Source organism: Camellia sinensis, chromosome 13 (genome assembly GCF_055761805.1).
Source record: "Camellia sinensis isolate YWXY chromosome 13, ASM5576180v1, whole genome shotgun sequence".
NCBI classification, from domain to species: domain Eukaryota; kingdom Viridiplantae; phylum Streptophyta; class Magnoliopsida; order Ericales; family Theaceae; genus Camellia; species Camellia sinensis.
Genome location: NC_138973.1, coordinates 91,274,808 through 91,346,896, shown reverse-complemented (window position 1 = coordinate 91,346,896; position 72,089 = coordinate 91,274,808). Strand labels below are relative to the sequence as shown.

The 72,089-nt window shown below is 35.4% G+C and overlaps 1 protein-coding gene and 1 long non-coding RNA gene across 5 annotated transcripts; one reads left to right on the top strand and one right to left on the bottom strand.

Moving 5' to 3' along the window:
- Positions 1-19,020: 19,020 nt before the first annotated feature.
- Positions 19,021-52,597, bottom strand: LOC114312774 (Cyclin/Brf1-like TBP-binding protein). Of its 4 annotated transcripts, none has more exons than XM_028259072.2 (20): positions 52,101-52,597; positions 49,624-49,724; positions 49,377-49,458; positions 44,915-44,990; positions 42,686-42,768; positions 42,533-42,609; positions 40,033-40,089; positions 39,812-39,924; positions 39,041-39,120; positions 38,839-38,925; positions 36,535-36,615; positions 35,329-35,490; positions 35,079-35,243; positions 27,736-27,814; positions 27,514-27,632; positions 25,124-25,204; positions 24,892-25,014; positions 20,902-20,991; positions 20,569-20,622; positions 19,021-19,547 (listed from the first exon to the last, which is right to left on the bottom strand). In XM_028259072.2, the coding sequence occupies exons 2-20, from the start codon at positions 49,686-49,688 to the stop codon at positions 19,350-19,352; spliced, it is 1,872 nt and encodes a 623-aa protein (XP_028114873.2). In that variant the 5' UTR covers positions 49,689-49,724; positions 52,101-52,597; the 3' UTR covers positions 19,021-19,349. The 4 variants fall into 4 exon arrangements, with proteins under 4 accessions (XP_028114873.2, XP_082758962.1, XP_028114878.2 ...); XM_082902836.1 differs by having other exon boundaries at positions 49,301-49,458; positions 52,101-52,596; XM_028259077.2 differs by lacking the exon at positions 40,033-40,089 and having other exon boundaries at positions 52,101-52,596.
- A 6,664-nt stretch (positions 52,598-59,261) lies between these two features.
- Positions 59,262-60,202, top strand: LOC145805891 (uncharacterized). Its single transcript, XR_014348130.1, has 2 exons — positions 59,262-59,505; positions 59,606-60,202. It is a non-coding gene; the product is annotated as an uncharacterized LOC145805891 (long non-coding RNA).
- Positions 60,203-72,089: the final 11,887 nt, after the last annotated feature.

Genomic DNA, 72,089 nt, shown 5'->3' with positions numbered 1-72,089 from the left:
GTTGAGTTGTTGTGCACGACAGCTCATATGTGTGAGAAGAGCTCTTGCAATTCTTGATCTTTAAGAAGACATGTCAGCCTAAAGTGATGATTTCGGCTTAAGCCGATGTATTGGTAGGAAGTACTGATATAGGTTCCATCACCTCAGGATGCCGAGGTAATAGAACCTAGAGGGCAGTTGTGGGGATATATTTTCTAAGTCCCAACACGTGGCCAAGGTGATACTGACGTGTCAGCCGAGGTGCCACGTGTCTAGGACATGACGCCGAGGTGATCTCAGCAAAACCGAGGTTATCTCCAAAGATATCGAAATCCGAAATAAGCGGATAAGGGACAAGAGTTCTAGAATAAGGAAGGACTATGGCATGGATAAGGATAAAGCTCTTAGGTAGTTTATCTTTATCTCTTAGAGAATCCAGGATAAGCACTAAGGAAGAGTCCATTGAAACTAGGCTTCTAATGGGACAAGGATTGAGTTAATTATAAAGAGAGGCACCCCCATGGGTCTAAGGTACGCAATTTATATTCTGAACAGTGAGTTTAGCACTATTGATTATCTTTGAGAGATATACTGACTTGATCGTCGGAGTGCCCCCGGGTGGACGAACCACCGCCGGAATCTTCTCTTTCTGTTTCAGGTCAGCCAGGTGTCCTCTATTCTGTCAGTATTCTCCAGCTGATTACTGAGTTGGGCAGTGTGATCGGAAAATCACTCACACAGCTAGTACACCACCAAGTTGGTAAGACACCAACAAAGGCAGAATAAGACAAAAAAACAATGATACAATACGATATGATATGCGATACTTCAGAAATTATACAACGATACATGATCAACAATACTTAGTGACAATGGCTATGAATTATGTGTATGAACATCACATTAATTCCATGATATGCATGCTTTTGAATAAATAATACTTGCATATTGTTATACGAGAATTGTATGGGGTTCAATCCATAAATATTGATTTTAAAAACAAACGTACAAAACACAAAATATAAATGATTCTATAATGAAAGGAAATCAAATCTACTATGGACAATAAGAATTATAAAATTCTGAACTTTTCAACTTAGTTGCTCAATAATATAAACCAACATATATTTGTATTCTTCTGTCCTGATGTATTTTCATTTTTACCTGCAAGATCATATCTCGAAATTCTCGCCTTTCAGAGTTCATAATTAAATCCTCGCCACATTTTATGATTCTGTATTATAAGTGCATTAGGAAAAAAAATACATGTTGAGATCCTTAGCCATGAATACATAGAGATATATGTCGAGATTATGTTCTTATAGTTTGGATTTCAACTAAACTACGCAAGAGAATAAATAACATCCAAATAAATAAATAAAAGAAAAAATAATAAGAAGAAACATGCATACATGATACGAAGAATATATGCTTAAAAAGTGTATATTTCATTGACGTGGGGTTCAAGATCATGATGAAGATCCATGTGCAAGAACTCAACAATGAGATTTTCCATTAATAGATTTTGTTTTTTGCAACATATCATGAACATGACAAAAGGGGAACGTGAGAGGAGTGGTTGATGACGATTGTTTAGCAATTTCAACCTCTAAGCCACAGACATGTATCAACTATGGTCTTCAACTGATTTGATTTTATTTATTTATCATTAGTTTTTATTTTTTTAGAATATATTTTGATTATAGTTATGGGCCATTATTACAATATCATTTCTTAATTGAACTGACAAAAAGAACCTTAAATCATTGGCTGGAAACCCATGGCATTTAATTGAAAATGATCCGCTCATGCTCCTCTAGCTGCAGCCAACTAAAACATAACCTTACATATTAATGCATATTTATAGAGGGAGGGGAGGGGAGAGAGAGAGTATTGTTTTTACGGTACAAGATTTTCATTTCTTTTTTTTTTTTAATACTCTTCTTGGGTTTGTAAAACCTAGTCAATGCTATAAATTTTCACCAATCAATTGATGTAAATCTTAGCATATATATATATGAGCCTCTAAATGCGACTCACAAATTTTGTAGGATATTCAAATTTTTAGAAAAACAATAAAATAAAAAATAATAATAGTATTTTGTTCCTGAATTAAATTACCAAAAGGGCCGACTCCGAACCCGAACTCTGGCAACCCCTCCCAAACTCTGGCCAACCCTTTGCCACCACATCCTTTCCCTTTTTGTTATTTTTCTTCTTCTTCCCTCTTCCTCCACCGCAATCCCTCTCTCCCTTGCCTCAAGCAAAGAAAAAGAGAAAAGGGTCGACGTGTGGCAACAGGGATGCACCAGTGGTGGAGGTAAGTAGGTGGGGTGGGTGGAGTGTTCAAAGAAAAAAACGAAAATTTAAAATTAGGAATAAGGTGTCTTAATATGAAACGGGACATTCAACCAGATTTTTTAGATTTATTTAGAGACACTCCATATATATTGTAGTCTTCACAGAAACTGCATCATCCTCTTCTCTTCTTTCAATATTATAGAATTGATGTGAACTGTAAGCATAAATAATTTTATCAAATCACATAATGTATGTCATTTTTTTTTATATGATTGTTTCTTCTTACTAGTGTTTGTGCATGGTTTATTTCACAACAACTCTTAACCATTGAATTATTTTTTTTTTTTTTGATCGGCAAAGAAAAATTTCATTTAACAGCATGAAATTAAAAGTACAGGAAGATGAGATGCATCGAGAGAAATTCAGATTTAAGAAATTCAGATTTTTTAACCATTGAATTATATCTTGAGATTTATATGATTAAAGAGATTTAACAGTTATGAATATATTAAAATAGGAAGACATATAAAGGCTTGGATGTGGAAGATTCTTATCCTGTTTTTACCGTATTAAAATACAAGGTTGGCTTCATGTAGTTGGTTAAAGCAATGTGTTAGATAATTGTTGATTTTGTATACTAAAATTTCTAGTAGACTAATAAGTGAGCTTACATTCCTTACGTAGTCAAAGAAGCCACGTACTTAGAATAGGTATTTAGAAGTGTACTCATAAAAATATTCAAAAAAATAAAATAAAATATATGAAATAATAATTGTGTGATCACACTCATAATAATCAAATCTATACTATTCATTTTTTATTTTTTATTTTTTTTTTTATTTTGGCTACCTAACATTGCTGTTTATTAATGTACTCCAATGACCAAAACCAACTATCTAATTTTTGCTAAATTAAAGGGACTATTATAAAAATAACAAAAATGCTAGAGGCCTCAAAAATTCTACCAAAAGTTTTACCAAATGTCTCAGTGTGGGACCCACATGGGACCCACTTTGTGTGGGTCCCACACCTATGTGAGACATTCGGTAAAACTTTTGATAAAATATTTGGGGTCTCTAGCATTACTCTAAAAATAAATAAATGGTGCATTTAATATGTATTTAAAATTTTAGTCACAATAATTCGTAATCTTTATTAATTTGGATTATAACCAAAATATCACAATCAATATCGCTTTAGCTCATAACAAAACACCATAACCTCGTAATCAAAAGACACTTCGCTTCATAAAAAAAACATACCATATGAAACCTCATAACTAAGGCCAATTTAGATCATAACCAATCACCATAAAGTCTCATAAAATTCATCACAAATTTGATCATTACAAAATCTCATAATTATACCACACACGATTCATAACTAAGATAATGAAACTTCATATAGTACATATCTTTTAATAGAAAGTCATTAGATACTTTCAAAGGATCATATAGTATATCCACACTGCAAAAAAAAAAAATCGTTTTAGAGATCAAAATTTAGGGATAAAATTATTTTTTTGGAACCAACTAATTTTGTTGTGAAAAGTATCATTATTATATTTTTAGCAACAAAAATTGGACATTAGTGATGAATTATTATTTTTTTGAGACTAAATTTTTTGTCTAAAAAAATAAACTATTTTGAAACTAAATTATTTTGTCCTTAAAAGCCTATTTATTAGTGACAATTTCAAAATTTTGTTACTAAAAATCTTATTTTTGACTTTTCAAAACAACCTTTTAGCGATTATCCTCATAACGATGAAAATTGGTCCCTAAATGTCTTTTACAACAAAATTTTCACTTTTAAAGACCAAAATATTTGATTTTTAAAACTCTTATATGTTATAGTGCTACGTGGTACTCCTGACAATGGCAACTCCAAGAATATTTATTAAACTATTCAACCTTATCTATTTCTATCATCCATTTTCAATATTGCTCACAATTTATACTTTTTGAATCACAAACGAAAAGAAATTTTAATATATTGATACCATTGTTTCAATATAAAAAATAAGTAAACAAAACTAAATTAAATATATGAAGTTCTATAATTGCTTTTGATGAGTCATACTACTTAGCTTAATAATTTTGATGGAGCCTGAATATGGTTTTTCTTAAATTTAGTGCATAATTTAACGTTAGTTATATTTACTGAGAGATCTATCTTTCGAGTATTTACCTTTTTGTTTTTTCATCTAAGGGTAACTTTTTTTGGTCTTTGTATAAAGATACACTACTGTAATGTATCAAAAAAAATGTTCAGAAAATGAATTGTATGGACTGAAAGCTTTTTGAGCGTGGCTCACATCACTGAAACTTTAAATATCTATATCATAACACTTTATTTTTTGATAATTTTTTTCTGAGTACAACGTTTTAAATGAAGGTATTAAATTTAGAATTAGAATTTAGAAGAGATTCTGAGTGGATGGTGGTGTGAGTGTGCAAGTGTGCAATGTTTGAAGGGAGTGAGTTGAGTATTCAAAATTTGGAGAAGATAGGTACTCAAAATACGTGAACTTAGGTGTTGAATTTTTTAGAACAAATTAACATGTACATTACCCAAATACATATATATCAAACCCCAAAACCAAAAACAAAAACAAAAGCCATAAAATTTAAGGTATTCAATTGGTATTATTGTAGCCGTCCTTGGCTCTTGGTCAATGAGAAACCGTAACATATACCAAGTGAGTGGATGAGTTCGTATATTTTACCCGTAAATTTTTTTGTGATTGATTAAAATAATTAGACCCATTTTAAGATAGTGTCTAGCATTTGCCTTTTGATTCCTAAATCAAAACACATTAATTGAAAATTAATTGAAAAGGAGTGTGTTAGGTATGTCGTGAAAGAAAATAAAATAATATATGTACCAATTAATGTACTGACCAGTATACCAATTGATGATGTGGCAAAATTTAAGATGTTTTTAGTATTTATAATTTGTATAATGAGTGGAGTCAATAATAATGTCATAATTAGTGTTGATACACTAATTAATACATTAATTGGTGCATGTAGTATCACTCAAGAAAATATTATCATGCAAAGACTAATATTAATGAAGTGTTTTATTTTCCAAAGTACATAGTGGATTACAACTGAGAAGTAGTAGAGCATTCTCATTGAGTGAAGCAACCAGGAAGCTGAGAGACTTCACAAGAAAAAAGAGACAGGAGAGGAACAATTGGGTATGTAGGAAACAGACAAGTTTAGCTAGTACAAGTACTATTCCTACTTAGAGAGGGGTTATTCAAAGACAACACTAACTATTTTAACCTAATTATAGTTTTCTTAGGGACCAGACATAAGACAGGTTTAATTGTTAACAGCTCACAGTGTCTACATCTTCTTAGTAAATGACAATGCAGTTCACTTTATGGACAGCCGAGTGAAAGAGACCAATGTGTTTATATATTTATATGCCCCCAAACTGTATACCATTAGGCTTGTTTCTTGGAGTATGGAATCTTCTGTTTCTATATTTTTCTCTTCTCTTATTTTAATGTATTTTAATTATTAGATCATATCTCTTCTCTTCTCTTTTCAAATTTTTTACATGACCCAAAAACTAAGAGTGCATTATGATGATAAGAGGAGAAAAGAATTTGAGAAAAAATAATTCTTCGCTATATCTTAGAGTTATTATTGTTGATTTTACTGTTTGGAACGGGTTCTAGGTTACTTGTCCCAAAAACCTCCATATCCTTAGCCCATCAAGAGGATAGAAAATTTTAAGAACAGAGAATCATTGGCCCATTCTCAGAGCTATTTTTGTTGCTTCTACTGTTTGGAATGGAATCTAGATTACTTGTCTTGAAAATTTCCATTCATCTGTCCCATCAAGCGATTGGAAGAGGGGCTAAAATAGGGGATAGGGGTTTTTGAAAAAGGAGACTGTAGAAAAGCTTGAAAATGATTATTTCATAATCTCTCTTTTTCCATAACATTTAAGTACATAACTCACATCTTTATATATATGAATGGGAGTCTACTCTAACTATCTAACAAACTAATAACAACCTAACCACGTAACCGACTAGGGAGATATTCTCATATGACAGCAGCGTAGGTGAGGTGCAATGAGGCCATAGCTCAGCTCCTTGAACTCCTTGAACTATTGTAGTCCTCTAAACTGGAACTGGAGCTATAGCTTTATGAGCTTGAACTGGAGTTGTGATATCAACATTCCCCTTCAAGCGAAGGGAGGGTGAAAACTCCACAAGCTTGTCCTTAGGAAAATCGAGATACAAATAAGGGCTTTGTAAAGATATCAGCAAGTTGATCAATGGTAGGAACATAATGCAAGACAAGCTTTTGGCAAGAACTTGATCTCGAACATAATGACAGTCCACTTTGATATGCTTGGATCTAGAATGAAAAACCGGATTATAAGCCAAAGCAATGGCAGAAACATTATCACACCAAAGCAGAGGCACAGTAGGAGAAGCAATACAAAACTCATGGAGAAGCATGTCAATCCAAGCAAGTTTTGCAACAGTATGGGCCAAAAATCTGTGCTCAGCTTCAGTGGAGGACCTAGAGACAGTAGCCTGTTTCTTGGTAGACCAAGAGATGAGATTAGACCATAAAAACACCACAATAACCTGATGTAGACTTCCCGTCAAGGACATCCCCAGCCCAGTTGGAGTCTGAATAAGCATGAAGGTCAAAAGAACAAGGAGTGTAAGTAAGACCATGAGTGAGAGTACCCTTAACAAACCGAAGGACCCTCTTAACTGCAGAGAAATGAGCATTAGTGGGTGCTTGCATATATTGACATAACTGATTGACTGCAAAAGACAAGTCAGGCCTGGTGATGGTCAAGTATTGCAAAGCACCAACCACACTTCGATACAAAGTTAGATTGTCAAAGAGCGCATCAGAATTGGGAGACAAACCAGGCCTAATAGCAATTGGGGAAGAACAAGGTTTACAAAACCTAGCTTTATTGAGAATGTGGTAGGCATATTTTGGTTGAGATAAAACATAGCCGGATGTTAAGGGTTCAATTGATATACCTAGAAAATAGGAGATAGTGCCAAGTTCTTTCATGAAAAACACTTGGTGCATTCGAGTAACAAGAGTTTGAATATGCTGAACATCATTGCTAGTGACTAAAATGTCATCTACATACACCAGGAGAGCAGTAAAGGTGGATGGTCTCTTCTAAATGAACAGAAAAGAATCACACTTGCTATTGACCAACCCTTGGGAAAGTAAAAGGAGGAAAATGTGGAATACCAATCTCTTGGAGCTTGCTTAAGTCCATATAATGCCTTGTGAAGTTTGCAGACATGACTAGACTGAGGAGAGGTCTCATAAACTGGAGGCTGTAACATGCAGACTTCTTCTTCAAGCATACCATGAAGGAAAGCATTGGATATGCCCAATTGTTTGATATACCACTGATGATGTAAAGGAAAACATAAGAGGATACAAATAGTGGGAAGTTTGGCCACTGAATTGAATGTTTCTTGATAATCAATGCCTTCTTGTTGGAGATAATCCTTGGCAACCAACTTGGTCCTATGCCTAGCAATAGTGCCATCAGAATTCCTCTTGATTTTAAATACCCATTTACAACCTATAGCATTTTTGCCAGGAGGAAGAGGGACAAGAGACCAAGTATTCTGCTTCTGAAGAGCTTGAAACTCTTCTAACATGGCCTATTTCCAAATGGGAATAAGAAGTGCTTATTTGTGAGAGACAGGCTCAATAGTGGAATCAGAAAAGAAGAAGTTTGGACAGAAGAAAAAGTAGTAGCTTTAGATCTAGTAACCATAAGGTGAGAATTAAAGGAAGATGGAGCAGAAGGATGAGAAACAGTAGGATTGTCCAGCTGGAGAGGACATATCAGATACAGAGGAAGAATCATGAGGAACTGAGGCAGCTGAAGAAGAAGGAGAAGAAACTGGAGAACACCAGAAAAAAGACTAAATCTGAGGTGAAGAAGAAATAGATGCAGAGGAATTGAGAGTAGATGTATGAACAGAGAAAGGAAACATTTGTTCATTAAACACAACATGTCTAGATATGTAAACTTTACCAGAAGTTGGATCAAGGCATCTATAACCTTTAGCAAATTGATGATAGCCTACAAACACACATGCAGTGGATTTAGGCTACAATTTAGTATAGGGATAGGGTTTTAACCAAGGGAAACACTGACAACCAAAAGTTCTCAGAAGAGAAAAATCTGGAAGATGATGAAACAATATTTCAAAAGGAGTTTTGTGGCCTAGTTTAGAAGAAGGTAATCTGTTAACCAGATAGGTAGCACAAGCAAGGGCATTAAACCAATAGTGGAGAGAAACTAAAGAGTGATATAACAGGGCTATGGCAACTTCAGCAAGATGATTATGTTTTCTCTCGGCAACACCATTTTGCGGTGGTGTATATGGGCAAGAATCCACCATCAGTCATAAGAATCTTAAGTGAAGTAGAAAATTATTTTTCTGCATAAGCTTTAAACTCAAGAAACTTATCATACACTTCACTTTTATAAGCTAAAGGATACAACCAAGTAAATTTGCTAAAATCATCCACAAAGAGAACATAATATTTGTATCCAAAGGTAGAATCAAATGGTCCACAAACATCACTGTGTGTTAAGGAAAGAGGTTTATCAACAGATGAATTAGACAAATGAAAAGGAAGTCTATGACTTTTAGCAACACAGCAGTCAATACAATCAAGTGAAGTAACAGACTTATGGAAAGTAAGCTGTAAATGAGGAACAAGATGCTGAAATTTCAAACTATTAGGATGGCCTAGTCTATTATGCCAAACAGTACTAGAAGCAGGTAATGAACTTTTGAGATAAAAGTCTTGTGAAGAATGACAAGCAGATGTGAGTGGTGTTGTGGTTTGAGCAGCAAATACAACAGAAGATGATGTGTGATTTACTGATGGAAAAAAATGATATAGGCCATGGAGATTAGATCCTTGGTAAAGAATGTTCTTCGTAAGTTTGTCCTGAATCACAAACTTGGCTTCATCAAAACTATTGATACAATTATTGTCCTGAGACAACTTTTGAACATAAACAAGATTAGAAGCTATAGAATCAACATGGAGTACATTATTAAGCTTGAAAGAATAATGAGGAGTAGGAAGAAGACCTTTACCAGTATTTTGAATTGGAATAGAATTTCCATCACCTATGGTAATGTGATCTGAGCTTGGATAAGGCTAATAGCTACTAAGACGACTTAGATCATTAGTATGTGGTCAGTTGCTACAGAGTCTAAGTAATAAGGACTATGAGAGAAATTTGTAGGAGCTTGAGGAAAATTTGAAGAAGAAACAATAGAACCAGGTGAAGAAGAAGCAATAGAACCAGGTGAAGAAGAAGCAAAAAGAGCTCTAGGTTACTGTTGCTGAGAATTTGAAGATTGTAAAGATTGATAGTGAGAAGAAGTATTTGAAGATGACTAAAATTAAGGATTGATGCAATGCTAACAATCCAGTGCAGAATGACTCAGTCCTCCACAAATTTGACAACCTAGAGTAGAATAGACCTGATTGAAATTTCTTCCTCTACCTCTTTGATATTGACCATTGCCTTTATAGGATCTTGAATTTCGACCTCCTCTTCCACCTCGAGAATAAGATCGTCCTCTAGAATACCTGAAATTTGGTGCTTGTGAAGTAGAGTTAGCAGATCCTTTAACAGAAGAGAAAGCAACAGTTGGTTCTACAATCTTCTTGTGCTTAGATTCCAAATGGATTGCCTTAGAACATAGTAAAGAGGATAGATCATCCATAGTGATAGTGTCAGATCGAGCACAGATTGCTGTGGTGAAAACATCATATTCAGATGGAAGGCCATTCAAAGTGATTAACACGAGATCTTCATCTTAAACAATTACTGAAGCAAGTGCTAATTAACTGACTAAGGCCTTGATCTTTGAGAGATACTCCTCCATCGTATCAGATTTCTTGGAAACAAGATTCAATTTGTTCTTCAAGTGATGAATATGAGATCGAGAAAGAGATATAAATCTCTTATGAAGAGAAGACCAAATCTCAGATCAATGTTGAAACTGAAGCACATTAGAATAGATCAGTGGTGTAAGTGTAGCAGTGATACAACTTAATAGATGAACATCTATTATATGCCATTGAAGAAGATTTGGATTAGGAACCTCTATTCCTATTGAATCTGTTATTGTGAGTGAAAGACATGGTGTTGAGCCATCAACAAAACCAATGAGATTAGTAGCTCTGAGAATATTGGACAATTGGGTCTTCCACATGATAAAGTTGGATCTATCGAGTTTCACAATGACAAATGATGAAAGATTAGAGATTAGCATAATTAAATTCGAAGGGATTGAAGAAGACAAAACAGATGAAGATAGAGAAGATGAAGTTGCCATGGATCAATTGTTCGTTAGAGTCTTGTTGCTCTGATACCATGCAGAAAAGCGTGAAAATGATTATTTCATAATCTCTCTTTTTCCGTAACATTCAAGTACATGACTCACATCTTTATATCTACCAATGAGAGTCTAACTAACTACTCTAACTATCTAACAAACTGATAACCACCTAACCTCCTAACCGACTAGGGAGATATTCTCATATGACAACAGCATAGTTGAGGTGCGATGAGGCCGCAGCTCAGCTCCTTGAACTCCTTGAACTATTGTAGTCTTCTGAACTTGAACTGGAGCTATAGCTTTATGAGTTTGAACTGGAGCTGTGATATAAACAGAGACCACATCAATTGGCGTCTAAATGATTATAACACAATAACTTTGTTAGACTGATACACAAAAATTTATTCTAAAAAAATAATTTATTATCCAGATTCAAGTCATGCATGATTTGATTCACATCTAGAGTGAATTTGGATCACGTGTCATTTTTTCTAAATATTTTTGTGTGCAAAGATTCGAAGTTTATAGCATTGCTCATAATAAGTCGCTACTTGGTTTCTTGCCAAAAATTGTAAGTTTAAAGAATCAATACCATTTCTTGTAATAAATTTTCAGGTATTAGTCTTATCTTTGTTTGGTAATAATACTTCCGATTTTTCAGTGTTATTAAACGTGAACAGCGCACCAAGGTGCTAGAGGCACACCTTGTAGATAAATAATAATAATAATAATAAATTTAAAAAAATAAATAAATTAGGTAGACTAAAAAATTCATGTTTCAACATAAGTAAAATGAAAGAATTCACAAGTAATAGGATTAGGATTAAAAAAAATTGATAAAATATTAGAAGAATCCCAAAAGCTAGAGGAACATCTACCATTCCAAATCGTGAGTTCTTGTTAGCAAAAATTCAGTTTAGGCCCAATCAATAGTGATTAATCAACAGACTTAAATAGATTTTTAAAAAACACAAAAATATCAGACTTTGTGGTTGAGTCGTATGCCTTAAACAGATTAAAGACTTCCCTGGAGATAATTAAGTAAATAAGAAATGAAACATAACAGAATATAAATTGTCATTTGTCACTAGTTACAAGAGCTTAAACAAGAACAAAAAATTGAATAAATACAGCAATAGACAGAAAGAAGAGAAATGGGGGGTTGGAAAAACTACTAGTTTAATCTACTTCTAAAAATGGCTAACTTAAACTACTCCTAAATATTTCTTTACGAATTGTGAGTGGTTGATGAAATTCTCTTATTCTGCACCCAACTTTCTCTTTTGTACCTGACTTCTGACTTGGCTTTTGATTCTGATCTTCCTTAATTCTCTAATTTCCTTCATGTCTATCCTTACATTCTAGGAACTGCTTCTTTGAATTTTTGATTTCTTCCTTGATTTTTTGTCATTATCTTCCTTATCATTTTCTTTTCAGCACATCCTTACTCATGTCAGCCATATTCACCAATCTTGCCATGCCATCCTTGCTACGTCATCCTTATGCCTTGTTAGTATTCTATCGACGGAAGATTCCTAAATTTTAACATGAACACTCAACAACTAACTTTCAAATTGTTGCAATTGCTAACTTTCTAGCCCTTTATTTAACATGTTATTTTGTCACGTCCTTAACACATTTATCATGCCACGTTAGCATGCCTATCAACAGAAATAATAATAATAAAAGCAAATGTGGTCAAGATTATTCTTTGAAAAGATTTCAATCGGCAGACCATAATTGAACTTTGCCATAATTAATAGGTCACAATTGACAGAAAAATAAAATATGGTGCAAACAATTCTCTAGTTTGGTTCTCTACTTTCTTGGTGATACCAAACATTCAACTGGTTTTTTTTCTTTTTCTTTCTTTTTTTCATTTGATCTTCAATTGTTGGCAGCATTTTGATTTTAGTTATTAGATACAATGATTTGACAAAGATTAGGATGACATTCGATGTGTTTGGTTTTAATTTTCTGAATTCAATTTTTTGGAAATTAAGTTTTTGTTTTTTGTGTTTCTTTTTTTTAGTGAATATTTTTAAAATTTTAAGTAATTTTTTATATTTTTTTAGATATTCCTTACTTAGATGTATCTAAAAAGTAAAATATTTGCGAAAAAATATTTTAAAAATTTAATAAATGCACAAAAAATATGAAAAATATATTGAATTTTTGTTTTTTTTTTTTTGTATTTTTGACATTTAGTTAACTTTGTAAAGATTTTTTTTCACAAAAATTATACTTTTTAAGTGTATTTATATTAGGTGTGTCTAAAAATTTAAAAAAAAATGCTTAAAATATTAAAAAAATTTAGTGAAAACAAAAAAATACGAAAAAAAAAATTAAAATTTTTCTGAAAAGTAAATTTTGAAAATCAAACCAAGCAGAGTAATTAGTATTAAATTTTTTGAATGAATTCTCTCTTTTGAGTGTGGGGCCCGGTGGACCCATGTCACAGTGATTCAAATTATTCATCATAGCATTCATACAAAAAAATTAAAATAGGCATCAATAGCCACATGATCAAATCACATTTTTTATTTAAAAAAAAAATTTAACCTCATTTATCAAAATCATCTTACCATCTATTTAAAAATAAAAAATAATGTGATATGATTATGCAGATGTCGATATTTGATTTTTTTGCATAATGATCTACTTAATAGACTCTACAAGATGAACATCAAAATGGGCCCGACGTGAGCCCACCGAGCCCAACCTAACTAGAGAGAATTAATTTCCATAAACTTTAATTAAGCTTCTAAATACCATCATCACATGATGTAAGAGAAAAAGATTTGCAAACTACAAATGTAGGAGAGGTAATTAATATTAAGATTGTAGCCTTTTTAGAGGCCACAAATCTTCTTAGCAGATACAATATTACCGACAAGAAGATTGTCAAATTGGGAAATCTTTATTCTAATCATAATATGATGGATCAATATTTCAAAGAGGGATAATTGTAGAATATTGAGTAGGTCAGATATTAATTAATACTGAGTCTGCCTCCATTAGAATATATGGCACAAGAAGATTTCATGTTTTCTTCTATTAATTCTTTCTTTATTTCTTTTATTTTTCTCTTGTTTTGTTGACATATTCAAATGTGCATTTTATCAAATCCCATTTGGGATGTGAACTTTTGGATAAGTCCTAGTAACTTTTGTTGACATACAGGTGATTATTCAATGAGTTTAGGAACATAAAATACAACATTTAAATGAACATAAAAAAAATATAGGAAAAATTACTTTAAATGAACATAAAAAATATAGGAAAAATTATGTTAGTAGTCCATGTATTTTGGTTCTTGTTTTATTTTGGTCTCTACAATTTTAATTGACTCAATTTTGACCATAAATTTATGATTTTATCTCAATCTAATTGATTACAATTGTTAGTATTTTTTAATAAAAAATAGGCACATAAATGACATGCGTCATGATTTTAGGGTTAAAATATAAGTTTGTTCAAACTGAGTGAGTTGGCTTCAATCAATTCAGTGATCATTTTTCATCAAAAATATTATAAAAACTAAAATGCCACAAAAGACAAAATACAAGGACCATCAACATAATTTGTCTAAAAATATATGAATGGACAACATTTATCAAAAGTGGCCGCAATCAACAAAGTGGTAAGATCGTGCCCATATATTTATGTAAAATTTGTGTCAATTTATGTGTTTTTGGTAAATCTTGTCCATTTGTGTGAATTATGTGTCAATTTATGTGTTTTTGTTTATTTATTCATACCTAGACTCGTGTTTTGTTTATGTCATTATGCATCATGTTAATTATCTAATTTTTAGTTTTATTAATTTTGTATTTAAAATTTTTAATTTAAGTCAAATTAATCCAATTGCAATCTGCAAACAATCATCTAAATCATTAATGGAATAATAATAAATATTGATGGACCTTTTTTTTCCAAATGATTGAACTCAAGATTATCTCATCATTCTGAATAAATAAATGTGTATATATATTCTATATACATCTTCAATGTTCTATAATTTTTCTCCCACTTGCATTTGTTTTAGTTGCCTCCATGTTTTATGTTCAAGCTAGTGTTTTTCCAAGCAATTACTTTACATACGCACCAAGAATTGCCTTTTTGTGAAAATTATTCCACACTTCAATAATTTACCAAGCCTAAATCATTCATAAAGTTCATAGTTTTCATTATTAGAGGGCAAACCTTGGCACAGCAGTAAGGTTATGATTTTTCATTATTATAGAGCGGACTTTAGTATAGTAGTAAAGTCGTTCCATTGTGACCTAAGTATGACCATAAAAAAAACCTCTCCACACATGAAAGTAAGACTATACATCACTCTTCCCAAATCGGGAAACTTATGTGCTAAGATTGTTCTTTTTATGATTTTCATTATTGCTTATATAATTTTCATTAATAATTGCTTCATCCACTCCCTAAATTGTGATGCAACAACATCCACATAGGCTAAAAGAAAATAATACATCAACAAGGCTATTATAAAACACACTACAATATGCCTTTCTTACTCTTAAAATTGAAAGGAGGAGAAAAAAAATAATCAACAAGACCAATATAAAACACACTACAATGTGTCTTTCATACACTTAAAAATTGCATTTTTTTTCTCTACTTCAATTTTTATATCTTGTTATTCTTTCTTCTACTTGGATTTGTTTCCATTACTTTTAATCCTTTTAATATATGCATATTCCAGCTCTTTGCCAACCATGCAACTCAAAACAATCACATAAAATAGCTGACATTGGGACTCATGAAACATTTGCTTATTCAAATGTTGTTTTGGGATCAGAGAGAGGACCTCGAAAATTCAAGCATATGCTTGACTTGATATTTTATATATGGCCCGTGATTCTCTGTCTCAAATCTCTCTATTTTTGTTTTGAAATATTTATAATAAGTAGATCATTTTTTCAGATTTTAGTAATTTAAAATTTTTAAACGATTCAACAGTTATGAATATTTTGAAATAGGAGGATAGCGATATTTAGAGACAAATCATTCTTATTCGGAAGGTGATTATTGAAGATTATTTATAGATATAATTACTTGGCATCACTAACAACAAGAAAACTTCACAATCGAAAAAGAAAAAAGAAAAGCAAACTTGCTCACCTTTTTTATGTGTGAGTGGACAAAGGTGTTAAGTGATGCAGTATTAATTTTTTTCTATTATTTACATAAAATTACTATGAATAGTAAACAAGATAATGATAGGAAAGCATTTTTAATAATTAACCTAGGAATGATGAAACAATAAGCATGTTATTTAGAGAATATAGAATCTGGCCAGTATAATTGAGAGACATTAATCCGATCTAAAAAAAAATTTGAGAGATTAATGTTATAAAGTTTTTGTTTCTCCCTACATGAAGGTTCAAATAGAGTGCAATAGTTTCAAAATTCAACTTAGTTTACTGATAACTTTTCTTGTCTAATGTTCACATTCATTAGGAGAATATGAATCAAGTTAGTCCAAAAAATTATGAAAAATAGTTGAACTCTTTTTAAAATCTCAATATAAGAGCATCATTATCAAGCTCAACTGTTAGCTAGCTACTTTAATTAAATATCAAATCACTAACTATATGTAGCTAGTGAAAGAGGACTCATTAGGTAATAAAATATTTAATTTATTATATTTTATTTATCATTTAATCAATTATTACTATTTTAATAATGAACACAAGTGGTGAAATTATTTACCTAAGTAATTGTAATACATGAGACAAAAAAACACAATTTGATAAATTAAGAAAAATTGTTTATAAACAAAATTTGTATAACAAAACTGAATCAGAATGGTATAATTGTGTTATTTTTTAAAATAAAAGTTAGAATAATAGGTATTTTAAATTGAGATGAATAGAGCATAAAGTGTCACTGCATTTTGTATGTAAATTCAATATAATTATTTTAAAGATAAATTGCATTGACTTCTCTGAAGTTTGGATACAACAAACTACACGTTTTGAGATAATTAAATCAACATTTTTATTAGTAAGCTTAAAAGGATCGGATGAATGTGGGTAGTTTTAAGACTCAAAGATAAGTAAAATAAAATATACATTTTAATGTAAAAACATATGAGAACAATCACTTTTTTATCCATAAGACTAACAAATTATGGGAAAAAAATGGGTTATGTATTACGTAAATTAAAATCTTAAAGGAGTCTAATATAACTATGCAAACTTGTGAAATTTATTACTATATATTCTTCAAATTTTAAAAAATGTGAATATAATTTATCCAATATTCTATTTATATATCATTACCCTAAACAAATGTGATCATTCATTACTTTAATTCTCTCTTAAATATTAAATTTAGAATTGGAAAAAAAATAAAATAAAAACCAAATAGAGTAAAAAATAGAGAGTTTGTTGAAAAATGTACTTAAAAAGATGATTAGTTAAAATAAAAAATAAAAAATAAATTAATTAAAATTTAACTACAAATTTAACTATTTTAATAGAGATGCTCTAAGAGTTTTCTCATGCACATGTGAATATTCTCTTATATCTTCTTTCTTTTAAGAAAGACGAGGATCTTTTTAAGGCAAATATATACATACATACATATATATATATATATATATATATTTTCTATAGTTTGTGTCTTATATTAATTTAGTCATTGTAATTCTAATTATATCAATTTTATTTTTAAAATTTTCATGTTGTATCAATTTAGCTTAATTGATAACGTCCCTTTAAAAATTAAACTGGAATTAATTAAGAAATTTGTCTATTCCCTCTCCTCAAAATGATTGATGATTGCCGTCCAAGTAAAAATGGTTTCTTCTCTTTTTGAATGGACCGCTTTATCTTTGATTTATGTTCAATTTCCTAACATATATTATAATTTGAATTAAATTGGTACAATATAAAAAATTAAAAGATAAAATTAATATAAATAGAACTACATAAATCAAATTGATACAAGAGATAAATTACAAAAATTACACGTATAATTCACCCCAGTTATAAAGTGGGATTGTAACATGAGATATATAATGTCTCAATAATTATCAAAATTGATGTACATTAAACATAATATATAGGAGAAATTTCACTCCAGGGGTAATTTTGAAAAATAATTACAAACAAATAATAATAAACTTTATAAATATTGATAATTAAAAACATAAAATTTCTTATGAATTTGTAATAAATTTTTAAACCTACCACTGATAGATAATTTCCCCTTATATACATAAATAACTATCATAAGATCAATAACAATTAAAATGGTCAAAGAAATAAAATATAACCTCTTTTTTATTTTTTCCTTCTATTTAATATATATATATATATATATATTTTTCTCCGAAAGCATCAATTGGAGTAGCTTGTAAGTAGGCACATATAATATATCCTGCCAAAAAGAGGAAGCAAAAACATAAACATATATGTTTGGATTAAAATTTAAATTGTGAAGGGACAAAAAAAAGTAAATGAAAAATATACCCTTTTTTTTTTTTTTTTTTTCTTTTTCCTGCTCAGAAACGCGTCCTAATAGCTAGTCAAAGCTCATGCAAACCCAAAATTTGACAATGAAGCACAAAATGCCAAAAACACATGATCACAACTGGTTGAGTTTCTACAAGGAATTTACGAGGATGTCATTTTCTCATATTCAAAGTTTACCACCAAATACATATGATCACAACAAAACTTGAATCACTATAGCCAAAAAAAGTAGCATTCGCACCATTAGTACCATAATTGCCAAAAAAAATAACATTTTGATATTGTAGAAGTGTCTCCAACACTTACTCTTTCCGTTCATTAAATTTAAATTTAATAAAAAAAAATCTAATTTTGGCAACGTTAATATCAAACTAGTATCAAATTTCTTAAATTTTTCATCAAATTCAGAATACCTTGAGCCTTTCATCAAATTACTGTAAATAGTTGTTAGCTTTGCAGGTATGCAGGAGCACTGAACGACCGGCTAATTGTCCGGCCAGTTGTTCCTCCGAACATCTACTTCCTTGCAATTTATTATAAAAAGTCTGTTTCAAAATTTGGACAATTTACTTTGACTGGTTGACCGAACGGACGATCAATTAGTACTTTGATGAAAATTTAAAATTCTCTATTAGAGCGCTCGATATCAGATAAAGCTTATACACAAATTTGATTTTCGTTGGGAGGGAGAGAGGGAGGAGGAAGAGTGAACATTGGAGCCGCGCTAAAATGCCAAAATTTGATCACTTCACTATAAACAGCATATTCCAATAATAATAAAAGTGAGAAATAAGTAACAGAAGGCGGCAAAATAAACTGTTAATATGAAGAATAAGAAGATTAGAAGAATGAGAGCTTAAACCTTAAGGTTAGCTCCTGTAACTATATATATTAAACAAGTACGGCATTACATTTTGACACAATTACCCTCACCATTAACTTCTAGCTCATTGTACAAAAAGAAAATAATTTTGTAACTTCTGCATTTCAACTGCTAGTCATTTACAATTTTAATAAACAGAGTATCCTATCAATAATGCATATCAACTTCTACCTACTACAAATTTGAAACATATTCATCTAATTTGATGAATAGCTTGTATATTGAAGAACGTCAATTCACCTCGATATCCCACTTGAAATCCAGAATCCATCGGCTGAAAATAACGTCAATACTCATCATCCCCATCATTATCATAATAACCATAATCAGACACTTCCTCCTCATTTCTATACCATCCGTCCATATATGATTTGTTGCCAACCGTCCCTTCCATATCTATGTTCTCTTGCACTTGCTCATCGTTGTTTGTAGTATCCGCTTCATGTTGAGATTCAGCACGGGCTTTTTTGGCATCAGGAGCAGGCTGCAATTGGTATTTACACAAGGAAATTGAGAATTGTACAGAAAAGTGAAATCAATCTGTTTGAAGAACTAAACATAAATTTCTTGTAGTGTGGATCGTGATTAGTATTAGACACTATTCACTCAACATAAGAGTATTCTTTTTGTATTTCCACACTTGTGACCTGTTGCCCTAATTTCTATGTATTTACATATTAAGTGAGACGGCTATCTCTGTAATCTCTTATAACCTTTCTGATCATAGTGAAAACTACAGTAACCGTAAACGTAACCCTAGTTTTGAGATAAACCACGTAAATTTTGTGTTCTTTATGTGTGCATGTGATTTATCATTCTTGTGTGTTAGTTCTTTGTGTTTCATGTCAAACTGATCCTAGTTAGGCATCATGGATTCCTAACAAAACTAGCACCACATCCATCCATGGATGGATCTGTAGTTATTCTCTCATTATTGGGATAGCCATACCCTAATGAAAAAAATACTTTTTTTTTTCTTTTCTTTTTCCTGCACAAATTCTCCCTCAAAAACGCATCCTAACAGCTAGTCAAAGCTCATGCAAACCTAAAATTTGACAATGAAGCACAAAATGCCAAAAACACATATGATCACAACTGGTCAAGTTTCTACAAAGAATTTATGAGGATGTCATTTTCTCATTTTCAAAGTTTACCACCAAATACATATGATCTAGTTTAAGTAATCCATCTAGCAACACAAGTTCCAACTTCGTGCATATATTAGCTACAAGCTTGACCAAAGCCATTTTAATGTGAAGTGAATAAAAATTAGAGCAGTTCTTAGACAATTTTACTATTTACAGCTATCATGGTGCCTACAAATTTGTGCAAGTGAAGCCAAGCTTGAGCTTAACCCTATTTCAACATGAGAAAAGCCATACCCAACTCAAGGTTGTATAACTGCAATTCCGCAACTCAAATATTTTACATGTTTGATGCATAGTATTTCTTAAATTATAACTTTGAGAAAACAAATGAATAAACACGCCTAAAAAATGGCATACCTGCTCATCAAAGAGTTTCTCTAGTGCATCATAGTTGATCTTCGTACTCAATCTCTGTTAAACATAACAATCAGCAAATTAGGAGAAGGTAGAACATGAACACAATCAATATGTTGAAATGCTGTGGAAACAAAAAAGAACAAAACAAAATTAACAAAATCTGATGCTACATATAACCATAAACGCATCTCCAATGGGTGGTGAAGAAATTAGGGATTCAAAAACATGATGTGCCAGCTACATGGCAAACGATTCATGTCCCATACCACAAATGCTTGAAATATCGTTTAGTTAACAACACTCGTTTTTGCACTGATTCTGACTATACCATACCTTCTTTGTTAGCATTTGGCGTGTTGCTTCTGCAGCGGTTTGAGCAGGATTGGCATTTTTAGCTTCCAAAGCTCGTTTTTGTCGTCGTTCCTGATTCACAAATCAAAGAACAAGATTGAGAAAAGTAGATTTAAAAGAAAGCTGAGTTAGCAGATGAAGGTGCCAACTAGACTGGTCAGTAAAAAGTCTCCTAGAATTAAAACTAAATCTTGCTGTCACCCAAGTTGGGGAGAAGTTATGGATACAGGGATATTAGCAGGGGGAGGACTAACACCCTGTTGGCATATACTGTAAAAATTTATGTATTATTGATTGATGTTTATTGATATATTACAATGATTCATGATTCCTATATATAGAAGAGGGTGAGTGTGTAGTAGGTAAGGAGTAGGTGAAGTGGAGGTGGTAGTGGTGTAGTGGGGAGTAGGTGAGGTGGTAGTGGTGTAGTGGGTTAGGTTTAGTGGAGTAGGTTTAAGTGGGTGAAGTAGGTGATAGGTTTTAACAGCCCCCCGCAAACTCAAGGGGGATAGGAACTAACCAACTTGAGTTTGGAGAGAGTTACAAAACAAGAAAATACATAAAAATAAAAGAGGATAGGTGACACTGTATGGTCGTGTCAGACCATTGGTGAAGACACTGGATGGTGGTGTCATAACGTTGTAGAGGACACTGTATGGGGGTGTCATAACCATGTAGAGGATACTGTATGGTGGTGTCATAACGGTGTAGAGGACACTGGATGGCGGTGTCAGACCGATGTAGAAGACAGTTTATGGGGTCATGTCGGACCGTTGTAGCAGACACTGTGTGGTCGTGTCAGACCGATGTAGAAGACAGTTTATGGGGTCATGTCGGACCGATGTAGAAGACAGTTTACGGGGTCATGTCGGACCGTTGTAACAGACACTGTTGTGACAGTTGTTGGGACAGTTTACGGAGTCTTGCTGGACCCTTGTAGAAACTAACCGGAATCAATGTCAGGACAGTTTACAGAGTCTTGTCGGACCCTTTGAAGGAGTGAACCGGAATCAATGTCGGGACAGTTTACTGAGTCTTGTCGGACCCTTGAAGGAGCTAACCGGAATCAATGTCGGGACAGTTTACAGAGTCTTGTCGGACCCCTGAAGGAGCTAACCGGAATCAGTGTCGGGACAGTTTACAGAGTCTTGTCGGACCCTTAAAAAGTCGCACCCTCAAAAGGTGTGCCCAATCTTTCAAAAGGCGTGCTCAATCCATAAAAAGACGTGCCATCAAAATGCGTGCCCAATCCATAAAAAGACGTGCCATCAAAAGTTGAGCCAGAGACGCGGCGAGGCACGTGAGCGACAGAGTGGCGTGTCGGCCGCGTCGTCAGTGTCGATATAAACCAATGCGGAGGCTGTGCTTGAGGCAGAAGCGAAGACAAAAAAACCTAGGAAAAAACTTCTGAAAAACTCTTCATTTTCTGAGAGAGATATTCGTTTTTCTGAGAGATTGCCTCTAAGAGCTGCAAATCTTGAAACACTCCCCTTCCGAACATTATCAGTCTGAAATTGCTATTTCGCTGAAACACTCAGCAACCCAAAAAACATGGCCTCTTCTTCCCGTTCAGCTACCCAGAATATGGCCTCTTCATCCCGTGGTCTACTCACTCTCTTTCCCGACCTCAACGAGTCAACAAGAGAGATAACTGGTGCGGAGGCCCGTGAACCTCAACCAAACACCTCTGGTTTTGCTCCGTTGAACTTTCCGATGCGGTCGGTGGAGCAAAGAATGGCAGTGCAGTCGGATGTGGAGGCCAATCAGTATACATTGAAGTCATGTGTGGAAACCATGACTGCGGTTACAAATTTGTCGAACCGGCTGCAGAGTAGGACAAATGAGGTGCAGCAATTAAACGCCCAACTGGCTCTGCTCCAACGCATGTATAAGGATGCGCGAGCAGAGTTAAGTGTGCTAAAGGCGGAAAATAAGGAGCTGAAGCGGAAGGCCACCGTGATGTTCCGATTTGGAGGTCCACCGTATACTGTAGTGGAGGAGCAGGGAGGAGGCAACTTGCTTGGTGGTCTAGGAAGCATGGAGGCAACACCGGCAAGGACCACCCAGGACGGAGGCAAGAAGAAAAGACCGGCGGCTGAGTAGAGAAGAAAAATCCCACTGTGGGTGTGGTAGTTTTGTTTTTGTTTGTGTGTGTGTTTTTTTTTTTTTGTAAAAGTGTGATCGGGGTTGATCCCCTGATATGAATAAAATGACAAGGTTGTGGAATGTTGTTGGTGTTATTTTGTGGTGTTGTTTTGTTTAATAAGAAAAATAAAATAAAAGAAAATAATGGATAAAGAAAATAGAGAAAAATATTTGTGGATGGGTGATAAGAAAAACAGCAGTGTGATTTTTTTTTTTTTTTTTTTGGTGGAATATAAAATAAATAATAATAAGAGAATGGAAAACGGGTGATGCTTACTAACAAGGGATAGGGAAAATATATTATAATAAAATATATATATATATATATATTAAAATAAAAGAAAAGGGTGAAAGAACGTGGATGAAATAAATTAAGAGAAAGGAGAGATATGATTAAAGTGGGTTTGAAAGTGGGAAAAGATGAGAGAGAGGGAGATAGAGTGGGTGCATGATGATGATGTTGGGTCCATGGAGAGAGAGAGAGAGGGATGTCCAAGAAGCTTGTGCTTTTGATAGTTACACATTACCCAAGCTGTATGTGAAGATGCATGTTACTGTCTTACACTTCTGCAGGCTTGGTATTCTTTGTGGGGCACTTGCAACACGTGACATTGAAAATTGTATTCGAAAATGATGACATCTCCAACATGAAACGTCTTGGAAGCAGCCCAGGCCTTGTAATCAATATTCCCAATGATGGTTCAACCAACGGAGTCCCCAACCTTGTACACTGCTGCCATTGAAACCTTCAAGCCAGCAAACATGGCTACCAACAACAGAGCCACAGCTCTACACCCCACACCCAAATCCATGGCTAAGAGAGAGAGAGCAAATCGGGAAAAAAAAACAGCAGTGACGAGCAGAAAAGCAGCGCCAGAAACGCCAACGACGACGACGAGTAAGAGTACAACCACGGATATGTGAGAGGCAAGGTGAACGGCGATAGAGGCTAGACGATGATGCGGGTGCCGCCGCCGACATAGCGGAGGAGGGGTGTAAGAAAATGTTGAAGAAGTCAAGGTATGTGTAGAAAATAAGCGGAATAGGTTGAGGTCCGGCGGGCGGCCAAGGCGAGGTTGCCGCCCGCCGGTGAAGCGAGAAATACTAAGGTCTTAACCTTACTCTGATACCATGTAAAAATTTATGTATTATTGATTGATGTTTATTGATATATTACAATGATTCATGATTCCTATATATAGAAGAGGGTGAGTGTGTAGTAGGTAAGGAGTAGGTGAAGTGGAGGTGGTAATAGTGTAGTGGGGAGTAGGTGAGGTGGTAGTGGTGTAGTGGGTTAGGCTTAGTGGAGTAGGTTTAAGTGGGTGAAGTAGGTGATAGGTTTTAACATATACCATTAGACCAAACAAAAACGCAAACATAAACTGTCACATGGTGATAATCATTTTGTCACAAAGAAACACGTGTCAGTGTGTGTATGTGGGTATATCAGTTGCGTTGTTTGCTCTATTTATATGTTGATTTTACAACCTCTTCATATGTTAAAAAATTAACTCATGGAAAAATGGTGGTTACTATTTGAGATACAATTTCCAACATTAAAAAACCACATTGTAGAACCATTGTTTATGAAGTGTCAGTCATCTTCCACGTGGCAAATTGTTGATAATTGTGAGGAAAAAATAGTAAAATCATAGGTTCCATGGCAGTTTCTGACAGTAGAAAAGTGTAATTGTCAAAAACTTGAGGGATGTCTTTGTAATTGTTATTAGAAACCTAAGGGCTGTTAGTCAAAAAGTGCTTAGTAAAAAAATTAAAATAAATAAATAATAAAATTAAAAAGAAGAAGAAGAAGACGTGGATATGTACCTCCCTTGATTTGGCTACAGCAGCTCTAGCTGCTGCAGCAAGTTCTTGTGCAGTGCGCATATCATCTGAACCCCCAGTAACTTCCTTTAAAGCGGCAATAGCTGCTTCCTTTGCTGCTTGTTCCTGGAAAACTATGCAGATCAGTATTATCAACCACCAATAAGGTCTACTTCCAAAGTACATATTGTATGTATCCCAAAAGGCTATCCAAATAAGTAGACAAATCTATCACCTGGAGATATTCTTTGTTCATTTCTTCCCATATGATCTTCTTATAGTAACTCTCCTCTTCATTGTTAAGGTAGCCATTTACCTATGCCACAAAATATTGTTAGAAATACACACAATAAGAACATAAAAACACCAAAAGCAACAATAAAATTGTGAAAACGTGGAAGAATTCATCAATGGAACGTCAAAATAAAGCGAGGTTCACAACCAACTCCCAAACTAAAAAACAAACTCATTAGACCATAAAGTGCCAAAAGCAATTAGACAAAATAATGTCACACCTATACATGTACATTCTTCAGATACAAAAATATTCAGTTAGGTGCTTGAGAGTTCCTTATAGGAACGTAAGATATATATACAACACACGAGCCAGTTGATTCCAACAACTTTTTAATGGCAAGGCTTCATTTAGCTAGAAAATTACACTAGTTGCTATTTTTCTTCCCTGAACAGCTAAGTCTCTCTTTGCTGTTATGCAGCAAAAGTTTTTCTTCAATCTTTCATTCTATCAGCTAGCTGTTTCATTTGGTATTGCAAGTTCGCAACAAATTATACTGTTTCACTTCCAAGTGATTGAAGTGGACATGACATGTTGCCCACAAATAAAGGCCAGCTGAAAGATCAAGCAATAATCAAGTTGCTATGCCGGTTATGTTACTATCACGAAGACAGCTAACTTTGGTATATTTTCAAGAAGTAAAGAAAACATCTATGAGCACTGAACCCATGACCCAACTTTCAAATTGCCACTCTACTTTGGTCATGGGTTCAGTGCTCATAGATGTTTTCTACAGATTGTGCATGAAAACTTTAATACAAGAACAGAAGGACAAACTAGACCCGTAACTTCTAAAAAATTAAGGCTCCGTTTGGTAGAGCTTTGTAACTATGATTTGAGAGTATGAGATGTATTTTGAGTTTGTGTGTTTTAGAATTATGATTTGAGTGTAGAAAATTTGTTTGGTTATGGTTTTTGAATAAAGTGTTGAATTGAGTGTGGAATTGAGTGTAGAATTAAGTTTTGAAAGTTTGATTTGACATGTGAAGTAAGAAAATTTGTTTGGTTATGAGTTTTGAAAAGAGTTTTCAAAACTTAATTCAAATTGTTATAACTCATAACAAAACACGTTACTTTCACATTATTGAAAATTTTGATCAACACTCATAACCAAACTCTTTTTAAAATTCAATTAAAAAAATTTATTATTAACAAAAAATAACATTAATCAATTTTTTAATTGAAAATACTACAAAGGAAATAATTTTTTTTCAAAATAAATATTCAAAAAATTTAAATCATAAATATTTAAATAATTTAAATAATCTAAAAAATTTAATAAGTAAAAAATTAAAATAAATATTCAAAAATTTTAAATCGTAAAAATTTAAATAATTTAAATATTTAAAAAATTAAAATAATTTAAATTTTTAATATTTTAAATTTAAAAACAACTCTACACTTAAATCGTAACCAAACACATAAAACAAAACTCAATTAAAAAATTATTTTTAAAACTTATAAGCAAACACATAACTCGAAACTCCATATTACTTTCACAACTCTACACTCAAATCGTAACTAAATACATAACAAAAAAATTAAAATATTTAAAAATATTTTTATAAAATAGAGTTTGAATTTATTTTTATAAAATATTTAAAAATTTAAAAAATTAAAATCGTAATATTTAAAAAATTAAAAAAAATAAAAAAATAAAAAATCGTAACATATTTAAATATTAAAATATTTAAACTCTTAACAAAATTAAAATATTTTTAAAATATTGATTTGAATGGAGTTTTGAAAAGAGTTTTGAATTATGTGTTTTGTTATGAGTTTTGAAAAGTAATGATTATGTTTTGAATTGAGTTTTGAGAAATGAGTGTAGAATTATGATTTAAAAACCCTAAACAAACACCACACTCAAAAGTGAGTGTGGAACTAGATTTTGAAAACTCCACCAAACGGAGCCTAAGTTTCTGGAAAATTTTGTAGACTTGACAAGAAGGATGCAGTCCTAAGGCATTTAGAATTTCTTGTGTTGGTGTTTAATTACTAGAGAATAGTATCAGCACAACCAGGGAAAGAAAGAAATAACTGGTCAAAAAAGGCTTAAATAAAAATAGTGAGAGAAAAGATTTTCATCTGATTAGAGGTATATGAATGCATGCATTTTCATCTAATTCTATAACAGGATGCATGCATTTTTTATGCCAAATATTCGGGACGATGCCAAAACACTGAACCAACATATTCTGGCTCCAAAACATCTTGAAACTTATTGCTTCATAGCATTTTTTTTTTCTTTGTATGAGGAAAGGATAAAACAATACTTTGTACTAGAGCTTAACTACGCAAACAAATGCTAATGCAATTGAACTGCGTACCTCAACATCATCAATATCAGAAAGGCTTTCTGGCTCATCAGCATTATTATTCATGTCATTAGATTTTTGGAACATGTCAGAGGCATCATTAGTTGTGGCCTGATCTCCAACAGATGCAGCTGAAACAAAAAAATATGTACAGAAGTACTCAAGAATTCCCCACAATGAATGCACGACTGCAACATTAAGAAGACAGTTCATATAAAATAATATAGGGCTTACAAGCACTAGCAGGCTCTGTGAAGTCTGCTGTCTCAGCTTCAATTACATTTTGGTTGGCTTCAGTGAAATGTTCCACTTCCTAAACAACAGACAAACAGCATCAAAGACAGAATATGTTAAAATATATGTATTATTGATTGATGTATTTTTGATATGTTGTTTTTATTACAATTACAAGGATTCCTATTATATAGGAGTGTGTTTGGGAGTAGGTGGAGAGTAGGTGAAGTGGAGGTGGTAGTGGTGTAGTGGGTTAGGTTTAGTGGAGTAGGTGAGGTGGTAGTGGTGGTAGGTTTATGGTAAATTCTAACAGCCCCCCGCAAACTCAAGGAGGATAGAAACTAACCAACTTGAGTTTGAAGAGAGGAACAAAACAAGAAAATACATAAAAATAAAAAAGGATAAGAGACACTGTATGGTCGTGTCAGACCATTGGTGAAGACACTGGATGGTGGTGTCATAACATTGTAGAGGACACTGTATGGGGGTGTCATAACCATGTAGAAGACAGTTTATGGGGTCATGTCGGACCGTTGTAGCAGACACTGTGTGGTCGTGTCAGACCGATGTAGAAGACAGTTTATGGGGTCATGTCGGACCGATGTAGAAGACAGTTTACGGGGTCATGTCGGACCGTTGTAACAGACACTATTGTGACAGTTTACGGAGTTTTGCTGGACCCTTGTAGAAACTAACCGGAATCAATGTCGGGACAGTTTACAGAGTCTTGTCGGACCCATAAAGGAGCTAACCGGAATCAATGTCGGGACAGTTTACAGAGTCTTGTCGGACCCTTAAAAAGTCGCACCCTCAAAAGGTGTGCCCAATTTGTCAAAAGGCGTGCCATCAAAAGGCGTGCCCATTTTATCAAAAGGTGTACCGGACATGATGGCGAGGCGCGTGACTTGGCTTGCGCGCCCAGGTTGTCGTCTAGCGCCGAGCGGCGCATGATACGCGTTTCTGCCTCTTCGTCAGGGTCTTTATAAATCGAAGCGTAGGCTGAGGCTGGAAAGCATAACAAACCAGTCTGAAACCTCTGAACCTTTGCAGTCTGAAACACTCTGTAACCAACCCTTCTCTGAAACACTCAGCAACCCATAACATGGCCTCTTCGTCCCGTCCAGCTAACCAGAACATGGCCTCCTCTTCCCGTGGGCTGCTTACGCTCTTTCCAGAACTGAATGATTCCACAAGAGAAATAACTGGTGCGGTGGCCAGTGAACCTCAACCAAACACCTCTGTGTTTGCTCCGTTGAACTTTCCGATGCGGTCGGTGGAGCAAAAAATGGCGGTGCAAACTGATATTGAGGCCAATCAGTATACTCTGAAATCATGTGTGGAAACCATGACTGCGGTCACAAACTTGTCGCACCGGCTGCAGAGCAGGACAAATGAGGTGCAGCAGCTAAACGCCCAACTAGCTCTGCTCCAACGCATGTATAAGGATGCGCGAGAAGAGATAAGTGTGCTAAAGGCGGAAAACAAGGAGCTGAAGCGGAAGGCCACCGTGATGTTCCGATTTGGAGGTCCGCCATATGCTGCAGTGGAGGAGTATGGGGGAGTGAACGTGCTCGGTGGCGTGGAAAACACGGAGGCAGCACCGTCAAGGGCCGCTCAGGAAGGAGGCAAGAAGAAGAGACCGGCGGCAGAGTAGAGAAGAAAATCCTGCCTGTGGAGGTGGTTGTTCTGTTTTTTTTTTTTTTTTTTTTTTGTGTAAAATTGTGATCGGGGTTGATCCCCTGATATGAATAAAAAGAGTTTGGTGTGCAGTTCGTCTTCTTCCTTTTTTGTTTTTTTTTTTTTTTTTTGTGTAAAAATAAAAATAAAAGGAAAGAAAACAAGGGATAAAGAAAATAGATAAAAAATATTGGGAGATGGATTATATGAAAAATATCAGTGTGGGAAATGAAATAAAATAAAATAAAGAGTTGAAAAAGCAGAGGTGGGTGAATCTGTGAGCTCGTATGTGGAGGTAAATAAAAAAAATATGTAGATATATAAATAGAAAATAAAAGAAAGTGGTAGAGAGGGTGATATGTGAAATAAAAGAAGAGTGGGTGAATAATATAAAAATAAAAAGAAACGAAAAGAGGGAGACAAAAGTTGGTGTCTGGGTTGAAAAAGTGAAGCAGCTCTGTGCAAAAGTGGAGCATCTCTGTGCGTCTGGGAAACTATATGCGGGTTGTGATCAAAACTGTGGGCCAAATGACACCTTGAACTCCACTAAAGCTATGGCCCCACCAAGTGAGAATCCACTATTGCCGGATATATATAAACTATATATATTATCAAAACATCATGCCAGAATGGTGTACTTCAGCGGAAAAAAACCATGTGCTGGTTTGGATCAAAACCGTGGGCCAAATTCCACTTCCCTTAAATTTCCTATGCTCTGCAACTTTGCCGATTCCAAGACCGAGACCAATCGAAGAGTAGGTAAAGGACATGACCGCGGCAACAATTGAAAGCCAAGAAATCTTGACTTGAAAGCCACCAAGGTTGCCGTGGACAGCGTCCATGTAGTGTCGCTTGCCGGTGTCGGGGTCACCGGAGCGGTAACAGGCGGCGAGGAGAGTGGAAGTGTAGTAAGTGACAAAGGAGAACAAGAACATCACGGTTGGACCAGCAACCCATCCTAACTGAGCAGTGGCCCAAACCAAGGACAACACTCCAGACCCAATCACAGCTGTTATTATGTGAGCACTTGCTGTCCAAACAGTCCCTGTCCGTTTGAGGCGGCCATCGTCATCGAAGCATTTAGAGCCGCCGGCAGAGATGTCCATAGCATGGTGGGTAAGATGATTCTGGTTCGTGGTAGCAGTGTTGTTCTCACCCATCTTTGTTTTTGAAAAACAAAAAGAGACAAACACAGAATAGAATAAGCTTTTCTCTGTGTTTAGATAAAAAAAGCTAATTAAGTTTCTTGTTGAATGATCTCAAAACTCTCTGTGCACAAACATACAGGTGAGAGTTATTGACAAAGAAGAGAGTGTGTGTTGATACAGAGATTTTAGCTCTTTGAAGATACTAACCGAGAGAGAGAGAGAGAGAGAATTGAGAGGGATGTATAGAAAATTCCAGCGGGCAGCAAAGGCAAAGTTGCCGGCCGGCTGCCCGCCGGTGACAAAGAAATACAGGCTTAAATCTTATAGCTCTGATACCATGTTAAAATATATGTATTATTGATTGATGTATTTTTGATATGTTGTTTTTATTACAATTACAAGGATTCATATTATATAGGAGTGTGTTTGGGAGTAGGTAGAGAGTAGGTGAAGTGGAGGTGGTAGTGGTGTAGTGGGTTAGGTTTAGTGGAGTAGGTGAGGTGGTAGTGGTGGTAGGTTTATGGTAAATTCTAACAGAATAAGTACAACCACTAAGAGAGAGAGAGAGAGAGAGAGAGAGAGAGAAGCATTGAAGAATATAGGTATAGCCATCCACAAACGTTGATAATTCACATGAAGCATTATCCGGGGCTCCATATATACCTACCGGCGAATCTGTGCTTCCTTCAAATAAATGAAGGAGGATCTCAGATCGAACTAGTCAAACAGGTGAGTGTAACTGGAATTTGAAAAGAATGAGAGAACGAGCTCCCCAACTACATGCTTTTAAATTTGATACATGTAGAAATTTAATGTATAAAGAGAAATAGAGAATTGTATTATTGATTGATTTATATTGATTTCTATTACAATGATTCATGATTCCTATATATAGAAGAGGGTGAGTGTGTAGTAGGTAAGGAGTAGGTGAAGTGGAGGTGGTAGTGGTGTAGTGGGTTAGGTTTAGTGGAGTAGGTGAGGTGGTAGTGGTGTAGTGGGTTAGGTTTAGTGGAGTAGGTGAGGTGTAGTGGGTTAGGTTTAGTGGAGTAGGTTTAAGTGGGTGAAGTAGGTGATAGGTTTTAACAGCCCCCCGCAAACTCAAGGGGGATAGGAACTAGCCAACTTGAGTTTGAAGAGAGTAACAAAACAAGAAAATAGACGAATACATAAAAGAAAAGAGGATAGGAGACACTGTATGGTCGTGTCAGACCGATGGTGAAGACACTGTATGGTGGTGTCATAACGTTGTAGAGGACACTGGATGGTTGTGTCAGACCGATGTAGAAGACAATGTTGTGACAGTTGTTGTGACAGTTTACGGAGTCTTGCTGGACCCTTGTAGAAACTAACCGGAATCAATGTCGGGACAGTTTACAGAGTCTTGTCGGACCCATGAAGGAGCTAACCGGAATCAATGTCGGGACAGTTTACAGAGTCTTGTCGGACCCTTGTAGAAACTAACCGGAATCTATGTCGGGACAGTTTACAGAGTCTTGTCGGACCCTTGTAGAAACTAACCGGAATCAATGTCGGGACAGTTTACAGAGTCTTGTCGGACCCTTGTAGAAGTTGCACCCTCAAAAGGTGTGCCCAATTTTTCAAAAGGCGTGCCATCAAAAGGCGTGCCCAATTCATCAAAAGGTGTGCCGGACATGATGGCGAGGCACGTGAGTGTCTTGGTTGGCGCGCCCGTTTGTCGTCTGGCGTCAAGTGGCGCGCGATACGCGTGGCTGCCTTGGTTATTTAACCAAGACGAAGGCTGAGGCTGAGGCATACCATTCTGAAACCTTTGAAACCAACCCTTCTCTGAAAAAAACTCTGCCTCTGCGGAGAGAGAAACTGTGGAACACTTTGTAGCCCAGAAAAATGGCTTCGTCTTCCCGCGGGCTGTTCACCCTCTTTCCCGACCTCAACGAGTCAACAAGAGAGAGAACTGGTGCGGTGGCACTGGAACCTCAACCAAGCGCCCCGGAGTTTGCTCCGTTGAACTTTCCGATGCGGTCGGTGGAGCAAAGAATGGCAGTGCAGTCGGATGTGGAGGCCAATCAGTATACTTTGAAGTCATGTGTGGAAACCATGACGGCGGTCACAAATTTGTCGAACCGGCTGCAGAGTAGGACAAATGAGGTGCAGCAGTTAAACGCCCAACTGGCTCTGCTCCAACGCATGTATAAGGATGCGCGAGCAGAGATGAGTGTGCTAAAGGCAGAAAACAAGGAGCTGAAGCGGAAGGCCACCGTGATGTTCCGATTTGGAGGTCCACCATATGCTGGAGTGGAGGAGCAGGGAGGAGGCAACTTGCTTGGTGGTCTAGGAAGCAACACGGAGGCAGCACCGTCAAGGGCCGCCCAGGATGGAGGAAAGAAGAAGAGACCTGCGGCAGAGTAGAGAAGAAAAAATCCCGCCGGTGGATGTGGTTTTTTTTTTTTTTTTTTTTTTTTTTTGTGTAAAAGTGTGATCGGGGTTGTGCCCTGAGATGAATAAAATATGAGTGGTGGTGCAAATTTGTAAATTGTTTGCAATGGTGTTTGGTTTTTTTTTTTTTTTTTTTTTTTTTTAATAAGAAGAAGAATAATAATAATAATAATAATAATAATAATAATAAAAATAAAATAGGTATGCAGTGGGCGGTGGAATGATGGGTTGGTAGTGTCAATAATAACCTGTCAAAAAGTAGAATAAACAATAATAATAATAATAATAATAATAATAATAATAATAATAAATAGGTATGAAGTGGGCGGTGGAATGATGGAGTAAAAAAAAATTGAGTGGGGAACATGAGTGTGTGGAAAGAATGAAAAAAATAAAGAAAGGGAGATGTATATATATATAAAATAAACATAGATATATATATATATATAGAGATATATTAAAATAAGAGAAAGTGGAGTGGGTGCATGTGTGTCTGTCAAATCCCGTGGGTGTGTGTGTGAGTGTGGGCTGTCTTTGTAAAGTCCAAGATTATCATGAGAAACCTGATGTAAACAGTTTGAAACTCCAATGGCAAACCTGTAGCACGGCTTCCTCTATGAATGGTTTCATATTTAACTGACGGATTTCCTCCTGACTATAAATGAACTTGAACCAAGGGAGAAAGCCTTTTCCGGGGCACTTCTTCTGCACCTGAAAATCTACCAGAAGTGAAGAGATCCAAAGCCTACATTTGCATGTCCATGGAGCTTGAAATCGCCGAAGACGGTCGATTCAAGTTGAAATATTTATGGTGGGAAAAATCTGGCTGAAGTTCCCTCTACTAGGTGGTGCTACAGTCGCCCCACCGCCACCACCGGAGTAGAATTCTCCGGCTGGAAGTTGAATCCCATTGATCTGACAACCTGAAGAGTTTCTGAGCAAGAGCTTCTCACTGAGATCATTCAAATCTCTCTGCTCATTTGTCGCGTAGCTTGTCGCCTGTTGTTGTAAGTGCAAATCTTCTATGCTTGATGATGATGTGGTGTTGCTGTGTATCATTTCAGTAAATTTTGGATAATGATCTTCTGGGAGGTCTCCTTTTCTTGCAAGGTGCAAGTCATGGGAAGGGGATTGAGAAGAAGTCATTTGACCCCAAGAGAGACTGGTCCAAGAAAGAGGTCTTGGTCAGATCCAATTTTGGGTCTTGGGTTTGGAGGAGAGAGAAGAAGTGAGGGTTGTGTAGAGAATTTTAGCGGACTAGGTTGAGGTCCGGCGGGCGGCCAAGGCGAGATTGCCGCCCGCCGGTGAAGCGAGAAATACTAAGGTCTTAACCTTGCTCTGATACCATGTAGAAATTTAATGTATAAAGAGAAATAGAGAATTGTATTATTGATTGATTTATATTGATTTCTATTACAATGATTCATGATTCCTATATATAGAAGAGGGTGAGTGTGTAGTAGGTAAGGAGTAGGTGAAGTGGAGGTGGTAGTGGTGTAGTGGGTTAGGTTTAGTGGAGTAGGTGAGGTGGTAGTGGTGTAGTGGGTTAGGTTTAGTGGAGTAGGTGAGGTGTAGTGGGTTAGGTTTAGTGGAGTAGGTTTAAGTGGGTGAAGTAGGTGATAGGTTTTAACAATACATGTATTTTCATAAAATTTCTTTGTACTTTCAAAGAGAGAAGCACAATGAGAGAGAAAAGCTCAATACCAGATGGACAAAAGAAGATAGGTACAACCATCCAAATACACTGACAAATGACAATAAGCACTGACTATATACTTTTAAATAAAACATGCATTTTCATTGAATTTCACTGTACTTCAAACAAATTCCAAGTATAGCCAATTCAAGCAAAATTTTCAAGTCAGTACAAAAAATTATGTGGATATGGAATAGATTTAATGTAGTCCAAATCAGGAAAATGGACTAGAAGCCAATAAATATGTTCAACTTCTTTGTTAATTGCCAGCTGCTCAAATCAAGTAAAGTTTGAAAATAGTTCCTTTAAATAGGGTGTTATTCCTTCTTTCTGTTAGGACATCCCATTACCTGTCAAAATAGAAAGAACTGATAATTATGAAGGTAGCAGAAACAACCAGTACTGACCATTTCATCATTATCGTCATGACTGCTTTTGCTTTGGTGGGGCTTTAAGATGAAACCTGGATCCTTAACCTTCTCAGAAGATGCTTCAGCTAATCTCACCCTTTCAGCAAGCTGGAACGCAGGAGGTTCTGCTCCTCCATGGAGTCCCCCAGAAAGTTCGATGAACTACCAACACCAACACAAGCATGAAGCAAATGCAGAAAAGTGGAGTCATGAAAAAGGAGATGATAGAAAAGGAAAGAGGAGTTACTTCTTTACAACAACTTTCACACAGTCCAGCAAAATGAGGCTTTCTGTCCTTGTGTTTGCATAGCACTTCCATTGTCTTAGAATTTTGGGAATTAGCTTCTGACAGTTTGCACAAATGATCCTCCTTGTCAAGCTCCTGAGCTTTCTTATTGAGCTCTTCAATCTAGCACAGCAGAGAATTTCAACAAATAAGTAAATTATCAATAACACAAAAAAAAATTACATATATATATACAGACATGCATGTATGTTTTTTTGAACAAGATGTGTATGTTTGTCCCATAAAATTTTGTTTAATTTATTTAAATTTCTACACTAGAATTGAGTGCCTTGGAAGTAGAAGATCAAAACACATTATATGACTATATTAACAAATACTACTACGGCCAGCACCATCACTCTTCCACTATATCTTTGCTCTTTTTTTCTCCCCAAGTACAACTGAATTTGTTAGCTATACCAAAATAAAATAAAATGTCCAGACCAGTATAAAAATCATGTTTCACCTATGCTGGCAGGAAAAATCATTCTAAACTGACGACATATCAGCAGCATCTGCAGCATATGGCCAGGCCTGACGGAGTGTTAGGACACAGTGTACAATATAGTGAAGGCTATTCCTTAAAAGTATCCATGAAGCAAAGAAAGAGCGTTAACTATGTAAATTCTCAGTAAATAATGACTGACCTTTTATTTTTTATAATAAGACATAAGTTGGGTCAATAAATCGCCTTTAAGGTTAGTTCTCTTTCTTTGATCTTCAGGTATCAACAATAACTTTGTATAAGCCTGTTATAGTCATTTTATGATCCCAAGATGGATAAGCTAGAGAACTGTTTCCTATACATAGCCATCAGTTATCTTAACATTTTGTTTTGTAGGATATTATATATACAGGTATGAACAACAAAAGCATAGAAAACTTTTCCTACACACAATTATGAGACGTGCACTTTGGGCATCTCAAGCCCATCAAGAGTCCAAAATAATAGGCACATGTCACATTTTACAAGGCTACAGCTGTAACTTGCCGTTGTGCCTAATTATATGTCAGATGTGGCAACAATATCCCACTGTGGGCCCAGGTTACCCATATGAGCATCAAAACTGACAGAATGACTTCATTCAATTATTAAATCTGTTGGAATCGTAATGCTCTTTATAGACATGTGCTTGTAGATTATTTTGTAATTGATGCGGCACTTACTGTTAAGCTCCCAGAATTTGTATTCTCAAATTCAATCAATCGTTTTGTCAATGTTGCTTCACATACATGAACAACTTTCACCTGGAACAATAGTATGCACCAAACATTTTAGTAGAAATTGACTCATGGAAAATTTATCCAAACATCAAGTAGAAGCAACATGAAAGTCACATATGATAATGGAAGAAACTTGATCAAGAAAAGAAACAGTCAATTTTGATCAAGTTATTTGATGCTAACAAATTTAACTAAATTGATGACCAAAAAAAATTCTTTTATAAGTAATTGAAATGTAATTAAAAAGGTAAAAGGGGGACACCACCCAAGTACAAAGCAAAACAACAATAAAAATACAAATAAATGAAAAAACCCCTACATCGGCTCAAAACCTCATAAAGGTTAAAGAGACCTATCCAGGCAGCCACCATCAAGCCCCTCCACTCCAAACCCTTCTTTCTTCATCATAATTGATAGTGCTAACTAAATTTTTTTAAATCCCTTCCACATCTAGCTTTGCTTCCCCCACTCTGCTTCACAGCCATACCATCCTTCTCTTGCCTTGTTTTTGCTTTGATTGCTATTAACAGCTTGAGAATACCTTAAAATGGAGTGCAAGAAATTTACCAAGCCCTTTTAAACCTTCTGCCAGGTGCACCACCACCTCTCCTTCCTATCTGTACCCTGAAAAGGTACAAGCCCATATGTACTTCTACCTGCTGTAGAAAAGTCTTCCATCTCTCAAACTTAATACTGAACATACACCACCAGCTCCACCATCTCACAATGTGAAGCTCCACAATCTTTAGATGGTCACCCTTCCAAGGATCATACTGGTCTTAGGAAAGATACTCGATCGTGCACACTTCATCCAATCCAGATTTTTTTCTTTTTTTCTTTTTTTTCTCATTTATCTCCACGTTATCGTTCCTTTGTCTCTCCTTTGTCCTTTGCCTTTGTTTGTCATTCAAATGTTCACCTTTGCTTAAGAATTTACTTGGGAACTCACATCTTTAACTCCAAGCAAACAATCTGTAGAAGGTTGGTGGGTTTATAATGAAGAACCAACCTGATGGGATGGGACTACTAAATGACTTAAAGTTTGACCAGTGGCAAAAGGATACACTCAAACATTTGGGTAGATTATTGGTTTTGTTTTCTGTGGCTGCCAAATATGATCACTTCACCAGATGGAAGTTAAAAAAAATATGTTTTCCTCCATGGGAATCTTCAAGAAGAGGTGTTTATCAAGCAACCCCAAGCCATGTTGCTCAGGGATTCAAAGAAAGTGTGTAGACGAAAGAAAGCAATTTATGTGGCCTAATAGTCTTTAAGGGCCTGGTTTGACAAGCTCAGTACTATGGTGATTGGTGAGAGAGTATGAAAGGACACTAGCAGCATCAGATCATTCAATGTTTGTTCAACATCAGCGAAAGGGTTAAGTTATTCTCATCATGTATGTTTATAATATCATGATCACTTAGTGACAAGAATGGCATTAGGGATCTTAAAGCCCAGCTAAGTGAACATTTTCATACTTGGGCTTTGGGAACAGTCAACTTCTATATGGTTTGTCCTCTCATGAAATATGTTAAGACAGAGAATCAAGTAGGTTATGTGCATACTTGGGCTTTGTGAAAAGGGTTGTTCTATGTGTTATGTAACAAGCTGTGCATGGTAGATATCTATGCTCCTACTTGAGAGGAGATTTTAAGTATCATGCGTTAAAGGGGTACTCTTGCAATTTCATTTCTTTTTAAGCAATATTTTTCAATATAAATGAATGAGCTAAAATTTGTCTTTTCTAACAAGAATCTCTAACAACACCAATGAAGCAATACAATTTTTGCGCGTTTGCAAACAGGACATAGAGGAGATTAAGGGCATGGGCATTTTTCAATATAAATGTTTGTCTTTTCTAACAACAATCTCTAACAATACCAATGAAGCAACACAATTTTTGCGCCTTTGCAAACAGGACATAGAGGTGATTAAGGGCATGGGCATTTTATCACAAAAGCATCACAATCAGTTGCTAATTTAACAAGCACTCCAAACATAAATCTTTGTGTGGAATTTTAGTTCCAATTTCAGACCACAATGACTTGGCAAGTGAAAAGAATATCATGGCATTTTACACAACTTACAGGGAACAATTGAGAGGAAAGATGGCAGGCCAGTTCAACAAAAGATATTTAAGATGATGAACTAATAAACATTTCAAGGACAAATGAAATGAAAAACATCTCCTAGCAATCTAACAAAGGAGCAGAATGGAAAATAGAAATCAAGTTAAGCTACACATACAATGTCCAACTTTGAACATTTGAGCCCATGTGAAAGAGCGGAGATATAGACTGCTGCACCACATAGCCCACTAGGTTTTCTGCCCGTCTGAAAATCGAAATGGAACGATTACAAAACAATCATCAAGTACCCAATAGGAACCATTTGAGAAGGGGGGAAAAAAAAGGATTCATCTCCTGCAAAAAGAAGAAGAATGCCAAACCTGCATCCAGTCTCGCTTCATGCTGGCTATTATGTTTAATGCAGTTCTACTGACCTTCATATTATTTCCTCCCACTAATTCTACATGCAAAGAATATTACATTATTGAGCAAAAGTAATAAAAGAAATGCATGACTAGTGAATAAAATGCATCAAGTCATACAATGCATTATAATGTTCACTGCATAACTCAAGGAACGTGACAACCTATATGAACAAATTACATCATAGATGTTTTCATGTGTGCCAAACTTTCTTGTTGACTTTTAACTAGGTTCTAGAGGGACAAACATGCACCTAATTCATGTTCACCTGATATATGTGCTTCAATAAATCATCTTGAGGAAAACGGTTTGAAAAAAAATATTTATGTGGTTCACAGTAGCGAAAGGGGAAAGAAGGCACTAGGTTTTGGGAAAACATGTACTGGATGGCATATTGTTAGGGCCGTATACCCTTATGCTAATTAACCATGTTAACACTAATAAAAGGATTATAATTATTCTACTACTTGACATTTCTAAAGCTAAGGTGGGATAGTATATGAACTTGCATCACAAAAAAACATTACAAGAAATACATCAAGCTAGAAAGTAGAATATGTTTTACTTTACAATGACAAACCAATTCAAGCTAGTTATTGCTAAATCGTGTCAGATTTCTCACCCAAATTGAACATCAAGACTACAGAGAACTCAAACCTGTCAGCATTTTTCTGAGTGTGAAAAAAAATAAACTGTCAACAAAAGTAAAAGGGTATACGGGCTCTTACTACTTGTAAATCGATCAATAAAAAGGCTAGGATCAACTGGTTTTTGAACTATAGGATGCTCTTGAAGACTTAACAGTTTGCAAAGCTGTAGAAAGACGGCACCAAGAACATACCTACAAAATTTAAAATAACAACATCAATAAATCATACAGGCAAACAGTGGAACCTAAATCAAGGACATTTGAATCAAGTTGTACTCTCTGAAATAGGTGCTTTCTTACACATTTATACTCAAACAAATGGAAAAATCAATAAGTAGATATGGTTTCCGATTGTCCCTACAAAACAACAGGATAAACTTACATTACTTGGTAAATAATGACTTCATGAAATGTGGTAGAATTAACATGAGATACAATTATACTGTAAGATTAGAATACCAAATAAGGTCATACACACATCATTAACGGCACATAACTCTAAAGAAAGCAATAATTAGTGCAACTCATCCCTAATTTTATTCCTAAGCCTTTGATTCTAAAGCCCTAATCATAATTATCCTACCATTATAGCCCAGAAACAACAAATTTTCCTTGCTGTCCAGAAAATTTAGCAAAATTTTCATTTTATTTGAGACCAAAAACAGCCTTACAAAACCAAACCAAGCCAAGCCTTAAGTCCCATCAAATGGGGTCGGCTACATGAATCCTTCTTCCCCACGCGGCCCTATCAAAGGCAGCCTTAAAAAAATTTAAAAAAATTAGAATTCTATCCCACCCGTAAACCTTAAGCTTGGCTATCCATAATGCTAAATTTAAAGCCCCACACTACCATATATGATCATAGGACAGCCTCAATTCCTTCAGGCTCAGTAGAAAATCAAAAGTTTTTACGCAACAATTTTGGTTTATAGGATTTTTCTAGAGTATGCGGCCATTAAAGTCTTCATATCTCAAAATGTGGACGACAAATATCCCTACAATGTTGGGACAATAAGTTCGTTTCTCTAAAATGCTAGATTCAAATTTGAAAAGAGAGATGTGCTTTAGAATATTTGTATGCTATACTATAAAAGAAAATTATGAAAAATAAATTTCAAAAGATTTCAAAAAAAACAGCCACGCACTATGCAACCAAAAAATTAGGCAAGACAACGACAAAAACAACATATCGAAACTCCAATCATAGTGGTACAAAAATGTTCTTAATAAAAAAATAAATATATGTACACTACCTCATATGAGCACGTATTTGATATTTTTCTCGTAGGAGGGATTGTGGACAAATGTGAATATTTTAGTGGAACTGCATGACTAGATGCCTGTTGTAGGTATTTGAATACTTTTGATTGGTCATACAACTACTAAGGAGTGGACTCCACAACCTCAAGGCATAAGCCTTGCTTCGGTAGGTGCTCACCTAAGCATTTGCCATTGGCTCGTGAACCTTCCCTCACCTAAGTGCTATAGGTGACCCTAGCTTTGCAACCATCTGCTTGTCTCACTACCCTTGCTCTGCGAGCAGAGATACCTTCACTCTACGAGCACATCCACGCTTTGCGAGCCAATATCCTCACTCCAAGAGTAGCAAATTACTCCCATTTTGAGAGCACATCCCCCACTTCGAGAGCAACTTCCCCCACTCCGCAAGTGGATACTCCGCTCCATGACTATCTGCTCACCCACCATCACTACTACTTGGTGTCATGCGCCTCACCTCGCCCACTCGACAATCACTTTGCCTTGTGAAAGCTCCAACTCCAAAATGACACTCTAACACAGTATAGCCTGCCTAGGTCGAGAGCAAAGCGTAAGAACTCCCTCAATCATAAGATGTCCAAGAAACCTATGACCCCGCACGAGATCACTAAGAACTTGTAGATTGGTGGCTAGAGTTGAGTGATCATCAAAGTTGCTTTGCTCACACCTTAAGGTGGCTCCACCATGACAAAGTCTTAGATATGAGAAAGAGGGCTCTACACAAAGACCTAGGTTGACAAAGTCATGTCATACCTTGGGAAGTGCATCATACCTACCCACTGCTATCTCGTAAGGTGTATCACAAGTACTCAGCACAAATCACGAGAGTCCATGGCCCATCTCTCTTATGAAAAGGGGTCTCCCCTTCCATATGCAATAAGCAGACTTATAGCCAAGCTTATCTTGCAGACATGGAGCTTCTTTATGCATCAGAGTCTCTCTCTCTCTCTCCACTCTAAGGTTGCCTTAGCTCTCTCTTTCACCTCTGGTGCTCACAGCATCTTAGTACCTACCATGATTCTTGGAAGGTCCACAACCGAACACTAAACACACCATTACCCACACATCTATATTTTGTTTGACACATAGACTTGTTTGAATCAAAGGCACTAAAGATAACACCATCCAACCTATTATTCATTGAGAAGATTGTTCTTTTCTTTATATGCCAAGATTGGTGATTTTGATAAATTCTTGCATGAAGTATGTGGCCTAGCAAAACGTAGTAGTACAATCTTATCTCTCAAACACCTTTGATTTTGATGCATATTGATCTATGGGGTCCTTCTCATACTCAGTCCCGTTCATTAATATTTTTCCTAGAAGAAAAAGGGTGTTCTTTTTGAAAGACGAGTGGCACACTCATTCAACACACTCAAAGGTTTTTAACATAAACTTAAAAGTTTAAACAGCATACAAAGGAAAAGAAATAGATTAATGAAGTACAAAAAATTATCCATGACATTACTATGTTGACAGTCAATATGAATTTGAACTTTGGCTGGAAAAAAAAACCACTTACCGGCATGCAATATAAAGGCAAGCTGCTGCAACTTGGTCAGTTCTCCGCCCCTTAGTAAAACTACGCTCAACAGCTATCTACAATTTTGAAACAATCAAACTTGGTCATTTCAAAGAAAGTAAAAGAAGAATGAATCAAACTACAAGAACAAACCTGATAAAATGCCATAGCTTGGGTTTTTGTACTAGTGTCATCAATATCTAACATTACTGCCAAATCACGGATTTTATACGACCCTGCAACATATTAAAACAAATAGCAAAAGAAAATGAAACTGCAACAAGCTTTGTACAATAATGTGCTGCGTGTTATGCTATACAAACAAATATACAAGACTCAGGCACATGAAACACACATACCCAAGGTTGATATTTGATATGATACTGATATTTAAATGGTATGAAATAGTTCTACATTGAAAATGTAACTTAATCTGAACTACAGTGAGTGTATATAACACTCCTAAAATATCTGATGCCAAAACTGTCTTGGGGCAGCATGGACAGGACTCTTTAAAGACTGATTTTAGTCATGGTGACCAAAACCATAATAAAAGTGGCATTTAAACTTTGTGATGGTGTAAAAATAGGGCAGTCATTTGGTGTTCTAGTTGGGCAAAAAAAGATTAAAAAAAGGTTGATCAGGCACTTTTGGAGTGTTCAGATGCTGTGAAAAGTAAATGGAAATTTCTTTTACAGTTTTGGCTGGTTAGGGTGCTTATTTTACACATGCAATAATTGGGTGATGGGGAACAAGAAGGAATTGGATGGAGATTAAGGATTTATTAATTGTTACTTTCTTATTTATAATTTAATAGATTTTATTGTTACTTCCTTTTTTATGACCAGGACTTGACCCATGAAACCATAACTCCAGCACGTCCAAAAGCACTAAAAAAATAAAATAAAATAAAACTTAAACTACGGCCCCGTTTGGGAAATTGGATATTTTAGTAGACTATTTTAGTAGTTGGCTATTTTAGCTTGGCTAAAATAGTTGTGCTTGGGAAGAGGGTTGGATTTTTTGTAGTTATATGTAATGTTTGTGAGAAAAAAAATGAAATGATTATGAATATGACATTTTATCTTATTAATTATTTTATCCTATTTTGTCTTTAGTGCTAATTTAGCCCAAAAAGCCATAAATGCCTCTACCCAAACACCGCCAATGAAACATACCAGATAAACTAGAAAAGTAACCAAAACAATACTAATATAGATGGCCATAAATTAAGACTCTACTAGCAATGAAAACTTAATGATGCATAAGTTCAATGGGTCTGCCGCGATATAATTGCAATTTCCAAAGTTTTTTTTCCCAATGTCCAAAAGTTTATTTTCTCTTTGATTTTTCTCTTCATTAAGCCTTGTGTGGACAGCATTATTCTCCCTTGGTTGGGAAAAAAAACCTCAGACGAGTTTTAAGGAATTAAAGTATAAAAATCCATGAGCCTGACAGTTGCATCCACACCTTGGTATTAAAATTTTAATATTGGTGCTCCCTTGCCTCCTATAGGTGTACATGAGCCCACTCACCACGTTACTCAGCCACATCACCTCCACATCATCATCATGTCATCTCCTCCCAGTGACTGGCCCTACATATCAACCTAGTGACATGACACTCGGACCAGTGACATATAGCCACAAAAGAGCCAAGCTGGACAAGAATAACGTTTGCAATGCCTTAGCCTCAAGCCAAGGCAGCAACATCCAAGTGCTTAGCAAAAGATTCAAAATACTTGTCCATAAAATCTATATAATATGTTTTATGCAATATATTAGCACATCCTCTCTTTTTTCCTTCTTCTTTTTTAGGTATAACCACATCGTTTCAATTTCAAGTTCTACTTTACAAGCTCCAATATTTCAAAACTTTGCCTCTATTGGCAATTTTGCATTAGCTATCCAAATCATAGGGGAGAAAGGCTTTAACAATGAAGATCCCTCTGCCATAAAGGGCAAAAACAAATGCCACTATAGTGATGATATAGTGAGCATATTTTTTTTGTAGAGAAGGAAAAGGCAAGCAAACTACAAGTTCTCTTATGATATTAACATGACTCTTATCCAAAATTATAATATTCTTTAGTAAGACTTAAAAGACATCTACAAATAAATTTCTTGAGAAATGCCAAAAACAACCAACATGAGCACCTAAAATACATATCATGCACTATGCATGCATCATTTTTCTATATACATTTAACATGATATGTGTATAATCATCAATCCTATAGATTACTTCTATATCATTTCATCATTACTAGTATTATACAAATGCATGGCTTTTTTTGCCATTTCTTTCCTTTTTCAATTTAAAATGGACCAAACAATTCAATTAAAAAAACAAACAAAAGAAAATGTAAGAAGAACTCCAAACCTTTGTCTAGGGTTCTTCTATATGACTCTGAATAATCAGATTGAATACTCTTGACAAAACTACCCGCTAAACGGCTCTGCATGTAGATCAAAGTTATTAGTACATTAGTAGCAAAAACATATATATAAAAAGAAAGATAGCCGAGCGAGAAGTATAAGCACTCCAATGTATGAAATTAGTAACTACAATCTATTGTACATAACATTATTGTAACCCGTGCAAAAGTTTTTAAAATTTATTTTCAGAAGGAAATTTGTTATAGGAAATTCAAAATTTATGGGAAAAACAAATTGCAAACATGTTGATTACAAATAATGGTTGATGGGCTCCTTCACCCTGGGTTTGAAGATGCAAAAGTTTCATTAGTGTGTTTTCTTTCCTTTAACTTTGTTTTATGTATTTTTCCAAAAAAAAAAAAAAAAAATCTACATAGATAAGTTTTTGCTCGCAGTGACGGTGCTATAATTTTAACAATGTCAAACTTCCAGCCCTAATTATCAAGATAAAAATCCTGATCCAATTTATAATAATGTGAATATGTGACTAATCATGTGATAACCCTATCCCGTATTATACTATAATTCTTTAATTAGACATGTGGTTATGTGTTTAATTATTATGTAATTCATATAGTTTTGGACCTATATCTATTGTTTGTAGGCAAACTTATTGTGATTTCAACTTTGAACTGAAAATTGAAACCTTAGAGGTATTAGAAACCAAAATTGATTAATTATTTGTACTCAGTATAATTTTTAGAGCCTAATGAGAAGTTTGATAAAAAAAAAATTGATTCATAATAAATTAATTAGATTTAAATCAATTAAACTAAATTTTAGATTGTTTAACTTAAGTTTTGCGTGATTAAGCCTAATCAATAATTAATCTAATCTAAGTAAAGTTAATTAAGGAGCCTTATATATATATATATATTGACTTGGTGAAGAGCCTTAGGAACACAACCAAAATGTGCTAGAGCTAAACAAAGAGAGAAAGGGAGAGAGTTCAAGAGAGGGACAAAAGAAAAGCTAGGGAACTTGGAAGAGAAATAGAGGAATTGAAGTAAAACTCAAGAAATTGACTCAAGGTATGTGAAATTCAACTAAAACTCATGGAATTAACTCATTATTTGTTTGAATTCAAGGATTAAAATGAAGATTAAACACCTAATTGATCTAGGGTTTTAAGTTGTAAGCTTAATTGAGCTTAATGATCAGGATAAACTCTCATATATGTTAGGACCGAGGCCGTTTTGTAATATAATTGGACCCAAGGCCGTTTTGTAATATAATTGGGCCTGAGGCCGTTCTATAATATGTTGGGCCCGAGGCCGTTCTGTAATTTGTTAGGCCCGAGGTTGTTTTGTATGTTTGGGCCCGAGGCTGTCTTGTATAATTGGACCCAAAATCGTTTTGTATGATTCGACCTGAGGTCGTTCCGTATCATGTTGGACCCAAGACCGATTGTCAAATTCGAATATGAAGAAAACTATTGATCGTTTTTATTTCTGAAAACTTACTGTTTTATGTTAAATACTTTATTTGGTTCAAACTCATTTATTAACCCTTTGCATTGTTATTACTCATTGAGCTTCGCTCACTCCCTATTTTATATGTATATAGGTGATCAGCAGGGAGATCAGCCTTAGAGTCAGCCTCAAAAATTGTCTACGTGGACCTGTCATGCCAAGCCTCCAAGATGGAGCTTTTGTCTTTTTGGTGTTATGTTTCATGTTAAGTCTTCTGTTTGGTTTTTGTTAAATGGGTTTGTGAATATGAAAACTTAATGTTGAAGACTCCTATGCATACATACATTATGTTTGGAAATCATGATATATATATATATATATATATATGAGAGTTTATCCTGATCATTGAAGCATTGCTCAATAGACGTTAGTTATACTATTTGCTCCCACTTAAAGCCCCATTATTAAAAACATTTGTTTTCTGTATGAGGCCATAGGTAATCGTGTGATTACTAGCCGGTTATGAACCAAACTTTTAGGAGCGGGTTTGGGTCATGACAAATCATGTCTACATTGCAACCCTTTTTCTTCTATTAAAGGAAAGATACTATTTAATGGAATTCCAATCTTTGTCACCAACATAGATAGTATTTATCCACAAATCTCTGCTCATATAAATTGAAAATATAACCATGCCAATTATTCTTAGTTTGACAAGACAAAAATTTATAAAATGTAAAGTTTAGTCTAGTCAAACTCTACCAACTCATTGACCAAGCCAAGCCTTAAGTCTCATCAAATGGGGTCAGTTACATCAATCCTTCTTCTCCATGCGGCCCTGTCAAAGGCTATTTCGTTAGTTAAATTAAGGAAATCCATATCTCTATTTACAATGCTAGCCAACGTTAATCTAGGCCTACCTCGTCCCCTAACACTCACATCTACCATTACAGCATCGCATCTCTTCACTACTGCCTCTATTGGTCTCCGTTAAATGTGATCAAACCATCTCAATCGATTCTCTCTCAACTTATCTTCTATCGGTGCTACTCATACCCATTCCCGAATATACTCGTTCCTAATTCTGTCTTGTCTAGTCTTACCACACATCCACTTGAACATCCTCATCTTAGACACACTCATCTTATCGACATGTTGTTTCTTGGTTGCCCAACACTCCATTCCATACAACATCGCTGGTCTAATAGCCGTTCTATAGAACTTACATTTTAGTCTAGTAGGTATTCGTTTATTGCACAATACCCCAGACGCACTTCTTCACTAACACCATCCCGTCTTAATCCTATGCACCACATCCACATCAATCTCCCCCGCTGTTGTGATAATCGATCCTAAATAACGAAAATATTCACTCTTAAGCAGTTTTTTATTCTTAATCTTCACTTCTCCTCTACTTGCATTGTTACTGTTACTAAATTTACACTCCATGTAGTCTGTCTTAATGCTGCTTATCCGGAATCTTTTAGATTCAATAGTTTTTCTCCAAATTTCCAACTTTGTGTTAACTCCTCTAATCTCATCCACTAGCACAATATCGTCTGCAAAAAGCATACACCATGGCACATCATTCTGAATATTTCTCGTCAACTCATCCATAACTAAAGCAAAAAGATAAGAAATTAAGATAGATCCTTGGTGTAATCCTACAGTGATAGGAAATTCATTTGTCTCTCCAACAGGCGATCTAATAGTGGTCACCACCCCTTCATGCATGTCCCTAATCACATCAATGTAACCTTTTGTCACCCATTTCTTCTCTAACACCGACCATATTATATCCCAAGATACTCTATCATATACTTTCTCAAGGTCAATAAACACCACATGAATGTCCCTTTTCTTTTTTCTATACTTTTCTATTACTCTCCTCAAAAGATAAATAGCTTCCATTGTTGACCTTCCAAGCATAAACCTAAATTAATTCTCTGGCACCTCTGTTATATCTCGCAATTGGCGTTCCATCACCCTCTCCCACACTTTCCTTACATGACACATTAGCTTGATTCCTCTATAGTTATTGTAATTCTGAATATCTCCTTTACTCTTATATATTGGAACTTCATTGTCATAAGGGATCCGAGCAGCTTTTTTACATGTTGGATATTGACTAGCTAACACACAACCCTCCTCCTTAACCCAGGCTTGGGACCGGTGGAGTTGTTAACAACCCCGGCGGAGTTCCAACTCATTGACCAATCCGAACAAAATGTCGCATATTTTATTATCAAAATTTGATGGCCTTGTATAGAGAGAGAGAGAAAAATAAACACCGCAATAATAAAATGGTTATATAACATGGACACTTGAGAAGGAACCTAGTTCTTACCAAGATAGGAAGAACAGATAAGGACATGGAAGACAGGGCTACAACATACGAGGACAAGCAATTTTTAAAAATCATAACACAATACGAAAGGACATGCAACAGATATAAAAGTTAAATATTTCTATAAATATAAAAACAATTTCTTCATTTTTTACATAATAAATACATTTTTATAATTTATATCAAAGTACTAAGAAATTTATTTCCACATCCTATAAATTGGAAACAAAGTGAGAACAAAAGGTCATAATATCTATGTAGAAAGGCTTTATCTATAAACAAATTGCAAGGTTTAGACTTTAGAGTTCCTAATCTAAAAGCCTATAGGAGGAAAACTTTAATAAGTGTAAATTCACATTGTTTTCATTTTCATCATTGGCACCCAATTTATTTTCTTCAAACTTACAATATGTATTATGTGCTCCTAAGTGACAGACATGTGTTCTCCAAATGTCTTACATGTGTTCGGCTATAAATTAAAAAAGAAGAAATTTCAAAAGGGACTTGACAAAAAAAGGAGCGTAATAAATTGATCATGTCAACTATTGTTATTTTACAAAATAGTAATCACCTATCCGATGCATAAATTTATAACGTCCAAATAATTTAGACTGCACAGCAGAAAATAACAACTAGGAGCATCAGACCTCCCCTCCAGCGCCTTTGACAAAAGTAGGCTCTTCAGCGAAGATGTCTTGATAGATAACTCTTCCACATACAGCACAAGATCTGAAAGAAACAAGTGGTGATAATTAGAAGACTTCAGGAATCAGCTAGGAATACCCAATATAATACTTTTGTTTATCTCAGCTACAAAACAATTGATATGCTTTTTGGAGAAAAAAAAACATTAAGATGTAACTGAAAATGAGAATAGAGCAATACAATACTTACACCACGCCAGTAACATAATCACGTCCTTCGGGACAATCTTGCCCGCAGTTAGAGCACCAAACCATCTCCCTTTTTTAAAATGTGAACTATCACCAAATAGACTGAAAGAAACACTTCATGTTAAAATAAAATCTACTACTAATGTAAAATATCTCTAGAGGTGTAAAACATTTAAGGACATAATTAAACATGATGACGTAAATCTAATTAAGTGGTATCATTTATATCTCCAACAGATTGCTACATATGAATAATAAATATTCCTAAGTGCCTGCAGGCCTGTTTTTAGAGTGGCATTGTGTATCCAACAATTATCGATCATGATGCCACATTATTATAAAGGCAATAATATAATTTAATTTAATCTTGTATCATATCATTAACTTCTTAATTTAAATCTAGCATTGCTGATTTTCAATTCAAACCAACTTCACGTGAGAACGGTTACTAATACCAAGGTTTTAGTTTCTCAAGATCCATGGTTTGCACCAAATGTTTTAAAATGTTGGATGGTTCTGAGAAGAAATCAGGCTGACGAAGTCAAACCATGATGTCATACTTACACCATAATTACATTTACATAAAAACAAAAAACAAAAAAACATAGCCACCGGTTCCTTTTTTTTTCCCTTCAAATTTAGTGTACAAAAAAAATCCATTCACTTTGCTGCTGATATTCTTAAACTTTTGTTGTGCATGTCAAAAGACAATTTTTTGTGTCATGCCAACATCAAATTTTCGGCCGGGGGGGGGGGGGGGGGAATTTAATTGTAAGTAACCAAACCAAACCAAGCCTTAAGTCCCATCAAATGGGGTCGGCTACATGAATCCTTCTTCTCCACGCGGCCCTATCACAGGCCATTTCATTAGTCAAATTAAGTAAATTCATATCTCTATTTATAACGCTAGTCAACGTTAATCTAGGCCTACCCCGTCCCCTAACACTTCCATCTATCGTTACAGCATCGCATCTCTTCATTACTGCCTCTGTTGGTCTCCGTTGAATATGACCAAACCATCTCAAACGATTCTCTCTCAACTTATCCTCTATCGGTGCTACTCCTACCCATTCCCGAATACACTCATTCATAATCCTGTCATGTCTAGTCTTACCACACATCCACCTTAGCATCCTCATCTCAGCCACACTCATCTTATCTACATGTTGTTTCTTGGTTGCCCAACACTCCGTCCCATACAACATAGCTGGTCTAATAGCCGTTCTATAGAACTTACCTTTTAGTCTAGTGGGTATTCGTTTATCGCACAATACCCCAGAAGCACTCCTCCACTTACACCATCCCGCCTTAATCCTATGGGCCACATCTGCATCAATCTCTCCCGCTGTTGTGATAATCGACCCTAAATAACGAAAATGTTCACTCTTAGGCAGTTCTTGGTTCTCAATCTTCACTTCTCCTCTGCTTTCATTGTTACTGTTACTAAATTTACACTCCATGTACTCTGTCTTAGTTCTGCTTATCCGAAATCCTTTAGATTCAAGAGCTTTTCTCCAAATCTCCAACTTTGTGTTAACTCCTTCTCTAGTCTCATCTACTAACACAATATCGTCTGCAAAAAACATACACCATGGCACGTCATCCTGAATATTTATCGTCAACTCGTCCATAACTAAAGCAAAAAGATAAGGACTTAAGGTAGATCCTTGGTGTAACCCTACAGTGATAGGAAATTCATTTGTTTCTCCAGCTGGCGATCTAATAGTGGTCACCACCCCTTCATACATGTCCCTAATCACGTCAATATAGCCTTTTGTCACCCCTTTCTTCTCTAACGCCCACCATATTATATCTCGGGGCACTCTATCATATGCTTTCTCAAGATCGATAAACACCATATGAATGTCCCTTTTCTTTTCTTTATACTTTTCTACAACTCTCCTCAAAAGATAAATCGCTTCCATTGTTGACCTACCAGGCATAAACCCAAATTGATTCTCTGACACCTCTGTTATGTCTCGCAATCGGCGTTCCATCACCCTCTCCCACACTTTCATTATATGACACATTAGCTTAATTCCTCTATAGTTGTTACAATTCTGGACATCACCTTTATTCTTATAGATTGGCACTAAAATACTCTTTCTCCACTCATCTGGCATGTTTCTAGTCAACAAAATTTTGCTAAACAACCTAGTTAATCAAGCAACTCCCTTTTTTACCCAAACACTTCCAAGCTTCAATAGGGATATCATCAGGTCCAAAAAAATGCAGATAGAAAACTTTATAGTAAACAAATTAAACCACAATTGCTATTTTCACCTTCATCATCCCCAAAACTATATACCACGATGAAGTTACAAATTTCTGATTTTCATGAAAACCCTAAAATTGTTCTGTGTCTAATTGTTATCAAAACATGAAACAACATTAAGATTGCAAAGATAATACATCAAATATATACAAATACATTACAGCCAACCTATACATATATTAGAGAGAGAGAGAGAGGAATACCTGGGGAGAGATAGCAAGAGAAACCTTGTAGTGACGATTGGTTGATTAGGCAAGGGAAGAGATTGAGTGATAGATTACAGGTAATAGAGATGGGAAAAGAAAATAAAAGAAAAAGAAACAACTCACAAAACAAACAGACCCAACTTGAGTTTAGAACTGAAATGGCTAAATACAGATTAAAGAAAGGGAAAAAACAACAGAAGGGGGTTGAAGAACACAGATGGTGAAAGGAAAGAGCAGAAAACTGAGATTAAGAGAAAGAAAAAGGGGAAAGAAGAAGATTGATGAGGGAGGGCCCAAGCGCTAGAGAGAGAGAGAGAGAAGAAGAAGAAGAAGAATGAGGGAGAGACTTAGCCGCCGAGAGGGTCTGGGCTTGAGAGAGAGAATGAAGAACGTGGGAGAGAGGAGCGAAGGAGGGACTGTGGGAGGCCGAGGAGAGAGGGACGACTGTCTCTGTACGGCAATCGAGGCCGAACCGTTTGGTCCCGAGGCTTTTTTTCAATATAAGCCTTTTTTACATTGTATTTTTAAAATTAAGTTAATTTATGACAGAATTTTAAAATTAAACTAAAGCGTCTTTACTATTCGCGCTTTTACTGTTAGGAACGCAAAAGTAGATGAACAGGAAAATTGCTATTACAAATAGCGACTTTGAGTAAGAAGTCGCTGTCACGAATAGCGCTTCTAGGGTTAATTTTTTGCTCAAAGAAAACGCTGTTAAGAACAGTGCTTTTTACACAAAATTTTTTTGCCAAAAAAACGCTATTGCTAATAGCGATTTTAACAAAAAAATTTTGCCAGAAAAAACGCTATTTCTAATAGCGATTTCAGTTAAATGAAAACGCTTTTTCAATCAGCGTTTTTGAAGTCCTCATATATACGAAGCCCCTCCTCATTTGCATATGTTTTTCAGAATACGTTTTTCAGACTTAGGGCCATCTCGCTCTCAGCTCACTCTCCATCTCTTAGCCTCTCCATCTATCAGCCTCTCCATCTCTCATCCTCCTCCATCTCAGCTCGCTCTCGGTCTCTGCTCTCACTCTCTGTCTCTGCTCTCTCTCTCTCTCTCCGTGGTATGACATTAACCCTAATTTTATGTATTTAGTTTTTGTGTTTGTAAATGTGTTGTATTTTTCTGTCAATGTTAGGGTTTTACATGTGAATTATTAAATGTGTTAGGGTTTTTATCATTGTGGTTATGAAATTAGGGTTTGGAATTTTTTGAAATCAGGGTTAGGGTTTTTCTGTCAATCTTAGGGTTTTTAAATGTATTTGAATTTTTTGGAATCAGAGTTAGTTTTTGAATTTTTTGGAATTATTAAATGTATTTTTCTGTCAATGTTAGGGTTTTTATCATTGTGGTTATGAAATTGAATATGGTTATGAATGTTTATGCTTTGTCAGTGTGGTTGTGGTGATGAAATTAGGGTTCGATATCAGATTGTTCACATTATTAGGATTGTTCAAATTAGGATGTCATTTTAGGGTTCACATTATTAAGGGTTGTAATGCTTTTGAATCATAAATCGGGTTTGGAATTTTTTTAATTTTTTGAATTTTTTAAATAAATCATAAATATGAGAATTGAGAATTGAGAATTGAGAATTGAAATTTGGAATGATGAAATTCGTAAATCATCAATTCATATAATTGATAATTGTTAATGTCATATTATGAAATTCATATAATTGAGAATTGAGAATTGAAATGACGAAATGTTTATATTTTTAAATTTGAAATCAGGAATTAGAATTTTGAAATTATGCTTGTGAATCAAAATGTCTATATTTTGAATATTGAATAAACCAACGTACATTTGTTGAATTGGAAATTGTTTTTTTTTGCTTGTGAAGAGGAATTAAAAGGAAATTAGGGTTTTAAAAGTAATTTTTTTTAATTAAGAATTGCGATTAAAAAATCCGAAATTCATATAATTGATAATTGTTAATGTCATATTATGAAATTCATGTATTTGAGAATTGTTGATTTGAAATTATGAAATGTGTATATTTTGAAATTTGAAATCAGAAAATGAAATTTTGAAATGATGCTTGTGAGTTTTTTTTTTTTTTTGCTTGTTAACAGGAATTAAAAGGAAATTAGGGTTTCAAATTATGGTTTTAAAAGTAACTTTGTTTAATTAAGAATAAAAATAGTAAAAATTGTAATTCATATAATTCGTAATTGTTAATGTCATATTACGAAATTCATGTAATTGAGAATTGTTGAATTGGAATTATGAAATGTCTATATTTTGAAATTTGAAATCAGAAATTGGAATTTTGAAATTATGCTTGTGAATCAAAATGTCTACATTTTTTGAATCAAATTATGGTTCAGAAATTGTTAATGTCTAATTTCTACAAAATATAATTATTAAACAAAAAAATATTTAATTTTGAATGTATCATGTATTAAAAAAATATTTAATTTTCTCTCCATGAAAAGATCATGTTCTCTCAAATAAAAGATCATGTTCTCTGAAATATTTAATTTTGACTCTATTTGATTAAAAAGAAATATTTTTATTGGTTTCTCAAAATATTTAATTTTGACTCTATTTTATTAAAAAGAAATATTTTTATTGGTTCATCAAAATATTTAATTTTGACTCTATTTTATTGAAAAGAAATATTTTTATTGGTTTCTCAAAATATTTAAATTTGACTCTATTTGATTTTTAAAAAAAAAAAATTGGTTTAATTTTGTTTGGTTTATTTCACTATATTTGGGGTCAGGCAGCCAAAATATAATTAAAACATTTAATGAGCTGAATTTGTAATACATATAATAGTATTCTAGTACAAATTAAAATTTTCTGAGAAAACTGAAGGAAATTTGAAAAAGTTTTTGAAATGGGTATTGAACGAACTGACTTATCGCCTTTTTCACTTTGTGATTGTCCACTACCATTGAAAAGGAAAATCTAAACATTATGTTTTAATAATGTTTATTCATGTTTGTATAATATATGCATGAAAAGAGTAATAAATTTAGAGTAGTTACAATATATGCATGAAAAGAGTAATAAATTATTTTAATTAATAGTCCATAGCAATTTCGTACGTAAGAAGGGAAAAAAAAATTGGCACTTTGATGGGTAAGCATGTGTTTTGTAATACCAAATAATTGGTACGGATGGCCCGATAGATTCACATGGATAACTATCCAAAATGTAGTCCATACATTTAACCACCAACTTCAATTTAATTATCTCTAATTTTTGGCCATTATAAATTATCTCTGTAATTATTTTTTTGTTTTTGTATGTGTAAGAAAAAAAAGGAGTAAATAAATTTAATTTTTTTCTTACTTTTCAGAACGATCCAAAATGATCCAAAATCAGGTTTTCTTACTTTTCAGAACGATCCAAAATGATCCAACATGGAAACACTTCAAATAATTTTTCAATTTCTAGTATCCAGGTTTCAACTTTCAGTGGCTCAATAACACCTAGAAAAGTCAGAGGTTTCATCTTGTTAAATTTCTGAGTCAACCCGATAATGTTATTAATTATCGGTTCCACTTGCACTGAAGAAGGCGAAAGAGGTAGTTGGTGTCTCTGTTGTTATCTCATGGACTCGGTTACAGCTTCTAACATTCTTTCCATTCTGGCATCAAAGGATTCAATCACATCATCACTTCTTGTTCTCTCCATTTGCTATAGGTAAATAGAGCACTAATAAACATAGGCAAATAGCTCGTTTATAGTTTTGACAATGCTCAATTTGATTTCATGTCTAATTGTTTCAGACATGTCGTATAATTTCACATACACTAACACATGCTGATGTAATGCCCCTAATTCTTTCTAGGACATCTTGTAGCTTATATGGACTCATGTGTACGGTATAGCTCGTGCTCTGATACCACTCTATCACGACCCAAACCCGCTACTATAGGTATGACCGGCCAGTAATCCTAAGATTACCGAAGGCCACTTAAATAGATTTACAAAATTAGGGGTTGGCGGAAGCAAATATCATAATTATTCTGTCCATAGAGGTGTGCAGACATATATGCATGAAAAGAGTAATAAATTATTTTAATTAATAGTCCATAGCAATTTCGTACGTAAGAAGGGAAAAAAAAAATTGGCACTTTGATGGGTAAGCATGTGTTTTGTAATACCAAATAATTGGTACGGATGGCCCGATAGATTCACATGGATAACTATCCAAAATGTAGTCCATACATTTAACCACCAACTTCAATTTAATTATCTCTAATTTTTTGCCATTATAAATTATCTCTGTAATTATTTTTTTGTTTTTGTATGTGTAAGAAAAAAAAGGAGTAAATAAATTTAATTTTTTTCTTACTTTTCAGAACGATCCAAAATGATCCAAAATCAGTTTGTTGTTTTAATTTTATAAGAAAGCCTCTATGCCCTCTACAAAATGGACGAGGGTTACTAGTTCACATAGGAAATAACTTTGTCATTAAGGTCCGTAATGGCACAAGTTGGAGCAAATCAAATTAACTTATATTTTCCATAAATCTGAACAATTACATCACCAAGTTAAAAAAATCTCTCTCAATGTTTGCACCCTGTATTTTATATTGTCCAAATCAATCGCGTCACCCTCTACTAAATATCTCTCAACCTATTTTATTTTTCGCCACTAATTCGAAAGAATTAAGACAACAAGTATACTTCTTGTTATGTGTTTTTTAGATTAAGACAATAGAGCAATGACAACAAAGAACATTCACGTTGAAAAGATAAAAGTCTTCACATAGGAAGTAAATGAGACACAATCTATAACTCCACGTATAGATGAAATCTCAGCTGTTCTGTTATACGAATAAAAATAAGTGAAAAAAATGAGAAAATAAACAGTAATAATCAAGTTGAGACACAAATATATAGTTGACAAAATACAAATTGAATTAATGTTTCACCTCTACAGTTCCTTCAACCTTGGAAAATATAAATTGATAAAAAATTAGAGGGTTGCTTTTATTTGTGGCTTCTGCAAATTTTAATGTTTATTTTACAAGTACAATTCGATATATGTATATTGTTGATATTTTAATATTTATTGTTTCATTGAAGCAAGTATATGGCAACTGTTCCAATTATCTTTTACTGGGGGGGAAACATAATTCGCGATCCCGATGAAGGTGTGTCATATGATGCTGAGCCGAAAGGGATATATATGGTGCAACTTGGCACCACACTTGGCAATTTGGAGGAGATGTTTATGTCCAAGGTCGCAAGTTACGGGGAAACAGTCCGATTGATCTTCAAATGTAGATATCCTTATCGTCAGTGGCAAGCAACCAGCAAATACAAAATATTACCGATAAATGACGATGAGGCGTTGAACACCGTTTTAAGTATCGGTGGAAATTCGAACCACCAAATTGTTTGGAAGTGTACATTCAGAAAGAGGTTGTACAGAATCTTCCGAATATAACACAGATGGATTCACATCCGTTCACTACATTGCTGACACATGGGGTTGACACGACAGCATTTCAGTCTCCTATGTATGAATCAAATGAATGTTATGCAGCTGGCTACACACAACAGACATTTCATGGCCATGGTGGAGAATCAAGTTCACATGGTGGATACGAGACTGAATTTCACAATAACACCCAAGATGTGCCCACCTATAGCCATCATACGACTCCAGTTGAAGCTGCTGGTAATATGGCTGAAACGGTTAATTTTGTGGAGTTTGCTGACAGTGACATGTACGGTCCTGATGTCGCCCTAGACAATGATGAGAATGAAATGTGTGATGAAGAAAATTTATTGGGCGAATCAGATGATGATGATGATGAAGAAGATGATGTCGACGCTCCCGTTGATATTCAGAATGCCCCCATTCCACCTAGACCTGAAATCCCTTTCTTTGAAAACATTCACATGGGTGGTGATTTTGACATTAGTAACCGCGATGTCGTTCCCCGTAACCGAATCTGGAATGCTGAAAATCCAGAGTTGGACAAAGGGATGGTTTTCGTTGATAAGAAGCAACTCGTACATGCTGTGAAATTGTACCATGCAACAAATAATCGAGAGTATAAAGTCGTAACCTCCAAGCAAGACGTTTGGGTGCGTGCTTGCAAGCACGACTGTAGATGGTGGTTGCGTGCATCTCTTAGTAAGAGACATGGGCTTTTTGAAATAAAGCAGTATAGGGGTCCTCACCATTGTTTATACCCACGAACGAACAGGGACCACACAAATATTAGCTCCAGTTACATTGCTTCTCATCTTTTGGGACAAGTTGCGGTGAGTATACAAAATAAATGTTTACATTTATATACACATTGTTTATTTAAAGTGTTCACACCAAAATTGTGTCTTTAAAGTGTTCACACCAAAATAATCTGACTCATAGGTATTGTTGTATGCAGAACGAACCTGATATGCCCATTAAGAATGTCATCGAAGACATAAAAAAGTCCATGAACTATACTATACATTACAAGAAGGCGTGGCATGCAAGGGCAAAGGCAATTAGAATGGTATTCGGAGATTGGGATGAATCATATATGATGTTGCCTAAATTCATGTATGCATTACAAACATCTAATCCTGGCACCATCGTGCAATGGAAGCATAGATATACTGGAAATACAACCATTATGCCCGTCTTCCACTTTGTTTTTTGGTCTTTCAACCCGTCATCGATGGATTCAGACATTGTAGGCCTGTTATAACCATAGATGGTACATTCTTGTACGGGAAATACACTGGTGTGTTACTTGTAGCAACGATTGTCACCGCCAATGGCAAAGTACTACCGCTTGCATTTGCTGTTGTCGACAAGGAGAGTTTGGAGTCTTGGTCGTTCTTCATTTCAAATATCAAGAAACATATTGTCATGGACCGACAGGGAGTGACTTTGATATCCGATCGAGCTGAGAGTATTTTAGTTGCTGTGAGGCGGCATTGGTTGAATCCCTCGCTCCAATTTGTTGGATATCATCGGCACTACCTTCGACATGTTTGTAGTAACTTTAACACTACGTTCAGAAATAAGGAGCTGAAACAACTTCTATGGAAAGCAGGAAGTGCTTATCAACGACGAAAGTGTAATGGTTACTTACAACAAATACAGGCTATTGACCAAGAAGCCATCACTTGGGTTTACAAGATGAATCCTGATGAGTGGGCCCTTTCGTATGACGGTGGACATCGCTGGGGGGTATTGACTAGCAATGATGCAGAGTGCTTCAATAGCGTCTTGAAAGGTGCAAGGAACTTACCTATCTCAGCTATGGTTGAATTTACATTTCGGCGGCTTGTAAAATATTTTGACGAGATGGGAGCCCAAGCTGAACCAGATGTACGAAATGAGTTCCAATACCCTAGACAGATGCAAAAAACTATTGAGGATGGCATCGCAAGGGCAAATACTTTCAAGTTGATATCATATGACAGGTTAGTTTGTAATATAAATTAAATTATTGTTATTATGTTGTCAATTTAACTACACCTAAAAACATGAACTTCATTAGTTTCTATTACAATTTTTTTATAGGCCACGCCGCGTGTTTGAGGTGCAAACATCTTTTCGCCATGGACGAGGTCGCAATACACAAATTGTGCGGATGAATCAACCCACGTGCAGTTGTGGGAAATATGAGATACGACACTATCCATGTTCTCATATGCTCGCTGTAATGTCTGAATGCGGTGACAATCCATTCGAGTACGTTGATCTAGTATATAGGCTTCCTGTATACATGAGGGTTTGGGAAACTAAATTCAATCCAATACCGCATCAAGATTATTGGGCTGATCCGTAGTGGACTTTAATGCCTAATGTACTGCGTCTGCGACAAGTGAAACGGGGTCGTGCATCTATGTCTCGTATTCCGAATGAGATGGACATATCAGATAGGCGTTTGACCGCTCGTTGCAGTGAGTGCCAGCAGACAGGTCATGACAGGCGAACATGTCCGGCGCGACTTGGTCGATGAAGACTATGTAATACTTACATATTGTAATAGATCTTTTTGTAATTCTTTATTTGTAATAGATCATTTTCTTTTCTTTGGTAATTCATTATTTGTAAACGGGGTCATACATTTAATAGAACATTTTTTATTTGTAATAGATCATTTCTGTTGTTTAATTCTTTATATATTGTAATTGTTTTATTTGCTTGACAAAATTTACAACTATCATAGTTTTTATTCTCTACTTCATTGAAAATGTTTATTACAGAATTTTATTTAAAATCACATAGTTCTTCTTTCATTTTAAGATTTTAATATTTCGACTGATTCAAGCATTTTGTACATTTAGAATTTATGAATTACATGTACGTAATTTACAAATTTTTTACTTTATTGCAAAACAAAAATTACAAAATCAATAATGAAGTTGTCGAATATGCCATAAATGTAACGAATTTTGTCAAATATGTCAAAATCAATAATGAGGTTATGTCAAATATGCCAAAATCAATAATGAAGTTTTGAAAAAAAAATGATCATTCCATTTTGTTTGTAAATATTGACATACAAAAACTATCCACATGTTATTGGTCATTATTAAGCTTATGTAACTGAGATCGTAAAATGACTTTGTAAAAGATTTTTATATTAGTCCGAAGCATAGATAACGATAGGTTATGTTGAATTGCTTATCATATTTAATGGCACATAATATGCAAAATTCTGATTTTAGTTAATTGCTTCCATGTTAATGGCACACAAATTTATACTTTTAAAATAATCGACCACATTTATTTTCCAAGTCGTCATGTACATAATAATTTGAGCTTAATTGATATAGTTAAATTACATGCTCACCAATACAGTTTTTCAAAATGTATTTGTTTTTCAACTGTACAGGCTTGATGGCACATCTACTTGATGAGGTCCCCCTTTTGAGTCATCCACATCGGGCTGACAGTATATGGGAGGACCCGGTATGCAATAACGTTTGTTGGACTTTACGCGTACAATGAAAATACACTGCATTTTGTTTTTCATTTCCTTGATAATGCTATAATTTAAAATACTCATTTTGTTATGCAGGACCAGTCACGCACCGTGGTGGCATGCCGACGGGGAGATTTCGGCCTGTGGGATCGTCCATTGGACCATAGAGTCTTGCAGTGTCTACTACGCGCGGGATTCTATGGTGTATATCATATAGGCCATATCAGACTGGACCACCCACTCATTACTGCTCTCGTCGAGAGATGGCGCACAGAGACTCATACATTTCATTTCCCGACCGGTGAGGCCACCGTCACATTGCAGGACGTATCTGTCCTATACGGTCTACGGATTGATGGGCGAGCAGTTACTAGACTTGACCCATCATTGACGACGGAGCAGTGGATAGCGCTATGTGCTGAGCTATTGGGAGTAGCACCTACACCTGCAGACTTACAGGCAGGTAGAGTGAGGGTGAGGTGGCTGTCGGAGCATTTTCAGGGCGATTTTCCAGATGATGCTGCAGATGAGTTAGTACAGCAGCATGCGCGAGCATATATTCTGTGGCTTATTGGGGGGTACTTCTCCCTGATAAATCACAGAACCTGCTCAAGCTGATGTATTTGCCACTGTTGAGAGACATTGACGTCATCGGCCAGTACAGCTGGGGCGCCGCGGTTTTGGCATTCTTGTATAGGATGTTATGTCGAGCCACTCAGGTGGGTGTGACTCAGATCGGAGGACCCCTTGTCTTGCTACAGGTTAGTAAGAATTTTATTACATGTCAATTCATATTGTATGGCATATATCAGTATTGTAATTGCGTTCAAACTATTGCAGATTTGGGCGTGGGAGAGATTGATTCGCATTGCCCCGTCTAGGCGGCAACTAGTTGCTCCTGGTGAGGTTCCCATCGGGCAGGGAGACATGCAGATACCGGCCGGACCTCGAGGTAGCCGGTGGAGGGTTGACATGAGCCATGAGGTCGTATCGACCCACGTAGTGGTCGTGTATAGAGACCAGCTTGACCGGATGATAGACGGCGAGGTATCAAATTTAAATACCTAAATTTTAATTGTCATATGGACTGTATATGTTTATGAGTGATTATTAATAAACTTGTCGTTATTGTAGTTTATCTGGCAACCTTATGCTGATGTCCTCCACACGCTCCCAGACTACTGCCGCCTAGGTGAGGATATATGAATGGCGAGAGTACCACTCATTTGTTTTGACGTGGTTGAGTGGCATCTCCCTGATCGTGTCCTCCGACAGTTTGGTCGGGTCCAGGCCGTGCCGGATCGGTGTGACACCGAGTGGCGATTGCATGCGACGGATAGACATGGCCGAGCCAGCACTGACTGGAGTCAGTATCATATGCGATACATACAGTTGTGGGATGCCCGTCGCGACACTATTGTACAGGCTGACTGGAGCGATGGGGTCCTCCCCTCTCCCGACCCTTACATGTTGTGGTATCGGCGACATACACACCTACTTGTCAGTAATCCGAGCCACCTGTCCGAGGCCGGATATCAGGGAGTTGGGCCTTCTCTCGAGGCATTGGTGAGTATCGTACTATATCTCCGATAATTGTTAATATCATAATTGATTATTTTCAGTCAACTATAGCCTAATATATCTAATTTTTTTTCCAGGTGGTTCGAGCTAGGAGGTCATATCACTTGGCTGAGGACGCCATTTTCAGACGTGATGGACAGCTTGGTCTGCAGGCCCTTGTAGAGATCAGAGAGTTATTGTACGAGGGGATCCAGCATGCCCATCGGGTAGATCGTCTGCATTTTGGGGACTACGGTGTACACAGTGCAGCAGCTGCTCCAGACACATCAGTCCCGCCCACGTCAGTGCCTCCCAGTTCAGCGCCAGCCACAGCAGGTCCTTCGACTTCAGTCACCCCACCACATGATACCCCATACATTTCTCCATATTCCCCACACGTACATCTTACCCAGCATGCTGACCCTGACCCTGATTGGTCACCACCTCGCTTCATGCATGATGTTATTACCCCACCCACCCAGTTACAGCCTACTTTTCTGGGGAGTACTTCGACCGCGCCCCGGTTCATGCATGATGTTGCTACCCCACCCACCCAGTTACCACATGCTTTTATGGGGACTACTTCGACCGCGCCCAGGAGTACACATGATGCAGTTCTCACTGACATCTCCCACATTGATGATGAGGCCCATATTGAGCCCCCCCAGAGCGCGAGGGAGAGGTTATGGTCGTGGGGGACGTCGCGGCCGAGGTCGGGGTGCGGGCAGAGGCAGAGGTCGGGGTCCAGCTGCAGATCGTAATACAGTTGCACCAGACGAGGGAGTGGGAGTTTCACAGCTCACAGCAGTATCTGATCTACAGGCACAGGCAGGATTAGGGGCATCAGATGTAGGAGAGGGGGGGTCACACTCACACTCACAGGCTCCACAGGCAGTCAGTGGAGGGCCGCATGCAGGGGAGAGAGTGCCAGATATTCAGAGAGTCTACCGTAGGAGACCGAGGAGAGAGATCCACGGTCGGGGTTGTGGGACTGGGGGCAGGTTAGGGCATTAGCGGTTGCGATATGGACTATATAGGTTTTTTTTTTCTTTTTTTTGTTTGTATGTGTCAAACTTGTACAGCTGATGTAAATGTCATACTTATTTATTCGCAATTATAATTTCACAATTTTTTATTCTTATTTATATTGATAAATCACACAAATCTGTTTCACATCTCTACCCCTCTCTCATTATCCGTAATTTAGGAGAACATAAATTACAAACGCGTTTGGTTTGAACAAAACGTGTAAAGAAGCTAAAAAAAATATGTTTGTTTAAGGCTAAAAATAATTGAAATATCTCGCTTCATTGATAAGTCATGGATAAGCATTACAAATTGCATGCATTACAGAAATGCCCTGGGCGTTCATCCAAACAATTTCATTCATTATCATCATCATCTGACATCTCAATATCAGATTCATACATAACATCCATGCTCCAGGCGTAGTACTGGTGTGCATCATCCATTAACCCATCTTCAGCACGCTCATTTGCGGTCTTCATTAGTCCGGACCTTTGCAAACGTTGGGTCATGTGATTAACCTCGTCACGGATACGATGCAATGCCCTTTGCAACAACTGTGGAGTGTCAGTTGGCATACGCATGGCTAACCGGCAAGGAAATTTAAGATTAACTTCACGGCATAGCTCAACGAGAACGTTTGCTCGAGTTTTGCGAAATTCCCACTCAGCTCTCATGGTATTGACGGTGGCACGTGAGTAACGCAAATTTGGATTTAATGGGTATTGAAATTCATCTCCATCTGCAACCCAATAGCGACCCATTGCTGAATATAGATCAACCACCGTATATGTCATGATGATATCGCTAAAAATAGCTGTAAAACTTTTGTTATGGTATGCTACGATATTTATACCATATATACACATGGTAGCTGTATGTATGCAATTTCCTGTTCGATCACGTGCATGCCACTGACCTTATCCAGTGCATTCGGCTGTCAAGACTCGACTTTGTGCAGTCATGAACGAATCAACGGCCTGTAGCATCGGCTATTGTGCCGCAGATGCAGTGATGCCTGTGACTTTGTGCATAATTCCAATGGGCACAGTAGGTATGAGGTATGTGACTTTGTGCAGCGATGCAGGGATGCATCTGACTTTGTGTAGTGATACAGTGATGCGTGTGACTTTGTGCATTACTGCATCACTGCATGTGACTTTGTGCAGTGATGCAATGCTGCATGTCACTTTATGCAGTGATGCAGTAATGCATGTGACTTTCTGACTTTGCCATGCTTGTATACGTTGTGACTTTTTTCTTGACATTACGTGATGCATGTGACTTCTGCAGTGCAACTTACATGCTTTGTTTTTTCCGCACATTTCAGAATTCATCTAAGTCACATTATTACGACTGTGAAAAGAAGCAAAAAATGCTATTATGTTGGTAAAAAAATATGATGGACGGTTGTGTAATGACAATAAAAATCGGATGACTGTGAAGTTCATTAACTGAAAATAAGATAAAATATAGGCACCAAAGTTCCAATCCTGTTTACCTAGCAGGTGACCATTTTATTATGTTGGTGAGAAAAACAATGATAATTTATGAACAATATTACTTTAATACAAAGAAAATTTCATTTTTCGATTTCATTTATAATTTCTCGAAAACACCTATACGTACTGAAATCGTTAATTCCAAGTGAGTACTTATTGTATTACAAAAGTAAGCATGACAAAATAGTTTCATGTGCCGATGTGACAACTCACTGCATTTTGTTTTATTTGACAACGCACTGCTCGAATATGAAGGGATTGCATTGTGATTCTATGGCCTACAATTTTTATTTTATCTTACAACCACGTCCGTGACTACATCACAGGTACACAAAGTCACGGGTAATCAAAATTACATGAAATGAATAACATCAAATAATATCACGTGTATCACTTATTCCATAGTGCCCTAGCACCACTATGATGTCTATAAATACCCCAGTATGATGTTTGTTGAAGTCATAACAATAGTAATATATATACAATTACTATTATTATTATTTTTTTTAATTTTATTAACAATGTCTTCAAGAGGTGCAGGAAGTTCACGCCGGCAAAGAAATCCGAAAGTGTGGCTGCTACCTCCATTTATGTATGACTACAAGAGCGAAAAGTACTCGAGTCCGAAGGATTATTATGCTGGTATCCGAGCAGAATGGGCGTTCAGGGTAACGGAGCAAGAAGGATTGTATAATGATCTACGTAACTTTGGGGCACCGGTACCTCATCGTCGTTCATTGACCATGGCTAGATGAAATGTGAGTGACTATGAAAAAACAGTTAGCAGAATTAAGAAGGAGAACAACAGGATGTTGATGCGGAGATGTCGACATTTCATGCTTCAGCTAGCCACTGAAATGGCAGAAGCAAGCAACAGACATTTGACAATGGTTGAGCGAAATAATGTCTTCAACAATGAAAAATATCTCTCTGACTACTACATGTCAGATGAGGAATAAGAAATCAAACACCATTATCTTTCATATGTTCGTTCCTGGAGTGTAAGACAATGTTGTTGTTGGTGTAACGTACGGATGTATTTCAAGTATTTTTGTTATGAACCTGAAGTTTATGAAATAACTACATTTATAAGTACACATTTATGAGTTCATGACTTTCTTTATTGAATTGCAATTTGTTAATGAATGTTCTGGATTAATGAATGGATTAATGTATGTTCAATTATGTGAATACTTAAAACACATAAAATAGATCAAGCAACTCGGAGAAAAGGTTCCCTTAACTGGGGCTGCTGAAATAGGGATGAAATTACAACGAATTTCAATCTCCATCAGGAAAGAAGAAAGAGTCACCTTCCAATTCTTGAAAGTCCAATAAAAATTATGACTCCGGTAATGAATGAGGGGTTGACAAAAAACTAAACTCGGTGAATCGAACTACCGCCTTCAACAACACATAAAACATAACAGGTAGGTCGGTGAATAGCTTCCCAAATGACAAGAACAATTCAAATAGTCATACTTTTCAATGAAATACAAATAGCGGGTCGTAAGCTTCATAAGCTTCATTTTTTCACACATTGAGTAGTCAAATCGTGGAGAGACTTGTCAGTATATGTAGATAGATTGTGAAGTCAGGTGACCTGGTGCACAGTCTTTGGTTTTATTGATTTGTTTATTACAGTGACAACTCATCTCTTATTTACATATGTGGGATTCTCAACTCAGAAAGTCGCATGGCAACAGTGAATTCACTGATTTACCTTACTGTCAGCATGCCTTTATTTTGTCTGTATATGCAGATGGATTGTGAAGCCATGTGACTTGGTGCAGAGGCTTTGGTTTTCTCGATTTTTTGCTCGATTTTTTTTATTACAGTGACAACTCATCTGTTATTGATATATGTGGGATTCTCAACTTAGAAAGTCACATGGCAACAGTGAATTCACTGATTTACCTTACAGTCAGCATGCCTTTATTTTGTCCTTATATGCAGATGGATTGTCAAGTCATGTGACTTGGTGCACATGCTTTGGTTTTCTCGATTTTTTGCTCGATTTTTTGTATTACAATGACGACTCATCTGTTATTGATATATGTGGGATTCTCAACTCAGAAAGTCGCATGGCAACAGTGAATTCACTGATTTACCTTACAAACAGCATGCCTTTATTTTGTCCTTATATGCAGATGGATGGTCAAGTCATGTGAGTTGGTGCACAGGCTTTGGTTTCCTCGATTTGTTGCTCGATTTTTTTTATTACAGTGACAACTCATCTGTTATTGATATATGTGGGATTCTCAACTTAGAAAGTCACATGGCAACAGTGAATTCACTGAATTACCTTACAGTCAGCATGCCCTTATTTTGTTCGTATATGCAGATGGATTGTGAAGTCATATGACTCGGTGCACATGCTTTAGTTTTCTCCATTTTTTGCTTGACTTTTTTGTTACAGTGACAACTCATCTCGTATTGATATATGTGGGATTCTCAATTCAGAAAGTCACATGGCAACAGTGAATCTACTGATTTACCTTACAGTCAGCATGCATTTACCTTACAGTCAGCATGCATATATGTGGGATTCTCATTTATCCGTTCATAATCAACTATATAAACGAGTAAAGGTGAAGACACAACCTTACAACTCATTTCGCCCTACGAAATTATCATTCATTTGTTTTAAAAAATTAGCATGGCTACATGGTTCATAGGAGGGAGTGGGGGTCGCAGAGGTGGTAGGAACTTGCAAAGGGGTGAAAGTTCACGACGAGGAGGGGGAAGGGGAAGTGGCGATGTTGAAGATGAAACACCATTTCCTTTCTTGGATGCCTCTTGTGCTTATCATGATAGGTTTGGGAAGCGACATTGTGTCATGCCCAAGTACTATCGAGATCCATGTGGTTTGGTGGAGGATCCATCAGAAAATCAAACAGGATATGGTTATGCAAAGGCTAGACTTCTTAAGTGGCCCGCACTATTTATAGAGCGAGTGCAAAACGAAAGATTATGTCGGGAAAGACCACTGAAGGTGCCAAAAGCACGTTCTGTTGAGATCCAAAAGGAAGATCCTGATAATGTTGATCGACTATGCCAAACACTACAACGTGAGATTTCTCAAATGGGTCGTAGATTGGCCCATGATGTGCAGCTACTCATACTTAAGAAGCATGCCCAGAAGAACAAAACAGAACCAAATGTTGCGGCTATCAAGGCTATCATAGAGGATCCTGAACTTGTCTCTGACGCTGAGCTTTCGGATTGTTCAGACTCTGAGCCACCTGCCGATTTAAGCGCGAATTAGGCGTTAATGTCTACACTTCGGCAATATAACAACTTGCATTAATATGTAATGTCTGTGTTAGAGTAAGTATAACTGTTATGTTATGTTATGTTTATGTTTAAGTTTATGTTTATGTATTGTGTCTGTCAAATGTTACGGCTATTAATATGCAATATTAGGTCATGAATTAGGTGTTTGTCTATCTAACTATTATGTTTATGTATTGTGTGTTCAGTTAAGAGTGTCCAGGATGTATGTAATGTGTGTTCAGTTCATGGTGTCCATAATGTATTTTTGTGGGAGAATTATGTCTGTACTACCTACGTAACTGAAAACTATTACATTTGCAACTTCAGTTATGTTGTTTTCATGCCCGTATGAGTATTTTGTAAAGTACTGACTTCATATATTATGTATTAAGTATTATTACAAAAATGTTGAGAAAATTTATTTTAGGAGCTCTCGCTGTGGCCTTTGTCTTCTTGGCCTACTCCGCGGTGGTCTTCGCGTCTCACCCTTCGTCGTTGCTCGTCGAGTTACACAGTGTATGGGTGTGCTTCGAACTGTACAGCATGCATATCACATTCTAACCCATAACAAAGACGATACAAAAAAATAAATTTTATAAATGAAAACGGGTACAAAACGGTTTTACTAAACTGGTTTACTAAACTGATTTTCTGAATTACATTCTCACCTTCTAACCCAAAACAAAAGAATAAATATATATGTATGTTTAAATGAAAACGGCTTTCGTAAATCCAAAATAATTTTCTAAATAACACATTCCAACCCAAAACAAAGACAAAAGAAAAAAAAAATTACATGAAAACGACTTTAGTAAAGCGAAAAAAAAATTATTAATTACACAAAACAATAAGCAAAAAAAATATTTACATGAAAACAACTTTAGTGAAGACGAAAAAAAAATTTTAATTACATTTTCTAAATCAAAACAAAGACAAAAGAAAAAATGAAAAATGTAACATGACAACGGCTTCAGTAAAGCCAAATAAATGAACATGATTGGCTTAATAATATCTACATGAATATGATTTTGAAATTACATATATGAAAAATAGTATGTAAAATTAATATATGAAAAGAGGTTTTTTTTCATATTATGTAAAATTTATGAATTACACATTCTAAACAAAAACAAAAACAAAAACAAAACAAAAAAAAAAAAACATATTTTAACATGATAATGGCTTTAGTAAAGCCAAGTACTAAAATATACAGTGTAAATATATTTTTTAAAATATGTTTTATGTTTTTTTTTTTTGTTTTATCTTGAAAATAGCGTTTTATTCCAACAAAGTTTATGTTAAAAACGCTGCGCGAAAAAAAAAAATTCTGTTAAAATCTCTATTTGTAATAGCGTTTATTCATTTAAAATCGCTATTCGTAATAGCGTTTTTATGGCAAAAAAATTTTGTGTAAAATCGCTATTAGTAATAGCGTTTTCTGGCAAAACGGTTTTGTGTAAAAAGCGCTGTTCTTAACAGCGTTTTTCTTGGGAAAAAAATTAACGCTAGAAGCGCTATTCGTAACAGCGACTTCTTAATTAAAGTCGTTATTTGTAATAGCGATTTTCCTGTTCATCTACTTTTGCGCTCCTAACAGTAAAAGCGCGAATAGTAATGGCGCTTTAGCTTAGTTCTGGAATCCCGTCAGAAGTTGGCATAGTTTTGGAAATGCAATGTAAAAAAGGCTTATATTGGGAAAAGACCCGTTTGGTCCCTGTTTAGTAGAACTACTTTTTAGCAAGAAATTATTTTTTAAAAAATTACAATTATATTGTGAAATTACAATTATATTGTGAAATTTTTAGATAATCATATAAACAAATTGAAATTGAAGAATAATGCTTCATATAAAAAGACAAAATAAAAAGAGGTAGAAATTTGGAGAGCTTTGTGGATCAATGAGAAGACGGCTTCATAGTTCATACACGATAACCAATTGCACGCTTGCATCTATTGGTTGATGTGCCAATAAAATCAAACCTATATGCATTGTGATATACATCCATCATAAATAAAAGAAATGATTCTCCTTTGTTCTTTTACTTTCTACTATTTTTGTTTGGGCTCTTATTTCCTTTTATTTTATTGTGTCTCTTTCTTTTCTTTTCTTTTTTTAATTTTATAGCACGTTATCAACATGAGATTCTGAATAATTGAAAAGGAAAAGTAGAATCACAGTCTTTTTACAAAGTGATTGAGATAAGTATAAATAAATTCTGAAAAATATTTTATAAGAGCGGTTCATGATAACGCTAATTCTATATTTTTATTAATATATTCACGTAATACTAAATATATTATTATTGTTGTGTTGAGTGCATAAATATGTCAAATTATTCAAAATCAAAATTCATAGATCTTGATATTTCAAGAAATTTATTTATCTTGGATCTTTGATTATGAAATCTACCTTGAGGCAATGGATCTTGGAGATATTATTAAAAACAAAAATGAAGCATCCATGCAGGATCGTACAAAAGTAATGATATTCATTCACCACCATCTTACCTCACAATGAAATATCCACTTATTTTGTAGAATAATTTGAAGGAGAAATACGAGTACTAGATGACCGCAATCCTCCAAAAACCTCTCTATAATTGATTGCACTTGAAATTGCAAAATTATGAATCAGTTAATGATTACAATTTATAGAATATGTGTTGAAATTTTCACGCTAATAATATGTTCTTGCAGTAGCAATATAAAGAGCGTCAATATACAAAGTACTCTAAACTAATTTCATGTTTTCTTGTGATTGAACAAACTAATCAACTTTTATTGAAAAATCATCAATCCCGTCTTACTAGCTTTGTTATATTCCCTAAAGTGAATGAAGTTACATTTCATGGTTGTAGATGAGGGAGAGGTCATGGTTTTGGATATGGCCGAGGTAGAAATAATTACAAAATATTAAAAAATATTTGAGCTAAAATATCATGCCATTTCACCTGAAATGGAATAATCTTGTTACATCACATGAAAAAGGAAAAAGTTTACATAATAGAACCTCCAAAGAATTATGTATGTATGTATGCATGTATTCATGTTGCATATGCATGGTACATATTGCATGGCAAACAAATTTGCTACGAAATTTTATATCGACCTGCAGATCGAACATTTGCCAAATGATATTCTTGTTCATCAATGAAAAGGTCTTGAAACACCTTTATTTGAAAAAGGCTCATCCATTAAATACTCTAATAGTTTTCTTGCCCTCCAGAAGATGGTGAAGAAATTCTTGGTCCTGAAGTACTATATCTTAATGCAATTAGTATTATTATTGCTGAGTATACCTCCTTAGTAGAGTATGAGATCAAATTGGTTTATTAAAAATATTTAATTTGGTTTGGTGTTGGTTATAATATATTTTTATATATTATATCTGACTGTTGGAGGCCCAATGGGTATTGTTTTTGTTTTATCAAAGGAAGTGCAGCGGCTGCCTATTCATATTTTTTGGTGAAATTGTACTGGGTGTTTTGTCAATTGGGGACTAAGATTGGTCAATGCTTGGTGCTTGATTTGTTGATGTCGCTACTGCCTCGGATTTGATGCTGGTTTGGTTCAGATTTGTGGTCTTCTTCAATTCTTTTTTTAAGACAATTTATTTATCTATTTTGGTGAGGTCTTTCCTCTATTTATTTGTGATTATTTGGAATTCACCAAAGGGTGATTTGTGAGACCATTTGTGTTTCGTTTGTAA

What these genes read in the sequence shown, in the direction of transcription:
- LOC114312774 (XM_028259072.2), bottom strand. Translation starts at nt 49,688, where the DNA reads ATGGTTTGGTGCTCTAACTGCGGGCAAGATTGTCCCGAAGGACGTGAT. An exon ending in GATTATGTTACTGGCGTGGT is followed by an intron (nt 49,459 to 49,623) that starts GTAAGTATTGTA and finishes TGTTTCTTTCAG; the next exon opens with ATCTTGTGCTGTATGTGGAA. An exon ending in CACAGAGCCTGCTAGTGCTT is followed by an intron (nt 27,633 to 27,735) that starts GTAAGCCCTATA and finishes TTTTTGTTTCAG; the next exon opens with CTGCATCTGTTGGAGATCAG.